Source organism: Anoplopoma fimbria, chromosome 12, assembly GCF_027596085.1.
Source record: "Anoplopoma fimbria isolate UVic2021 breed Golden Eagle Sablefish chromosome 12, Afim_UVic_2022, whole genome shotgun sequence".
Lineage (NCBI taxonomy): Eukaryota > Metazoa > Chordata > Actinopteri > Perciformes > Anoplopomatidae > Anoplopoma > Anoplopoma fimbria.
Genome location: NC_072460.1, coordinates 12,373,986 through 12,434,933, shown reverse-complemented (window position 1 = coordinate 12,434,933; position 60,948 = coordinate 12,373,986). Strand labels below are relative to the sequence as shown.

Here is a 60,948-nt window from a genome sequence, read left to right as displayed (position 1 = left end):
TCTTATCTCTGCTGTAGTATACTACAGTATTTAGTGATCTGTATAGAAAAAGGATACATTTCATACACACAGGGGGCTGACCAGATGTGGGTGCTGTTGTGCAGCAAATCAGAAGAATCAGCCAGCCAAACATCTCCGTGCTCAACACAGGCTGACTTGGGAGCCTAAAAAAAGGCAGTGTGTGGGTGTAAAGGCATCTGTTTTGTTTCTTTTTGCAGTGCAGACTGTATAAAGAATGCACTTTGTTCACACAAATGTACATTGTTGCACAATAAGGTTATGCAATCAGGCAAGCAGAAAAAACACAGTAAGTAATGGAGTTAATGTTTAGAATGAAGAAGGGGCTGGTGGATTTTAGGTGGAGGGAAACTGTGGGCTATTGCTAGTGTGGTGGTGGTGGTGGTGTAGGTTTAATGTACATGGGTGTGTTGGGAATAGAATAATCAGGGGGTAAATTATGTGTCTCATTGAGAAATGTGAGTTGTATGAGGGTGCAAATGTGTGTGTGTGTGTGTGTGTGGGGGGGGGGGGGGGGGGTCTCTTGGCTTCTGCCCATAGCCATGATTGAGAGCTCCCTCTTTGTGCTCCATCCTCAGTCTGACTCCTGGGAGACCTGGGGAGGAGGGGAGGCAGAAGAGGAGAAAGGGAGGGAACCCCAGCAGAGCACAGAACCCAACCCTGTGATCTCAGTGAAGGGTTGAAATGGGATCAGATAGCAGGAAACCCCCCTTTTAAGTGCTATTTGCACTTAAACTGCCTGTCTGACATTTACCAACAGGGCTGCAGCAGCAAAACGGGACAGAGCATCATAGCACTGTATAGCAATGGATGAAGAGTCCTTCATGTAAAGCTCTCATTAGTGATTAAAGGACTATAATAATGTTCTGTGTCGCCATCATGTGTATAAAAAGCCAAAAGCCTCTCCCTAAAAAGATCATTCTGCCAAAGGAAACTGCGTGACACGTGTAATCGTTATATTTAGCCACGTTCAGATCTACCCACTGAGAAACCACATGCTTCAGAAGGAAGGGAGGAGGAGGGGGAGTGTAGGTGTGGCTGTCTAAGAATTAGGTCGAGCTGCTCCGTACACTAAACACAAATGTTAAGGCTGGCTTTACTTCATGACAACCTGCGCTGTCATCTTTCCATCCGACCCCACCCAAGGACCCTCAGAGCCGGGCAGATGATGTCCGTCGGTCCCGGGACCTCCTCCAGCACCGAGGACAGCTCCTCTGCATAGCGCGGCTACATCGGCTGCCGTCGGGGGTTTACCCACGCTAACATGTCGTTAAGGAGCCTACATTTTGGTGCGATTTTTTTTTTTTTTCATTTCTTTTTTACGTGGGCGCTGCTGGTCTCCTAGGCAGCCGTGCTTGGGCACAAACGGATGGCGGCACTGGGGCAAACTGGGAGTGTGCTGCTGACTCAGCCTCGACTGCTGCTGCATTAATTTATCTGCACTGCAGTGCTCCACCACCTCCCTTCCCCTTACCTCCCCCCTCCCTTCCCGAGTCTCTCTCTCTCACACAAACCATCCTGGAGCATGGCAGCGAAACCAGTTGGAGAGGGTTGTCGGTTGTCAATAAGGAGCAGGTTCCTATTGCCTTCATGTGTAGATGATAGATAGCAGAGAGCCACATAGATTTAAAACATATCATTAAAAAAGTGAAGTCGAAATGAGTCCATGTGACTTGAAAACGGGCGAGGAGCTATAGAGACACATTTTGTTGTGTGACAAAAAAGGGAAAGGGAGGTAGTCCATAGAGAATTTGCCATTTATTTAGTGTCTGAGGATAACCCTCTACATGCAATTCCACCTCCTCTCCAAAAATGGTTTCTTATCCTCCTCCCACCTGAGAAGTACAAACAGATCAATATATTGCCCAACATGGCTTTTCCAGCCCTGTTCTCATGAGGTTATGAGGGCGATGACTGTAAAATCATACCTCTAGGCTACTTACTTTATGGTGGACCACAAACATGAGCATCACAGTACAGATGGACTGCATAATAATGGGGCTATAGTCCATCTTCTGCCTGTGAGGGGGATGTTAACATAGGGCTCTTAACAAATTCAATAAGTCCATTACATTTGAAAGGCTGCCTTTCATGACCCTGTTACCACAGAGCCACTCAGCTCTATTTCACAGGATGAACATACACCACCACAGAAGTGAAATACTCTCCACAAAATGGTGACCACCACTTAAAGTGGACACAATGAATCTGAAATATGCCTGAAGGCAAGTAGAGATGGTAAATGGAAAACCAACAAACAAAAAGTTGTAACTGGAAGGCTGCTTTATTGGTAATAAAAAGGTTCGTGCTCAAATGAAGACAATCTTTCATATATTCTTACCAAGAGTCCAAGTGGTTGTGCAACACACCATCATATTGTACTGTATATCCTCTTTTTGTCATGTGGTCAAATGATAACAACAGTTTGAAAAGCACTTTAAAAATTTTCAGCAAAAAGAAAAAAAAAGCCCATAATAAACCATGCTAAAAAAGAATGAGTCCTATAATCAAATGTTGATACAAAAATAAATTTCAGATGGAAACAGAAACTTTGAAGAACTAAAACAGAAATATAGAAGGCAAGCTGCTTTTTCACAAGCCAAGTGGGTGACACACACATAGCACTAAGAACAGGACATTTTTGAGTTAGCTGTTTTTCTGTTAACATCACACACTGTTGAATATTAAGATGAAGTGGGGTGTCTGGACGATCCTCCGGCAGTATTTCTGGCTCGACATCCCTGATAAATGTTGTGCTCACCCCCAAACCTCCACCATCCACAGTTTGGACAGTTTTGTTTCTTTTCTTCTTTTTTTCAGTGTGAAATTGACATCCAAATTTGCAGAAAAAGCAGAAAAAAGGCACATGCCATTGAGTGGAACACCGGAAACAAACCGTTTAACAAAAGAAACGTGAGGATGAGAAGCAAGTACATGGTTGTATGCATGTTGAGCTGTAATGGCACTAATGTGTGGATGTGGGGAAAAAAGGCCCTTTGGGCTAGGGACCGTCTCAGGGAAGAGTTCACTGGTAGAGTAGGTTTGGCAGTGAGGAGTCACCTGGGTGTGTGTATGTGTCCGTGACTGTGGGTTGGTCCTGTATACTCAGTGAAGGTGAGAGATATGACAGTAAGTGAGAAATGTGCTGGTAACATTATCCTTTCATCATGATCAGGCTACAATCCATGGCAAGCAGCTCCAGTAACATCGCACATGAGCTATTCCCCAACATAGAAGGGTGCTGGAAACAACCAGTTTTAGACATCCACTGAACGTGTTGCACATAAATCAAATGTGACAAACAGTGTTCTTCTGTTTTATGTATATACATATAGACATATATGTATACATGTATGTATCTTTTGTATTATATAATATCTATATTTCATTCAATATCCGTCAACAAAGTGAAAAGTGTCTCAAAAAATCCAAAAGGTAACAAATGTGACAAAGGGCATAGCTGGAAGCCATTCTGTATTATTGTTATTATTCATTTTTTGATTATTAGTAGTAACATTTTTTAAAATTCCGTATTTACAAAAAACACAACAAAGCATGCCGATAAAATAAAATAATATTATACAATATTTATAGTTTCTCTCAAAAAGTTCATTCTTTTTCAGCGATTGTGCCATTTACATCATAGCCTGCCCTGTACATATATATGTTTTTGTGTTTTGTTTTTTGACTTTTTTTTTGCTGTTTTTTATTTTATTTTTCAAGTTTGAATGTATCATTCTAAAACATTACATCCAAGATGAACATGGATACATTGGATGACAATACCCACTCTTCTCGTGGTTCTCATTGGGAATGTATTTGGTTTCAGTGTGCAGCAGCCAAACTGATTCGGAGACCTCATATTGTAAACAGACCTCAGTTATTGTTACAGACAGGGGCTTCTGGTACAGGCAGTGTTAAACACACCAAATGGCATTAGTGGTGTGACGAAGGATGCCAGATTTGTGTCCGGTCATCCACTTATAAAGAGGAACATCACTCCTGTGTAGAAAAGAATGGCAGGAACACCTAAGGAGGCAGTTGTGTCTCGCCTACCACTTGACCTCAAGCCTCAGGTTTATTTTTTTTTATGAAAAACACCCACAAAGCTTATTATACAACATAGCTGCGTCGATGTGAGGCCTGCTGATGTTTTAATCTTGGCAAGTGTTTGCATTTCTACCTCCATCTCCGGCTAATTATTTCTGAAGCGGGTGATAGTACTTGAAAGACTGCAAGTATGTGAAAAGATGGTGCGAGCCTGGGTCCAACACCACACAGTGTTTAAGAGGTCCCACAAAAGCACAATGATACACTGACAAACATGGGACTTTCAACACTCTTACTCAGACCAAAGCACTGTTCTCTTCTTCTTCTCCTCCTTTTGTTTCCTGTTGTCATGGCAGTCAGTCTAAAACCCTGAAGGGAGGGGCTCTACCTATCTATTGGTCCACGTTTGAGTTATTTATCATCCATCCACCTCCCTGAAATATCGGACAAAATCCCTTTGATTCTACAGTCCAAATCACAAGCCCTTCATAGTCGTCCACCTTCCACACTTGCTAGGCACGACAAGGCATGTCTGTGTGACAATTCTCTGCTAACTCTGCTGTTTCAGATGGTCAGTGTCACTCTCACTGATCAAATCCTTTTCTGAGGATGATTGCATCACAAGGGCATCAGAGAAAGACTTCAAGGCTGGCAACTCAAATTGTCCGAAAAAGCACTACCGAAAACCTAATTCACTGGGAAGTTCTGATGTGGGTCTGACAGAGTACAAAAGAGGAAGTGAATCATCTATATAAATGCAGTTTTCAGTTCTTCAGCTAGCCCAAAGCTAATCAACAAAAAGACTGTCTGTCCCTTCTCCTAGAACTACAGCAGTAGAGGGCACAGTATTGACACTTGAGCAGACCAGACCCTCACTGGTGCCAGTTATGGATTCCTTGGCGTGTAACATCACCTGCTCTCATTGACGAAACAGTGACAGATAAGTAAGTACAGTGACTGTATGACGGATGTAAGTAAACAAAGAGATATAAGCCCCCAGATTTGGATCAGGGCAACTCCCATGGCCCTCCAAATACCTAATACTCCTACACTCTTTCTATACTACTAACATTCAGAGCAGCAAAAAAAAACGTTTCTAGTTTGTGTTGTTGGCTGATCCGACTGGGACTCTGCCTCTGAGTGCTTACATCCTTCATTCACCTGATATTTTAATGAAGGGCTGATTTGTCAATTGAAAAGCAAAACTAGTGAGGGATAGGATCTGACGACTATCTTTCCCCCAATACTCTATAAATCAATATCCAGAATCCTCATCTTCAATCATACTTAACTCCACAGTGGACAGCCTCAAAGTAGTCAAGCCACTGCAGTGGTCTGAGAATTAGTGTCTTGTGGGACTATGATTACTCATGCATGATTCCTGATCAAAACATGCCTTCATGCAAGTCATTTCTATGCATTGAACGAGCACAATAATTATTAATTACCTGGAACTCGGCCTGAGCAAGTCTCCCTCAGCCCAAGTCAAAACAATGACTAATGACCACTTCCCAGTCAGTGTGAAAGCCCATGTAGAACGTGTCTTTTACAATGTCAGTACAGTATAACAAAGAGGATATGAAAAGGCTAGTGACACGGGCTAAATGTTATCTTTTTTTGCTGCTCAAATTATGTAAAGATGCAAGTATACTCAGCACAAACGCAAAAAAAATATTTTTCTACAGTTCTGGGTTTCCCCTTCCTTCATAGCTAGTGTTTTCCGTCCTAGCTAAAACTTGCTTGGTTGATTATTGTTTTCTTCTTAATAAAGATGGTGAGCTGTGCTACAGACCCTCCTTTAGACTGCTAATACAGTTCTACTGGGATCTGTAGGATCCAGTCCCGTAGCATTGGAGCTTTGCTGCGGGGGTCCACACTCGGTGGTGGCAGGGATTTGCAATTCTTCGATCATCTAGCAGAGATTTCTGTGCCTTGGCAGTTGGTCCCCAAAGAAATGTGTGTCACTGGCCAGCACACTGCGAGTCATTTTTTATTTGTTCCTCATTTCTATGAGCTTGGTCAATATGCAGCAAAGTTCTGTCGTAAACTGATTGTGTTTGGTTCAGCTGTCTTTTACGACATAAGAAACCACATTGCCTCAGTAGTATTGAGTCTGTAAACATTTTTTTTTTTTTTTTTTTTTTCCTTACTTACAAATGATCACTTTTTCTACATTTGTTGAGTTTGGGCTCAGAGTCTCATCTTGCTCTGTTTTATTGGATTTTAAGAGTCACTGAACCTTAACACTTGGATTCCCACTCATCTTTTTGGTTTTTGTCCTTCTCTTTCCTGGCCCATTCGTCCTTTTTTTCGTCCTGCTTTTCCTTGTCAGGTTTGGTCACGCTGTCGTAGGAGGGCAGAGAGGCTGTGGATGGTGTGCTCTCCTTCTTCTCTTGGTTGGTCCCGCCATTCTCAAACTTATTGTTAGTAAAAATGTGACGCCTGAAGATGATTCCGCGCCGGATGAGGTGGGTGCGGTAGGCATTCTGGATAGTTCTGGCAGAGACATCCTCCTGTTTGCGGCGAAGAGTAGTGGTGATGGGTTCATACGACACCTTGGAGGGGTTGGCCTGCACAAAACGCTCCTCCATCTGTTGTCTCAGCATGTCCAACTCGCCACTGTCACCCAGCACTCGCTTTGTGAAGGCAAACAGGATGTCCAGGCAGTGAATACGATCGCCACTCACCATTGGCATGTCCATGGCAATAAGTTCGATAGTGTTGGGTTTCGGCACACGAAGTGGGTGCTCCAGCGTGTCTGCAAAGTCAGACAACTTTGCAAAAGTAATGAACTGAGAGGCAGTTGGGTCAAACTTCTCCCAGATCTCGTAGAAGGTCTCAAAGTCGTCCTCACTGAGTGGATCAGCACTTTCCTCTGTGGCCACGCTGAAGTTTTCCAGGATGATCGCAATGTACATGTTGACCACAATTAGGAAAGAAATGATGATATACATGACAAAAAAGAAGATTCCAACTGAGGGGTTACCACAGTCGCCCTTCACGTTTGTACCAGGGTTCTCCAACGTAGGATCGCAGTCCGGTGGGTAGTTGAGGATCGGCAGCAACAAGCCGTCCCATCCGGCTGACGTGGTGATCATGAACAGAATGATCATGCTGTTGCCAAAGGTCTCAAAGTTGTACAGGTCGTCAATTCCCGCTCCGTGTTTTACGTAGCCAAAGTTAGACATGCCGAAGATGGAGAAGATGAACATGACCAGGAAGAGCAATAGGCCAATGTTGAAAAGGGCTGGCAGTGACATCATCAGGGCAAAGAGTAAAGTCCGAATGCCCTTAGCTCCTTTGATTAGACGGAGGATACGTCCTATACGAGCCAACCTGATCACCCTAAAGAGGGTTGGTGACACAAAGTACTTTTCAATGATGTCAGCCAGGAACATGCCTGAGAGAAAAGAAAGGAAAATAGATAGAAGAAAGGAAGAGAATGTCATCGGAAAAACATACATAAAACATACAAAACTACAGACTTGTCATTCTTTAGTTACTTCCTTATTGTTTTGTGTCTTCCACCTCCCTCACTTACCGACAATAGACAGAATGACCACCACCACGTCAAAGATATTCCAGCCATTGGTGAAGTAATAGTGGCGAAGGGCAAAAAGCTTTAGCAAGAACTCTGTGGTGAAGACTACAATAAAGATGAAGTTGACCCAGTAGAGGACGTTCTCCGTTTCGTCTGACTGATCGTCTGTTTCCACCATCATGGTAACCATGTTGAGGCAGATGAGAATCATGATGGAGATGTCAAAGACCTGCTGTGTCACAAAGTCAAACACCATGCCCTGGATCTTGTTCTACGAAGAGAGAGGACACAAAGAGGGATGAAGTTGAGATTTACTGAGGTTTCAACCAAAAGCATCATACTTTGAAGAGAAATAAAAATAAACCTGTGGTCGAGGAATAGGTTTTTGTGGCTTTTTGGACCCCAGTTTTTTCATGGCATTGTAGTACTTTTTCTGTTCCTCTGTCATGAATATATCCTGACCTCCGAAGTACAGGGATAAAGGAAGACTTGGTTATAATCACATTCTGACACTTATTCTGACACAAAATAGAGCGTAATAGAGGTTAAGGAGACAGAAGGTGTCTTATCTTTTTCTTCTGCTGGTTGAAGTTGTCAATGATCACACCAATGAAGAGGTTGAGGGTGAAGAAGGACCCAAATATGATGAAAACCACAAAGTAGATGTACATGTAGATGTTGACTTCATAGTTGGGCTGGTCTTCTACCTAAAAGGGGGGCACAATGTTGAAGCGAGTGTGATTTATTAACTAAATTTTAAGAAACAATTTGACATTTTGGTAAACATGATTATTTACTTTCTTGAATTGGATGAAAAGATCGATATCAAGCAATCAACAGCAACATCTCCTAAATTCATATATTAACAGCTATTTGCTTAGTGTAAAAAAAAAAATCAAAGCTCATGGTCAAGAAATAAACTCTTGCTTGTAGTCAGTCGAGACTATACTAAGTTAAGTTAGCTAGCTGCTGGTGGTAGCTTCATACTCTTTTCATATAACTCTCAGCAAAAAAGTTAATAAGTGTATTTCCCAGAAGATCTTCCTTTAAGACATGTGTGTTAACAGTCTGGCACACAGTGAGAGAAATAAGCATTACAGTATTTATTGAAGAAGCAATGAATATACCTCTCTGGAATCCACAGCCGCGTACATAATGTCCATCCAACCTTTGAATGTGGCCTTTCAAAAGAGAGACATTACTAAATAAAATTGTAAAAACACAAAATTGTAAATTGTAAATCAAACAAACTCAAACCGAAACTGATGCATGTCCTGTAGTACAGCTTGTGCATGGAAAGAAACAAGGAAAGGACATGAAGAGACACCAAAAAACAGTGCTGTGAAAGCAAATGGAGTTTGAAGCAACAACAGACCCTCAGGTGATCACAGAATGAAAATAAATCACAGAAAGGTGCATAGGACAATGACAAAAAGAACCCACGTTAGCATGAAATAAGAAGTGGAGTCAGAAAGAGAGGAGAGGAGGAGTGACACTCTCACCACTTGAAGCAGGGCCAGGTAGCCGGCGCCCACATTGTCAAAGTTGATCTTGACGTTCTTCCACCTGACCTCGGTAAAGTTTTGATTCATGAGGGCCACACACTGGGTCTTGTTGTTGACAACGTCGACGGAAAAGTATTCCTCCGATGTTTGATTGAAACAGTAGTAGTACTTGCCCGCAAACAAGTTGACCCCCATGATACTGAAAATCAGCCAAAAGATGAGGCAAACCAGCAACACATTCATAATGGAAGGGATGGCACCCACCAAGGCGTTGACTACCACCTAGACCAGACCAGGGAAGACAGGATATGACATGAAAACCAGGAACCAAACGCAGCTCTTTCAACCCGTCCCATAAGAAACTACATACTGTTATGGCGTTACACTGCGATCCTTTGAGTAAGCTTTTGTTACAGGTGGCGTTAAGAGCAGCAGTTTATTCCTATTGCGATTTAATGTAGTCAAAAATAAGCAATGTACGCTACTGTGATATACATACTGAAGTGTGGGATATTAATGAGAGGGAGAGCTGCATCAGTCCCTTTCTAATTAGAGCCGCACTGATTTAACTCTGAGATGCTCTTTGATCTGTATGAGCATGCAGCTAGAAGTGCTAAAGCGATACTCAAGTGCACACACAAACACTTGTACCAAGGCAAATGCCAATAAAAAAAAGAATCGTGAAGAATCAAATGTATGCAATGTAAAAAGTACAAAATACATAATCATTTGAGGGCATTTTGTGATACTAATTTATGTTATATATGTGGTAGAATAGTACATTGTATTATATATACTGTAAATTATTGGAGTTATTGTACACTTTACCACATCTTTAATCCAAATATTCTTTTTTATAAGAAATATTAATGGGAGCATTTGACAGTTTTGTGAGAAATACCGTTTATTAGGATTTAAAATTTGGAGGAAATAGATTGGTATGTTTCTACGTGTTTACTTAATAAAGCTTAACTGTCAGTACAAAATAAATCACAAGTGTTTGCCATACCACTATGAAGTGTCCACTCTTACCACCCCAACCTTAGACAGTCAATATTTTTACTCTTACTAACCCTTTCCCATGACTAAGTTAAACAATAAAACACTATGGCAGTAAAATATAAATCAATGTAAGTATAATAATTCCCACCACCAACCTAAACTCTAGACCTTTCTAGCAATCTAGTTTGACTTCCCGTAGGTTTACTATAGCCGGTAATAAGCTCAGCACATAGTGAACCGCTCACTACCAGTGTTAGGCAGGCCGACCAGCAGCTCTCAGGCAGACAGCTGAGCATGCATGTCTATGGCAGACTCGTTTTATGGAGCCATATTCCCTCCTCATTACAGACAGACAGGGAGGAGCTCTAGAGCAGGATTCTCTCAGCACGTACACAAGCTTTACAGGCTGAATCTTAAATTTGTTCTGTACAGAGGGCACACTGGTAAAACATTGTGTCTGATGTAAAATGCTAAAAGAAATATACCTTTAGTTAATTTAATTATAAGCCTAATAAACACTCTTTCCTTCAGTGTTGCCATTGCACTTGCTGAGAGAATGACTCTCCGCTCGATCTGAGATACAATTGAAACCGCTTTCAAAAATTCTGTGTTTGAAAAAATAATTAGGCCATGCTGTGTGGAAAGCATTCTCAGAAAGAGGGAAAATGGCTTTCAAAAATGCTTAATGTGCATCGGCAGATATAGTACATGCGTGTTACATGGCATTGTGCAATCTCAAGAACCGCTCAACTCAATATATAAATAAATAGAGAAATGTGTGGATAGAGAGATGGCGGCTAAAGAGATAACGGTTAAAGCTTTGCTTGCTTGTTTGTCTGACGAGCCATTCTGATATTTGCATGGTTTGTACGGGTGTCTGACAAATACCTACAGCACAATATTGCTGAAGTCTTATATGTGTTGGCCTGCTCATTGTGAGGAAGGGCCATTAAAATGATTGGGGTTCAGAGGTTTCAACCAAAGGCCCCACGATGACTAATTACTTTAATAGCTGGCAAAGATAAAACTATCAAAATCATTATCATTTCAAAATCTTTGGTGCAACTTAAATGTCAGCAGGTTCGTCAGGGAAGAGGAGATCTACTGAAAGTGGGGTAAAGATGGCTGGAGATGTTGACATTCCTGTACAATGCATTGCTCAAAAAAGTAAGGCCGAGATTACAAAGCAGCATTATGAGAAAGAGAGCAAAGTATGTAGTCAGAGCAGCCAATTATCATTGCATGTTAAGCAGTGCAATGTGTGCATCTGAAGCTGCACCGTTCTGTCGGCGCTGTAGAGATGCGTAGGCCTCTGCAATGCGTCACGTCGTAATAATCAACCATAAAAAAAGATATAAAAGTTCTCATCATTCTAACTCTCCAGAATCTCTTTCATACGGTGTCATCTCTCCATTCATGTACTTCCCTATTCATTTATTTATTGCGTTGACCTAAAATTTTCCATTTTCAGTTCAAACTAAATGGTCACTCAATTGATGAACATTGACACTATAGTAGAAAATTGATACAGAAGGATCAAATTCTTCAATTTGTTTCCCTTTGCGTGACTGGGCCACCCTCACCTCTCTTACCACATACACCCGGTGAATGGGGGCATTCATAGGGGCACTGGTATGGGCATAATTACACTCTATTAAATCAAATGTGCCGTGATTTCCAACCCCAAAAATGACATAACAATTAATAGTTCTATTTCCTATCCCTTAAATCGCAATTAAACCTATAAAATGTCAGTGAGACATTCATGATAGCATCCATAAAGCTTATCCAGGGCCTAAAAGCATTGATGTCTGCTCATGTGCAACGGCATCACATTTTAGTCGCTGGATATCTAGTATGAATGAGACTTCACAATAAATTTACAATCAGTCCACCCTTTACATAACTGCACAGGCCTTTTTCTCCTGCTGGTCTGTCATTTTTGGGACCTACTAAAGAGGGGCAACATAATGTCGGGTTGAGAGTTTTGTCCGAACGCTGTAGTCCTAGTCAACCTATGGGCCACCACCCAGCCGGACCCAGAACTCAAAGTCAGAGTTTAACTGGGCCCGTTATTGCCTCCCAGTTTCACTTCCTGTGGGAGTGGAAGGCAACAGGAAGCCTGGGCCTGCTGTATGCGCTACAGTATTTGGTGCCATGACATGACAGCATTAATGCCTTGAGTGAAATGGCAGCCTAGCATATTTGCTAAGCTTCTGCCTGCATTCGCAAATGGACGCAATAAAAATATTATATATTAAGTATTTAAAATGGATGAATGCTTATAAAAATGTCCAGCAATAACTTGCCACCAGAATGGACTGTTAGCAGATCCATCGGTCAGATAGTAAGACCAAAGTGCGGACACTGGCAGAAGCTCAACAAATATTTTCCTCCCAAAGCCACAACACTGTGAGTGTGTGGTTTCTGTCTCAGTCCCTGATGCAGAAAGATCCTGGACAAGCAGGAGAGTGTGGTGACCCTCCAGCGGTCCGGCCCAGCCGAAACCGTTTCAAGGTGGAGTGAGGAGTGGCGGGATAACAGGGTGCGGGAGGAGAGGAGAGGGAAGGGTGGGGTGGTGTGGTTGCTGCAAAGTGCTGCACATGTGGGGCTAAGGAGGAGGTGGGGAGGGGCTGAGGTGAAGAGAAGAAGCTCAAACTAGAAGACTAGGGAACCAGTGCATGAGTCGTGAGTGGTGAAAGAGAAAGAGATCAAGAGAGTTAGAGAGTTAGAGAGAGAGAGAGAAAAAGAGACAAGAGGGGGACTACGGGTGACAACAACCAGGTGCAACCTTTTGCTACAACCAGTCACAAAGATAACCAATCAGATATTTTAGGAAGAGACGACCGAAGCAACCAGAGGTCAAAGGTTATTTCGGCACTGTTAACCACTTCTATTACGAGTGGGACAGATTCCTCTGAGTGGTTGCTTGGCAGCCGTCCTGCATGCGTTAATGTGACGGTGTGACTGGTTGGGCAGAGGTTTAGGCGTCCTGCAGCTCCCTGGTTCCTGCTGGTTGTTCTCCATGCCAGATGCATTGGGAGATGGTGTGAGCTGGGTTAGGAGAGGGTTGGGGGTTATGGGAGCAAGGGGGTGGGGGGCATGTGGAGGGGGAGGGAGGGGCCAGGGGGTTCTCATTTAAAAGCAGTGGTTGAGAATCAGGCCAAATGAAGGGCTAACTGTTGATTTCAATGCTCTATGAAATGGCATGTAAGTTTGGTTAGCTTTGACATTTTTTTGCATTCACTTAGGCCAATCAAGGAGAAACAAAGTAAGATGAAGTAACCCGAATTTCTAGTTTGTCACTTATGTGATGAGGCAGCTTTGTGAAAAGAATATTTCTATTGCACTTTGGGTCATTTTTATAATGAAACAAATCAATTTCTGTTTAGAATTCTTTTTTGTTTGTTTTAGAAATTCAATTGAAATGTATGTTGTTGTTCTGCTGGCATAAACATTTACTGTTACTTTACTCAGTCTCCCAGCTGCATCATGACTTGTTCTTTCGCTCTAAGAAAGGCATGGTACAGGATTGCGCATGGAAAGGTGACTTATTGGCTTTCATTTCCTGGTGTTAAAAACAATCCCCCCAAATTTTGGAGTTATTTGTCCTCTTAGTTTGTTTTTTTAGATCAGTTCTAGCATGCTTTAAACTGTTGAATGGGCATGCGGAAGGATCAGCTGCTTAGCTTTGGATCTTACCCTCATCCCTTCAAAACGTGACAAGGCTCTGAGGGGTCTCAAGGCCCTTAGTGTCCTGAGTGATTTAATGGGCCCTAGATCGGAGTAGCCCAGCGCATTAGCTACAAGGCTGACTATAGACACCTACACAAAAACAGAGAAGCAAAAGAGGTTCCAAACTGTTAGAAGTGAGAATATTCACTAGGGAAGAGAGACGGCCCTGGCATAGGCGGAGAGTTGCTTGACATACACACATAAATCTATGCATGTATATGCATGTATAATATTGCATTTATACATGTATATACACTGAGAGAGAAGGTAAATGTTTAGTATAGGTATTATGTGTGTAGTATTTTTAGTAGCAGTGCGCCATAGGGATTGTTTGTTATTTTGGGGCAGTTGACGAGAAGTGAAAAGTCCTTTGTACCTGCAAGAAAATTAGTGGTTGAGAGAGAAAGAGAGGAGATAGAGACATAAGACTCAAATAGAGGGTAAATTAGGCAGAAAAAGAGTGCTACATGATTTCGTAAAGATACAAGTGGAGGGACTGGGGAAGCAGAGGAAGAGGATTTGGGGAGGGAGGGAAGGAGAGAGGTTAACCTGTAGAAGCTGATAAAAACCCAACAGACTTGAGAGCCTTACCCTTGCCCCTCTAACATTGTCTCTCCATGTCGCTCTTGGGCTGAGGCATAAAATCCCATATAATTTAAGACAGACAAACTAATGGAACCTAAGAGAAAGAATACAAGTAAACATGTACAAGTGTGTCATTTTGCCATTTTCTTTCTCAGACAAAAATCACAAAATCAAATTGTCACACAGCATTTAGAGTCAAAGAGGAGAGCCACAGTCACATGAACCACGCACAAGAAACAGGGATGGAGGTTAAGGGCAGACCGGATATAGTTATTAGCACTGGATGGCACTGAAAGGACAAAAGTACACAGTCTAGTTACAAACGGTTAACATTAACAGCACACAACCTCAAAGAAACTGGTGCAGCCCCTCTCACATCCGGCAGCAGCCACAGAGGCATTGCTGCAGCCAAAGAACACTTCATAGTGTGTTATCATTAGTTGAAAACACTCACTAAATCCTTACATTATGTTATTCATTCACAAAAATGTATATACTACCATTCACAGCAACATAGTAAATGTGCAGAACTCTTATCGCCATAATAAATCAATGTAAATTTAGGGTTGGTTATTGTGAATACGCTATAGTCTGGGCCATATAGCTGATCTATACTAAACACATATACAGAATTGCATTGTTCACAATAGAGGAGATGGACGATGGGGATTGCGCTCAATAAGCTGCGCTAATGTTCTTTAAGGGGTGGTGAGAAATGCAGGAAGGAATTGATGAAGTCACCTCAAGTATGTTAAGACAGCCATTACAGACTGTTTGCTACACAGGGAAGCTTTGTAATGAAGGATTCTTTGGCTGAATGCAGATTAATGTAGATGCAAAATGCAAGAGTGGGCAGTTATATTAGAATTAGGTCAAATAAAGAGAAATTTGCATGTGCAAGAATCAGTGCATGATCCCAGATTCTGTATCCTCAGGAAGTCTTTACATTTTTTTCCTCACTGCAATCCCAGTCTGGATGCTGGAGGGCTTAAACAGGGGGAGTACCAGTTCCTTACAAGTAGGGAAAAATATCAACAGTGAACACATGTGAGCACCTCCAACCAGCCATTGACAGCAACCGGTCAAACTCACCGCAAGAAGTACACAACATCCAAAGCTTACCAAAGTCACGGAGGGAGGTTTATAACAGGCAAAATCTTCATTTTGACTGATGCAATTATGAATTAAAAGAGACCAACTTTTTAACCATTTAAGGGTGGGATGCATCAAAACTATGGAAATAAGAGATGAAAAGGAGGCAGCATGGATTCAGACTTCTGACTGTACATGTGAATGTTCATCGGTTCCAGAATGTTCTAGACAGGGCTTTATTTAGATGCTGTTAAGAATTCTCCAAGTACTTACTCTTTGGCACAAAGCGCCTATTTAATCAATAACCTCGAATAAGTTTGCAGCTGTGCTGGTGGGAGACAGTAAAATAAAGATTTTGCCTTGATCTACACTAGAGTGTTTGGGGTAATTGTCACCTTCAGCCTGACCCCTTGGATAGCCCCCCTTAGGGGGGCCTGGCCTCTGGCCCCCCGCTGGGCCAGCTGTGTGGTAGTGACCTCAGCGCCTCAACGTCCTTCTCACAGAGCTCTGCAAGGCAAGGCCAATGACATCTGGGGCTGTGATCCCATGATGACGACAGCACAAACCAAACAGAAATAAATCAAACTAAACTGAAAGGAAAAAACACAACAAAACAATGATAGTAGTCTGAGTGAAAAAGAAAGATGAATGGAGTATGACACCTATCACCCTCACATTCACACCTCAGTATTACTATTAAACTTGAATTACCTATCCTAGCTATTTTGCTGATTTAAACAGCCAATATAAGATATATATATATATATATATATATATATATATATATATATATATATATATATATATATATATTATTCCCTCCACAATATGAATTATTATTCTTACAATGTAAGCATAATATCAAAAATATTCTACTTTGCAATTATCTGGTTGTGTTATCTAGTAACTATGCTGCAAACTGAACAAAACACTTTTTGATATTACAATTCTCTCCGGTGACATAATCAAATGGGTAACAGAAAGATACAAAAACACAAGGGCAATGAGGAGGAACACACTCACACAAAGAGTCAAGCACATCCACAATCAGAGAAAAAAATACAGGCCGGTCTAATGATGGTGCCCCCCCCCCCCCCCCCCCACCTTCTGAGTCCATGGCAATGGTTTCACCTCACAACAATGGGGCGGGAGAGGCACAGTTAGGCCACAACACAACCCAGACTCATCAAGCACAAGTCTCTCTCTCTTTTTTTTTTTTTTTTGTCGGAGGGGGAGCGCTAGTGAAGACCAAACTTACCGCCGGCCGCCTGTCACCCACCATCATTACATCTCAGCACAATGTCACCACATACCTGAGGTTACACTTTCAAGAGGGAGTGAAAGGAGAACAGGAAAAGAGGGGAGGAGGCGAGGAGGGTTGTCACTCTCTGTAACATGTTCACAGCTTGGGAAACGTGGCGCCCTGCACTGTCCCAAGTGTTAGGCTTGACAACACATCTACAGGCAAGGAGTCTACAATGGCAACAACCAGAATCAGTACAGGGTGGTATGTTTTATTTGCTGCAGGCTCTACGTGTGCTCTATGTGTCAGCTGTGACAATATGGTTTAAAATTAGCTGTGTACTGAATCTTTAGGAAGTCTTAATAAACTAATGTGTAATTGTACACCTTAAAAAGCACTAAAATATCTTAATGCATTAATGTTGAAATCTATGTGTACATTGTCTATGGTATGTAATAAATAAATGCATGTTTGCTGCATGGAATCTGGGATACAGGAGCTTATAAAACATCAACATGGCAACCTCTGGCCAATGATAGGAGTCCATTCATGGGTATTGGCTGAGGTGTTGGACACTGCGGAGAGGCGGTTAGTTCAAGGAGAAAGACAGAAATCAGGGAAATTCCTATTCTATCCCAATTCTGGCAGCATTTAAGAAATTCAAATGCTTTAAGCTTTAAGCTAGGATAATGGTCCTCTAATGTTTTCCCCACATTGGAGTGTCATTGGAATAACCTCACATTCAAGGTTATATTGTCTTAAAAATAGTCCAAATAAGGTTAAAACATGGTGATATATGTAATTAACGTAGAATAGATTAAATAATTTCTCCCGTTCCAGTCTTTCAATCTTGAATGACACAAGGAGCAGAGAAGTACACAGAGAGAAAGGAGATAGGCACATATCAAACATCTTACAGGCCAGAGACACAGACATCTTTATAGAGACACATCTTTAACACGCTCCATTGCTCTGAGCATGACTTGAATATGGTTGTAATCAATGAGCTTGGTTATTGATTGGCTAATTCTAATTTGGCTAGCATCCATGCTTAAATACCAACTTCACTCAAAACAGTAAAGTTGGTATCTGCACCAAGTAGGGAAACAGACTAAACAAGTTTGTTGCTTGTGGCACACCGGAGAAATTGCAGATAATTGTTGTACATATTCTAGCATCTCAGAGGGATAAACCAAGTATAAAAAAAGGATTGTTTCTTAATGGCGTTGTAAAAGGTGACTGGCATGAGTACAATTAAAATAGACAGACTGCAGTAAAGTCTTGTAAAACACCGTCTTCATAGCAGGAGTGAACACAAAAAATAGGCTTCTTATTGTAAACAACATGCCCTCTCACCTAATGCAGGCCATGAAGCAGATTTTCAATTATTAACCTGACTGCTCAGACCTAACCACACCCAACAGACAGCATGTATATGTAGTGCATCTAAAGCGGTTGATACCAACCTAATAAAGCAAAAGACAAATTATTACAGCAGAATTTAGCTTTAGCTCTCCTGCTTAATAGACTACATTTATCTTTGTACCAGTGTGCTGCTATTGGACTAGTGTGTGAGACCAAATAACTGCTCTTCTTCTCTAATCTACTTGACACAATAGAGGAAAAAAGAGCTGGACTTACATCCACAATGAAGAAATCCAGCCAACACCAGGCGTTGGTGAAATACTTGACAAAACCGTAGGCGACCCATTTCAGCAACATCTCCAGGATGAAGATGTAGGTGAAAACCCTGTCGGCGTATTCCAAAATGATCCGAACGGTCTTCCTCTGCTCGATGTACACATCCTCAAAGGCCTGTAGAGGAATGGGGAACATTGACAAAGACGGAAATATTAGACCTAATGTCATAATTCCACTACGGAAATTGTACACCGCACTACAGTCTGCTTAATGCTGATCACTTACAATGATTTACTGAATAAAAAAAAAAAATTCTGTTCATCATAGTATTGCGATATTTTGCTTGGCAATTTGTATCGATTCACAAACGCCAGTTATTGATCTTTTATTATATAAACTATTATGATTTGGCCATAACTGCATTAATATAAGCCACAATTGCTGTAAACACTACAGACGGAACCAACACTCCAGCATTATATACGCACAAAGTGCATTAAATCAGCAGTGAAGGAGCATTTTGGATATTGCAAATGGCCAGGGTGTCATGTGAACCGTGGATTAATTACACAATTAAGCCTCATAGTGTGACAAAAAGTTTTACTGGTGATTTTTATCTGCCTATATAAAGTAAAAATATGCAATCTGGAGATTGGCATTCACGCCTTCTAGTCGCTAGTCTAATAATGATACATGTGAACAACAAATCCCTGTTGAAATCAGCTGGGGAGGAGAGCTAGTCACGTTAGTAACGTTGACAGCAACAGCTGGTAAGTATGGAGCAGAGCCGTTTGGAGGTTCCATTGTGGCGTGTTCAAGATCTATTCAGTAAAATTTGTATTGGACAAAAGTCAATTATAACGTTATCATGATGTATTCAAATGTAATCTTGTAAAAATTTAGTTTTTGTTGTGAACTCGAATAAATCCAATTGTTTGAAATAGATTTTTTCACAGAAACATGAATAGATTGGAGTGAATTATTACCTGTTTAACTTCCTAAAACTAGCTCCAAGCAGCTAATAATACAACATAAAAAATTAGTAATGAGAAGATTATATATATATATTATATATTATATAGAATATAAATACAATATTTTATTTTATAATCATTTGAATTGTGTGTTTTTATGCAAATCACCACTATAGATGACTTAAACAAAGTAAAAAGGAAATAACTGTTAATAAATATTTTATTTTGTTGGCTGTAGGCCTTTTAGAAATAGACTGAAGAGAGATGAACCAAGTGAAAACTTTATCTTATTTTAGTTAAAACAGATCTCGACAAACTGCAATTTGCATTTGAAAATAGGTAATAAATTGCAATATTTAACATTTGCTAATGCAATACTCAGCATATTGCAAAATGTTTAAATTCACAATAATATCATATTGACTTAAGTATCGTGATAATATCGTAACGTGGGGCCTCTGGTGATTCCCGACCCTAAAAGCTAATGTACATTTGTGGCACTCATTGCTCTTAGTAGCATTTGACATGCCTGAAAACAAGGCCCCACTCCAACACCAGGAATAGATCCCCCATTTAATAAATGCTAGTCAATTAATCACAGGCGCTCCTGAGCCCTCCCCCAACCGAGCTGCTCTGAGACTGAGAAACCAACCATCACTGCCATACTGTGGAACACTAGTGCCTGTGAAGGACCTCCATTTTTAATGACTCATCTGTATTCATTCTTTATCCGGTTTGGATTTTCTGCGGTCATTGTCATGAAGTGTGCTCTCAAGCTTTACAAACCGTTTATGTTGCTTTATGTTTACATTTTTGTAAAAAAAGAAGACCTGTAGTAGGCCTCCTTACCAGGGCACCGCTACTGAGGAGGATCATGAAGATGATGAGGGTCTCAAACCAGTTATGTTCCACAATCAGGTAGCAGGTTTTTCTGAGGTACCACCATCTCTTCCACCAGCCCGTAGAAATGTCAACGTCACAGCACTTATACTTGGCCACACAACCTGAGGACACACAGGAGGAGAAACGGCATTTGATATGTTTAGATTTGTTACATTCCTGTAATTAGACTTCACATTCATGTCTTTAAATGGATACTTGGGTTTTGAGGATTACTTTTTAATACCTCTGCATGCAGTTTGAAGTCTGGCTGGTGTTTGTTGTTTTGAATTTGAAATAATAGCTGGTATGAAACAAACTAAGCCCAAGTCCTGGATGTTTTTGGGATCATGTAGCAACATTTCTATTGTGAAAAACCAAAGTGCAACCTCTCCAATGTTGAAGGTTCAATACTATGTATTGTTTGTATTGTTTAAAAAAATATGCCTTTTTGTATTCAGCTTGAGCTGTCATCACGCTTTGGAGTAGTTTAATGATCAATTTTCCTATATTTTAGACGAGATGCTTCTAAATCCAAACGACAAAATTTCACTGAGCTAGATTCATTTCACTGCTCATACAGTACAGTACCTCCAGACTGCATACAGATGAATAAAAATCCACTTTTCTATTACTGAATTTGGAACAAAACCAGGTTTTATCTACATAAGTATCTGTAAAGTTCCAGTAGTTATGCACACATCATAGATAGTCAGACAGACTGATAAATAAATAAGAGTCTTCCAATGGGTGACTGATTCTTCATAATGAAACTGTCCTTCATCCCAATCATCGCCCTATCATTTCCATGAGCTCAAGGGAATCTCTGTGCTATGGAGTGAAGCTAATGGGTGCCATGGGAGCAGTGGTCTCACCATCTGTCCAACACGCCTCTGGTTCCAAGTATTCCTCCACCGGCTCGACCACCTCCACCTCCACCACGTCTGGCTTGATGTCAATAGTGCTGCCCTCTGACGAACTGGTGTCATCCAGCTGCAGAGATGCAGACATATGCGCACGCACACGGATGCAGATCCAGAAACACGAAGACAAAAAGGAACAACATTTCAGTGATTCAGAAACATATCGGTTTTTAAGGCATGGCTAAAGAACAGCTAATTATGAAGAAAGCTGAACTCAAGAGGATGAGTCTGGACCTGTGAGGAAATGTTAATTTCATGTTACCCTCCTTCGAATATGTGTTGGACTACTAGATCAGTTTTTTTTATGTTGAAGTTGACATTGTAACAATCTTGAGCATCACATATCATTCACATGAACACTGAAATGGAATATCAAATGGCATATCATCTGCTCTGAAAGTCCATCAGCAGATATCGATTTTATCCGCACTGCCTGCCTGCTCCAACCACTCTAGATGACTCTATCGAGTAATGGAGTTATGTAAGTGTCTGAACAGTGTAGAGTACGGCCACACCCATGACTTTAGGGTCATAAAGTCATGAAATCGAACCGTTTTGCCTGTCTGAATACTTGTGTGATGAACTATTAGAAGTGGATAACATAATGTAATCCTCTCACTGACCTCTTTGCTGTTCTCGTTTTCCGACTCGCTGCTGAAGTCCTCTGTGTTGAGGTTTTCAAAATCAGACTCTCCCACAGCGATGGGCACGCAGACGGTCAGGTTTGGGTTGTGGATGAATGACATGTGGTCCTCATCGATCATATACTTGCCAACACTGCTGCCAATACCGCTGGTGGTGCCGTTACCATTCTTGGCATAGTCCAGGTCACGGTTGATGTCCACCCCGGTGTGGTTAGCGATGCAGTTCAGCTTCTTGTCGTACATGTCATCCAAAGGCTTCTGCTCGTCCTCCATCTGAGGTTTCTTCAGCAGACTGGCCATCACTATCCGCATCTTGGCTTTTATCCATGCAATGCCTATCTTGATACGCCTGACGGATATCTGCAGGTTGTTGGGCTCACCATCGTCATCTGTCGCAGCCAAGTTGTCAGCACTGAAAGAGCTCAGCAGCAAGGCAAGGAACAGGTTCAACACCTTTGGACACACAATGAGAAATCAGTAACTGGATGTCAAGTGCTAATTTTTCCATCTCTGACCACATCATCATTCTTTAAAGATGGGTTGGAGAGCCAACAGTCTGCTGTTCCACCCTTAAAGTCTGGACACTCACCACCAGGTTACCGATAACCATGACCATCATGAAGACAATGAGGCACATGCCCTGGCCCGCCACCTCCATGCAGTCCCACATGGTCTCAATCCATTCACCACACAGCACCCGGAAGACGATCAGGAAGGAGTGGAAGAAGTCATTCATGTGCCAGCGGGGCAACTCACAGTCAAGAGAGATTTTACACACACAGTCTTTGTAGCTCTTGCCAAACAGCTGCATGCCCACCACAGCAAAGATGAAGACGATGATGGCCAGCACCAGTGTCAGGTTCCCCAGGGCTCCCACAGAGTTACCAATGATCTTGATCAGCATGTTGAGGGTAGGCCACGACTTGGCCAGCTTAAACACTCTCAGCTGAATGGGGTGAGTGGAAAGAGTAAGAGGGTTTATGATTTAGTCACACAAAACTTTTGATTTGCTAACTTGGTGCTCTACTTCAGTGAAGTAAAAACACTATAAACTTACAGGTATGTTGATTGCAAGCACACACACAGTGGATAAAGTCAACTCTGAGCTACAAAATGTGTGTATTCCAAAGGCTAAAATGCTTACTCTACATGCTTTCTTTTTCATAGAGGAACTTTTATGAGCATTTACCAATCGGAATGACCGCAGCACAGACAGGCCCTCGACGTCGGCCAGAGCCAGCTCCACTAAACTCAGCGTAACAATGAAGCCGTCAAAACAGTTCCAGGCCTCCTGGAAGTAGTAATATGGATCCATAGCCACGAGCTTGAAAAGCATCTCCCCTGCAAAGATCCCTGTGAATACCTGGCAGGTTGGAAAGGAAAGAGATTTGACAAATGGCTTTGGCTTAACACCATATTTCACAAGAGATGTGAGAATGTGAAACATGATGGGTGGTGATATATGTGATAGACATTGTGATCAATAATCTGAGTTGTGTATTATACATGATGAAGAAAAATATGAATTATCCCTGAGGTAACTGTATGCTAATGAATTACCAGTAGGATAAATCAAATTATTCAAAGAGGGGCAGCACATCTAGTGTTGGTGTTGTGTGGTGTGTGTGTGTGTGTGTGTGTGTGTGTGTGTGTGTGTGTGTGTGTGTGTGTGTGTGTGTGTGTGTGTGTGTGTGTGTGTGTTTGTGTGTATGCTTGTGTGTCAGATGTATTCAGTAAAGGTGAAATGGCACTTCTGTGGTCTCTTAACAGCTCTAATAAACTCTGAGGGGTTATCCTTAATCATGGAGCCTATATAATGAATAAACGCACATGTAAGTACATAAGCGTGTGTGTATGTGTGTGTGTGTGTGTGTGTGTGTGTGTGTGTGTGTGTGTGTGTGTGTGTGTGTGTGTGTGTGTGTGTGTGTGTGTGTATAAGACTTATATTGCATCAAGGTGAACAATAGATTTCCACCTGTGCCACATATTGGTTTTTCTAGTAAACTGCTCTGGAGCACAATGGTAAAAAAACACAGTGTGTTTACAAACTCACACTACCACACATTGAGACTTGTGTCATTTGTGACACATCCCATTGTGGGACACTGGCCCAACATATGTTAACAAATGTGATACTGAAAAGTATAACAATCATGGTGCCAGAGCTGAGATTTACTCTGGCCAGGTTGCATTATCCAAGCCATGATTCAGGCACCATTTTAGAGCAGCTCATCGATCAGGCTCCATGAAATATTAATGCAGGCCTCCCACCACACAGCAAACCAGCAGAGAGGCAGACTGGTCCCACTGAAGCAAACAGCAGCTCCACACAACCAGAGGAGAGAAAGAGAGGTAGCAGGAGAAGACAGGGAACACGTGTGTGAAGAAATGAGAAATGCATGGATACAAGAAAACAGCAGGAGGTTTGAGAATGTTTTTTTCTTCCTTTCAACTCTGAATCAGCAATGAAAGAGCTGCCAATTACGGTCCTAAAAATAACAACTCTCTATGAGCTGTAAAGAAGAAGCGGAGGAGATCTTAGCCGGTGAATAAGAAGAAAAAAAAGAAGAACATGTTTTTCTTGCCACTCACCAGATTGCCTACAGACAGCATATCTTCAAAGTCGGTGGTCATGGGGTAGTGCTCCATTGCCATGAAGAGGGTGTTGAGCACGATACAGATGGTAATGGCTAAGTCCACGAAGGGGTCCATGACAATCAGGTTCATAATTTCCTTGATCTTAATCCACTCGGGGGAGCACTCCCAGATCAGGAATGTGTTAGAAAACTTATACCAGCATGGCGGACACTTTCGCTGGGACTCCTCCAGTTCTGAAGACATAGCGCGGATCAAACATCAATACCAAACATACTTTCGTGCTTGAGCATACCGCATGCAATGGTATCAAATGATAGACAAAATTGTATGTATTGTATGTATCTGGTACTGTTGGATATGCAAAGCAGATAAGCAGGAAATTCATGTCAAACTAGTCAACCAATGAGAGCAGCCCTAGTTAAAGAATAATGAGAGAGCAGGTTAAATAGCTGGGTTAAAGTGGCAGTACCCTCCACTAGTGTGTTGGTAATGACGCTCATGACACTGTTGGCCCGCTCTTTCCGCCCAAAGGAGGTATTGAGCTGGTCCACAGACACCATCAGGGAGCCCGACAGCTTCTTCTTCACCTCAACCTCAGTAGTCGGCTGTCAGGGGGAGAGGAAGAATCAAGCACCCATGGAGAGGACATGAACACCATCCCACAGCACCACCGGTGGCCGGCGGAGGGAAATGCACAGCAGCATTGGCAGGAAAAAGTAGTCGATGATCAGATTTTCGAGGTTGGTGGCATATTTCAATCTTTTCTATATCAATGCTGGTTTCAAGGAAGATGTGTGTATGCTGTAAATGCATGCAGGTCTCAGCCAAAGTGGGAGCAGTGGTCTCGGGCTACTTGACCTAATTGTGTTTGAATGTAATTAGCTCATCCCGATTAAATAATAAATGGATTGTGTGATATTGTGCAAGGAGAACTGCCTCTGCATGAATGCAATTTCAGTCCTGACATGCAATAATGGAGGCTTTGCTACCATTGCAATATAATCATTAGGTTATTTATAAAAGGTCTCCCAAATCTGGCCATTATTATGATAATTGCAAATTGATGCTACTGTTTCTTCCTACTTTGAAACCATACAACTTATATTGCAACCATCAAGTCAAGAGCACTGTAAAAGAGGCAGATATTTCAGATCCATCCAGTTGTCATGCATGAGCATGCTCCAAGTCAAAGAGAAGGAGAGGAAATTACAGACACCATAGCCATTGTTATCCTGTCTATGTCATGCTTGTTCTAATTTTGGATTTAAATCTACCTTGCTAACTAGAATGAGGCACGACTAATTCACTACTGTTGACCAGGGAGATTTTGGAAAACAGAGAAAGGCAGACAAGGACAGCAGCCCTCCTTTTTTCTTGAATTATATATGATAAAGGTCTGATAGGATGGTGTTTGTCACATGTGTATCTGCTTTGAGATATTATCAGTGTATAAGTGAAGCAGATAAAAATGTCTGTGGCTCTATAGTGCTGGTCCCCACTGTTTCCTCGGCCTCCTACTGTAGATCTACCCACACAGGCTAGCATAGGACCTGGATGCCTGGAGGAGGAACACATCAACACACTGGAGCATGTTAAGTCATCATTAAATGTTGTTTGTTCACAAAAACTGTGTTTCATTACAAGAGTGTGTTAAACATGAACTTGATGACATACCACACAGAAAGTTCTGTTTTATATTACCCAGGTATTTGATGTTTGTGCCAAAATCGAATGTGTCTATGCATGAAGGATAAAAGTATCATGTCTGTTTAATTAGTGCCTGTGTTAAAGTGTGAGTAGGGTGCATGTATGAATAAGTAATTTGATATGAACATTCAAAACATTGACATTCATCGGTCAAATCAAACAACAAAATTGCCTGGAAGTCACTGATAGACCCAGTTTCACTAACTATCGGCTTGGCTATAGTATATTCACTATAAAACACATCTATTTCTCCATCCTTTGTCTACTGTCGGAGGGCAGCATACATTGCTGGGGGAGGGGAGGCGCGAGTGCTTAGCCAAGAGATACATACGGACTTGCAAAGATGACAGAGTAGAGGAGAGAGAGTGAGAAAGAAAAGAAACGGACGAGAGGGGGGCCATGCCTAGATAGGTCTACTCATTGACTTCCTTACACTGTCGTCAGTAGCTGCCTTATCTATTTTCACCTCAGGCAGAAGGCGTCCACCGGGCCCAGGGCCGATGAGCGACACCACGCCGTTGCAATCCACCGTGCTGTTCCTCTTCCCGTGAAAGCCGCTGTAGCTGTTCCGTCGGTAAGGGCTGAACAGGGACCCCCGGCGCTCCTCGCACTCCTCAACCGTGCTGTGCTCGTCGTCGGCAAACTCGTTCTCCGAGCCCACGTCCTTATTGCGGCCCTTGAAACTGAAGATGCTGCTCTTGCTGTTGTGGCGGGACAGGAAGGGCGAGCCGGGTATGCTGAGGAGGGACTGGGGGTAGAAGAAGGATGAGGAGAGGAGACATTCTTGTGACTGATGTAGCAAAGGGTGTTTTCTCAACGACAAATGATTGCACCATCATTTTTATGCTGTTTGTCATCTGGAGGTCATGCTGAAAGGCAACAACTGTGTTGTGTGGGAAGCTTCTCCCTAAGGAGGCATGTCCTCCCGGAGCAATCATGTGACTTAATAAACAAGAGGGAATTACATAATTAGGTCAGGGATGTGCTACGCTGTCAAGGTCACACACACAAACACACAGAGGACAGCAAAACAGGCAGCTGAAACAACATGGAGAGGAACCTGAGTCATGACAACATCAATCCGGCCTGCTGCTAGAATTGATCCAAATATTATTAGAGCTGCACACAGAGTATGCCGGCTAAACTGGAATCACCTTTTTTGACAACAATCCTCTATTACTAGGGCCAGTGTGCCTTTTTCTTATTTGGTAAATCCTGCACTGTAGAACACTTTATAAGAGCCAGTGGAGCCATAGTGTGGCCTACGCAAAGCTGCAGGATTGCTCCCTTTGAAACATTCATGTAATCATTGTGAATAATTCAGGACCTGGACATGTGTTTCTATATCTCTGGCCACTATATGCTCCTCTATATGTGAGTTCGTACAACACCAGACTGTACAATAGCAGCACTCTCAATCTAAAATATTCCTCAACTGACAGTCAAAAAGTACACAGCCACATTTAAAGACACACTTTTTCACTGACATCTATGTTTTATTCATAGTTATAAAAAAGAAACTCTATTCCAATACTGTGGCTCTAATGTTATTGTATCTTGTTTTGTTTCCTTTTGTTTGACACTAGTTATTATCACTGAGCCTCAAAAAGCTTAAAGAGTCAGTTTACCTATAAGTGGAATCTAGACATGCCATTGGTGGTATGAAGTAGAATGTTGTGGGTGGAACTCAAAGCATTCAAAAAACCCACTGCAAAAGTCATAAGGATGTATTTCCAGAGAAAACGTCCTAGTAAAATTTAAAATGATCTGCAGATTAGACAGTTGAATAGATGTTTGTGTAAGTTTTTTCCAACTGACCCTTCGAATTGATGCTGATGGCTGAACACAACCAGACACATTATCCTTGTTTTCCTCACCTGGTTCATGATGGAAGACTTTCGACCCAGGCGATTATCAGGGAAACGGAAGCGGCTCCTCTTGCTGCCGTCATCCGACTCTGACTTGACAAACTTCTCACTGTCGCCTTTCTCCTTCTCCTGCTCTTTCTGCCGCCACTTCTTCTTACGATTACGTCGCTCTTTTGCACTCTTGGAGCTGAGCTTTGACATCTCAGAGGAACTGCATGACAGACGCCCTCCTCCATCATCCTCCACTGCGTCCTCCGACACTGTACCCGCAGAGGTTGCCATGGCAGCCGTCTGCATAGAAAGAAACACATGAAGGAACTCAGAAAAATAATATAACACGACTAAGGAATAGTTTTGTGCTCCATTCTGCAGAGAGCTGACCTGGGCGTCTTCCTGTTGTCTCTTGAGCTGCTCCAGCATGGCCTTGAATTCCTCCTCCTTCTGCAGGGCCTCCTCCATGGTGGCCTGGTTCTGCTCCTCGTAGGCCATGGCCACCACAGCCAAGATCAGATTCACCAAGTAGAACGAGCCCACAAAGATCACCAATACAAAGAAGATCATGTAGGTCTTTCCTGCAGCCCTCAGGGTCTGTTGGGAGGAAGTGCAGCAGAGGTGAGGGTGGAAGGGATGGAACAGCAGAGACATTCATGACATCTAATACTTAAACTAAACTCCTGAGTCAAGAACATCTTTCACAGTGACTCATCAGAAATAAACAGAGTCAGCTGTTGGTGGGGAAAAGAGAAAGGACACAAAGGCCTGATGGGGCATTTATGGGTCAACTCAGCTTAAACGTCTGTGACTTTTTCTACTATATGAGTGCTGATATACAAAAATTGTTCTACTAACATCTAGTACAAAGATGAATCGATAAAACCTAAAAAACATTTGTTCTTGGTCCACACAGGAATAATCTTATACCCTGTGCTCATTAAGGTTCTCATAATGAACCCGAGGTATCGCTGTTCATCAGGGAGAGCCATTAGATATGCATTTTGACCTACTTTTCCATGCACACTATCCAGCCAGTGCACAGCCAAACAGTTGCTATGGACTGGGATGCTATTCCCAGTGGAGCCTGAGCTGCAGAGGCGCGGCATAACAAATGAGAACATTCTGGAAGAATCTTGACGATGTTTTTTTATCATTAGCAGACGAAGGTAACATTCATTTTAAAGAAAGTTTAGTGAAAGGTTTTCATGAATCTACATGTAACTAGAAATGTTCCTCATTTTGTGTATTCACAGAAGTATTTAATAGCTCCTAAGTGAAACAGAAGGATCTATTCTAGGAGTGCCTCCTAGAGTAGAAAAGTAAAATTACCTAACACATAAATTATGATTGTAGCTGACATGTAGTGCTGGAAAGTGTATATAATAAAACATTTCAAAGAGAATTCAAAATGATTGTCTTTTAGTCCCACACCAAATCCCATGTGGGCAGGTTAAAAAAATCTTCAGTTGATGAGATCTCGTCTCTGCCACATCATTTTCATTTAATTTTTCACAAAGAAACATTCATCCTTCCTAAACACAGCTGCATAATCATTATTCTGAAGATACACTGCACAATAGCAGTGAAAGCTGGCAGTTGGGAGATGAATGTCAAAGATAGGAGCAAAAATAGAAGTATGAGCTGCAATGCTCCCATCAGGTCTCATATCCCTCATTGGACATACTGTAATCCTGAGCTGTTAATATTTCATACTTCCTTCCTTTCACTTGGCCTCGGTATGTGCAGGCAGGAGTGTGTCCACAGACTTTGTGTGGATCAGGCTGACAGACAGGATAGAAGCTGCCTGACTACTGTATGCAGGTGAGGTGAGTCAAAGTGGGAACAAGGGAAAAACTAGAGGCAGAATGATCCACCATTTTCTCTCTGAATGGTGAAGTTACAGCAGTCACATAAACTGTACGCATTAGAATGAAGAATCAGTGGAGGGGCTGTGCTTGGGTCAGTCTTTACTGCAGGGAAGCCTAATACTCAGGGGATATTCACTACCTTAATCTATTCAACAGGGCTGCAATGATGACCAAGCAATCAATTTTCATTATTGATAAATCTAAAGAGTGTGTTTTTAATTTATCAAAGAAATTAATGAAAAAGGCATCACAAGTTCCGAGACCCTTATTTGAAATCCTCAAAAAGGCTTGAATGGAAGTTCTCAGAAAAGCTGGTGTTGTATGTTGTACAGATTGTACAGATTGTGTATTTTTGAACATTGTAAATTTAAAAAAAAAAATTGTTTTGTCTGACCAACAGTCTCAAGCTAAAAGATACTCAATTTGCATTGGTATAAAGCAAAGATGAAAAAAAAGCATAATTTGAAGAAAATTTCAAACATTTGAAGAGCTAGCAAATATTTGACATTTTTGCTTTCATTTCTTTTTTACGGATCGATCATTTAATCGACTTGTAATTTCAGCATCACTATGCAAAATTACTATTTAAAGGCAGTGGTATTTGAGAACTTGTATGTGTTGTATATGCCTCCTATGAAAAAGCTGAACATCTTGACACATCAGCCTTACCAGCATGTAAAGGTTTTCCCAGAAGTCCTGTGTCATGAGTCGGAAGAGAGCCAGGAAGGCCCAGCCGAAGCTGTCAAAGCTGGTGTAGCCATAGTTTGGATTCCTCCCAGCTTTCATGCATGTGTAGCCCTCTGGGCAGCGGCTGAGGGGTGGAGAAGGAGGGAAAAAAAGAGAGAGAGAGAACGGGGCACCCGGCCCGAAAATGACTCAGTGCTATTTGCTTATATTGAATCTGACTTCAGGCAGATACAGGAGCTACAGCAGGTCTTTGTGAGGATCAGCAGCATTCGGAGGAGGGAAGAGAAGGCAACTCACCCAGAGTCGGAGCTGTTCCCACAGAGAAGAGCATCCAACTGGCCAGGCAGGAAGTAGAAATTGGCTGGAGAAAAAACAAACAGCCATAATGAGTCATTTCGCTCACATTCTGTCACAGCCACAGTTGTTTATTCTGCAACGGTCTCTAAATCCATTCAGACCAATTTCTGACTTCAGTTTGCACATACATTTTCAATTCAGAGCAATTCATTTAAAACCAATTCTTTGTATCCTCCCAGTGCCAAAATGACATATTGTTTTGTCGTTCCAGCATATGGGCTGACTCATACTCCTTTAACGCTGCCAGCTCACAGTCGGCGAGGCCTGGTCTCTACTTACTGTCGTTCATGATGTACTCCTTCCAGTCGATGGTCTTGGTGGTGTTGATCGGCCAGATTACACACTTGTGACGCAGGTTGCCCATGAAGAGCTGGAGACCGATGAGGGCAAAGACGCTCAGGCAGAAGACGGTCAGGATCATCACATCCGAAAGCTTCTTCACAGACTGGATCAAAGCGCCCACAATGGTCTTCAGGCCTGGAGGACAGTCACGCACACAAAACAAACAGGTGATGAAGGCGATGCTGATGCTGAAGGTATGAAATTCTGGAGTATCTACTTCTACTACAAAAATGTTTATGTAATTATTACTGCTAATATAATTACAATCACTGGGAAATATCCAGTTTTGACTGGATTTAGGTTGAAAGCTGGGAGTGGCATAACTGCACTGCTTTCATATTCAGTTTTATTTTAACTATTTAAGGAAAATTATATATAATACATTTGTTAATTTTGAAAGTGATTTTACACATAAAATGTTAATTTGTTATTCTATTGACTTCCTGTTCTGACCATCTAAACAAAGGTTGGGATTTATATGAATTTAACTAAAAAACATTTTTTTACATATAGGTAGTAATACATTTTGGACAAACTGACAGATTACAAACATAACATCTCTAGAAACAAACAGGAAATATTTAGGAGCCTTCCCACTCTTTTCAGATTTATCCAGACAGAAAATAGTGTAGCCGAAATCAAAAATACTGTTTAACGGAAGATATTTGCATTTCATTGCCAATGATGGATAAAGTGAACTAGAGGGGGAAGACTGTAGAAAAGTGAGAGGAAATCCATAAGGAAGAGAGCACAGCAGCACAAAGAGGGGCAATGAGAAGGACAGAGGCACAGGCAGGGGGGCTGGAAACCACATGCAGGTCATTTAAACTCCAAGGCTGAACAGGAACAATTCAATGCCAGTGCAGGCACTTTCTTGAACTGTCTTGTTTAAGGTGTCATTAGGAAAGCACTGACTCCCCATGCCGGGACCCTGCAGTCTGTCTCATTCACACCTTCGCTAAGACAAAATAGTTTTACCTTCTGGAGCAGGCATCCTCGCTCTGGTAGTGTTACCATGGGTCCACAAGGAACTCAGACATGGTCTCTACAGGTACAGTGGACTTTACCAGCTGTACAGACTGTATCTTCTAGTAAAATGTGGTCTACATTTTTATAAAGGATTACACATTTGGACAATCTCAGTAAAAACTAACATCGCTTGGCAGAGTCAATTAAGAAAAGCATTTAATCAAAACTACTTTTATTATCTAGAAGTATACAACAAGATATCATCAAGCAAAATAAATTAACAAAGTATGTTAAAATATCGATTGTGGTATTATATTAAAATGCCCACATAACTTGTTTTGATCTACTGAAATCATGCCCTCCACTGCACATGAACTATTCTCAGATTAACTAAAGCTACATGTTCTCCACTCCAGTGCTACAGTCCTTCATGAATCATTGGAATAGTTAAAGGAATAGTTCAACATTTTGAGAAATGCACTTATTCACCCTCTGGCAGAGAATTATATGAGAAGATTGTAACCACTCTTCTGTCTGTCTGTTAAATATTTCTCCACAGTCAGCAGTTGGTTAGCTTAGTTTAGCATTACGACTGGAAACAGCTAGCCTGGGATTGCCCAAAGGCAACAAAATAAGCCTAACAGCACCTCTAGAGCTCTACATGTTGTTTGTATGTAATTCATACAAAAACAGAAGTGTAAACACAGCAGTTCAAAGTTTTACAGGTTGCTATGTGTTTCTGAAGCCAAGATATAGTCCGGCACATAGTATTTGTACAAATTAAACAAACCACATGTTTATTAGTGAATCTTAGAAGAGCTGGTAGATGGATTCTATCTTTGGACGGAGCCTGGCTAGCTGTTTCCAATTTCCACTCTTTGTGCTAAGCTAAGCTTACCGGCAGCTGGCTATAGCTTCATATTAACCATCCAACTATCTGCCAGAAAGCAAGTAAGCATATAACAAAAGACGTCAAACTATTACTTTAAATACAGTTCAAATCCAAATGTCATCCCCTTTTTGTTTGCACTTAAAGGATTTCCTTCTTCATATTTCCAAATGAATATGCGGTTAAAAAAAAGCCATTCACGGTGGTTCTTTTGAGTAAGCACGACATCTGTTCCACATCCTCTATCAATAGATAGAAAGATGTGTCGTCAGTGTCACTCAAAAAAGGTCAAGAGGTCATTCAACCATCCCATCTGCCTCCCCAACCTCTGCAATGTGAGCACATTGTTTCTTTTTCTGTGTAATATATCATTCAAGTAGGTCGTAAAAAAAGAGAGAGGAAAAGAAAATCAATAATCAAACTAAAAAACAAAGAGAAGGCAAATCAAACTTTCAATGCCATTTGTCAGCCAAGCTCTTGATACGCTAATATTGTAAAAGCAAGTGACTGAAAAGCATCATGCAGCATAAGAGATATGTTCACAAGCTAGGCTTGGCAGTCTTCATGCATAAATAATCAGTGTATTATGTGGGATCTCACTAAGAGCTATGCCATTTCTCATATGAACATCAACCTACAGACTACAAGGTTCGTTTTTTATTCCAAATAACATGGAATCCTTTCCAATTCAATCACTAGTTATAAATGTGCAACAAAATGATTGATCTTTAAATTTAACTTGCACTTTCAATTTTGTAATAGTAGAACTCGAAGGATTTCTGGCAAATTTGAGAAGCTATGATCTTATCTTAATTTATAAATAAAATGAAAATATTCTATCAACAATTGTCTTTGCTACAGAACAGGGCATTGTCTTATCCCTAAAGCTGGTGATAAAGGAGTGGGTTAAAGCTATTTCTGAAGAGAAACACAGCTGCCTTGGAAACGGGCCTCATAATGAGAGTGCTACTGGGGCAGAAGAGAGTGCAGACACTTTGGAGGGCCCTAGAGGAGACTGCAAAGCCTATCAAAAATGTATTAGTACCATTTTTGATAATTTTGGAGGAAAAATAAATCAAAAAATGGTTGTCTCCAATTATTTTGTTGTTGCTTAAATCATAATTGTAATCATAATAATAGTGAGTAGAAAAGAAAGGGTGAGAGGATCAGCCTTAGTGTTTAAACTGAGTCTCACCTGGAATGACAGAGATAGTTTTCAATGCTCGGAGAACTCTGAATGTTCTCAGCGCAGATACATTGCCCAGGTCCACAAACTCTGTTATATATCTGAAATAGGGGAAGGATCACACACAGAACAAACACGATGACAATAACCACACACGCCAAGAGCACAACACCACCGAACCAGGAGGATAACGACGCCACTCACAGAGCCTGTCCACTGAGGAGAAGGGTGGAAGGTAAAAGGAAAGAGAGACACACACAACTAACACCGACCCCGCCCAACCGTCCCCCGCCCCATCCTGTCTTACCTGGAATTACAGAAATAGTTTTCAATGCCCTCAACACCCTGAACGTGCGCAGAGCTGAGACATTGCCTAGGTTTACAAACTCTGTTATATACCTGCAGGATCAAACCACAGTTACGACAGCTTGTTATTTACATGAAGATATGAGGTGGAAAGGTAAATTCACACACAGATGGGCTTTGTGACAGCTCTACAAACAATGGAGATGTATTTTACATGGTGATGATCATTGATGGGTATGTATTTAGTCATGTAGAGGCAGGTAAATATGTAGTACAAATACTGGGTGATGTATAGTCGACGGGAGACTCTGAGCCTTAAATTGAATGTTGCAGACTGAAAGAGAAAAGGTGAATGAGAGGGAAAGTCTGATGACAAGAGGAAGATAAATCGGATGAATGGGACTGAGGTGTGGGTGTTGTCGGGGAGGCCGCAGAGTGTCGGATGGAAACCTTCAATTCCCAAAGAGAAAATCTCAGATCAATGGAGGAAACACAGAAGATGGGTTATCAGACAGAAAGAAAGGGAAAAGTAAGAAAGACAGAAGGATGAACAATCATCTGTAGCACTGGAAGCTCAATTTCTTAACCCACCCTCTTTAACAAAACATTGGCAGTATTTGTGCAACATGTTTTCATTCATATAATCCACTGACTGTCTGAATCACAGGAAAAATACTTACGCCATCGAAATGACCATGAAATCCAGCCAGTTCCATGGATCTCTTAGGAATGTAAACCCATCTATACAGAAGCCTCGTGCGCAGATTTTTACAAGAGACTCAAATGTATAAATTCCTGTGAATGTGTACCTGCAAGGAAAGAAGTGTTGACAGAATCAGTTCACCGGGCTGAATCAAAGCTCACTCACATCTGTAAGGCTGCACCCTTGTTAGCTGCTTTTAAAAAAGTAGGGATAAATACAGGATACATTTGGGATAATAAAGTCAGGTAGATTGTTACATATATTATTTTTAACAAAATAAATTACAGAAACTCTGAATTGGCACGATAGTTTCTCTAGAATTAACATCCGGCAAGCTCTGGTTTTTGCCTCTTATATATTATCATTACATTCTGGCCTTTCAAAGATTGCTGTTTTTTTTCTTTAGTAAAACAGATGCTCTGTACTTCAGTAGTACTTAAAAAAAGGCAGAAATGTTGGCTAGCAGTTAGCATGCATTTACTGAATAGGGTGAATATAAAATAAATGTGTACTTACTCTACTTGTTTTGACCACTCGGGAGGATCACTAAAGGTCATGAATATACAGTTGGTCAAAATAGTACACATAATGATCATGCTGAAAAGAGTGAGGAGCATGTTAAGGAAAATATGGATCATAGAAGCAATCACAAACATCATAAACCTGATCAAACCTCATTGAGAATGTAAAACAGCAATAGAAAATATCTACAGTACCTACAGTATGCATCTAATGTACATGTATGTGTCCAGTGAACCTCAACATCTGTTAATGCAAAGTGGTAATGTCATAAAACCTTCTCATAGCATTTAACAGGAGGTGGTTTTGTGCGCTCCAGCCACATGGGCCATTATTTTACCCATGAAATATTTAAATGGTATATATTTAGTGTACAAACAATGGCATGATGATTGTAAAGCTGCAAGGGTTTCAGAGCAGAGAGGAAACAAGGAAAACCCACATGGAGCCAGAGGTTCGTAAAAGCTGTGGCTTGTGGCTGAGAATAGAAGTTTAGGTAAATAGAGGGACAGAGCAATAATAAGTATTGCTCAGAGTAAAAAAGGGTCTATTTTTTGTTATCAGTATTGCTGTTTTCCCCAACAGTCACAAAGGGAAAATATCTACATTGCAAACAAATAAAGATTCATTGTGGTGGAAGATAAATAACGCAAATACGCTGATTAAATTGACTTAGACAAATGTGTCACAACTTTTTTTGTGTCACAATATCTTCCAAATTTGGGAAGTTATTGTTCTGAGGATGTGTGGACAAAAATTGCTCTTTAATTTTTTATAACATTGTAGTGTGATATCCGTATTTAACAAGATATACACAGAGACAATTTCATCTGAAATAAAGTAATCTTTTAAATTAAGAGCTAATGCTGCTGTGTACAAACATAAAGCACATGCAACGATTAAATATGTGATTTTACTTTTTATGTTATTGTAACAAAATAATTTTGTTATCGCCTGGTTTACGTTAAATGTATGTTCAAAACAGAATGTTTTTGTATCAAAATCCTGCTCCTCTTCTCTCTTTTGCTCTTTTACTGTAGCCTTAACTTGTGATATTTTTGATGACCTATCTTTAGCATTAGCTCGGGAAGTGGTAACGTTAGTTGCTAGCAAAGGTATATCATGGTAGGAGGAGTGTGTTTTGATATCAGTTGGAAAAACCTTCCTCTTCCAAGAATATGACTGAGGTCTATTGTCAATTTATCTGTTTCTCCTTCGTCCTGGATATGTGTCACATAAAGGACGCTAACTGCCGTTTCACTGTGACTCAAGTTGTGACTGTATGTGGTAAAAGTACATGTGTTGTCATTTATTTAATCTTAGACATGGGAGCTGTAGAGCCTGACGATATCAACTGACATTTAATAAGATGGAAAAATAATACTGATATTTTCAATATTGGTCTGAGTCGACATGGAGGCACAGTGCTAAACCATAATCGGCTTATTGAGGAGATCTAGCCTGGTTTACTGATGCTTGACTTCCCTTACAACAATAAAATGGCTACTGTGTAGCTTCCTATGGGCTCTAAAGAAACTATCATTTTCTGTACATCTGGCATGCTATTAGTTGCTACTTAACCTCAAACCAATTGTCTTAAACCTCTCCTGTGGTTACACAGGAAACATCAATTGCACTCGCAGAAAGACAGAACATATCATCATGAATAATACACATGAACAGGAAACTCTTTTGTCTTTGCCGTTAAGACACCATTTCAAAGGATATGAATGTATCAAAATTTTAATAGCTACTCGCCTAAACGGATTTAAAGGACTTATGAAGTACAAGGCAGGTGTGGCACTAAAACGGAAGATTGTCTTCCCTCTATTTAGCACTATAAATGTCTGTGGGGAGAGAGAGAGAGAGAGAGAGAAGAGAGAGAGAGAAAGAGTATTAATCACTTAACAGTCAGATTAAAATACACATTTCAGCAAATTTACAATAGTATAGATCACTAAAACATTTACCAAAAGCAACTGAATTTGATTCAAAAACAAATATGTCATTCTTTTCATGTAGAGCAAGCTTCTTCTCTGCATACATAAATCTCAGTCTACATAACTCATATACATATGTAGATAATATGTAAAAGATAATATGTGCATTTGCTCATGATGTAAGTTGTGCATATTCTGTCACATAAAATGAACTGAACACATTTGAACAGAGTGAAAATGGCTGCCAGGATGTTTCTGACGTTGGTATGTTGTCCCAGTCGCTCAGCGCCGTCCTGAACATTAAAGCTTTGGTGGTTTCAAGCGAGGAAACAAGCAAAACCGAGAGGGGCGGGCAAGCCTCTTTCTGTGGATAACCTCATAATTGTTTAAATAAAACATGCCGATTTGCATGAAACTTTAATGAGACTCTGTGCATTTGCACAAGTGATATGGGCCCTTGTGCTTTTAACAAGGCAACCCTCACTGCATTAAGCCCTGTAGAGCTGCCAACTCACTGCTGAAGGCTGGAGACAGTGAAGTCAAAAGAGAGGAAAAGAGGAGGAATAAGTGGACGGGAGACGTACAGTAAGAGGCCTCATGCTGGTCACATGACTGCATGTTATTTGCACACTTCTAACAGAAACTAGGTGCATGTGTAAAATGTTGTTAACAAGAAACGTAAACATGTTAAGAGAGGAGCATGGAACCGACACGAGGAAGCTTTCCTCCCGGAGGACGAGACACAGTTATGTCACATGACCTCCCAGATATTAATGTGACTGAGACCTACAGACAACTCAGAACAAGCCAGTACAGTTAAACACGATTAGATATAACTCCCTAGTTACTATTATAGGTCAGAGCAGCAGCCTCCCCCAAGTGCTAATACTCTCATATATACTGTAAACATTCCCAGTCAGCACAATGGTCACCAATGACACACGTGGATGAGTCCCAGTAGCTGGTGGCATGACATTTATGTTAAATACAAAAATGTCACACATATGTTGTGTACATATGAATGACAAATACACATAAACTCATGCAAAAGAACACACATAACCTGACATGTGCACACAGAGCTAAAAAATGAGCAAGCAAGGTTGACATCCACACACACACACACACACACATGACTGCTATATATGTAGGGAGTCATTGTAACGCATGACTAAACTGCTGCAAAGCTACTGAAAATTTCATAATCCAGAGCTGAGCAAAGAGGAGAGCAGTGGAGAGGCAGAAAACAGGGGGAGATGGAGAGCGAATGAAGCAGGCAGGCAGGCAGGCAACAACTGTGGCAGCAGCAGGCTGAGGAGAAGCAGGGCGTAGGGAGCCAGAGCGAGGGAGCTGGGCAGAAGACGGAGAAGAGGGTGGGTGGGGGGATGGGCGGGAGGAGACAGAGAGAGAGAGAGAGAGAGAGCGAGCGGCTTCCACACAGAAGCCTCAGCCATCAGGCATGGCTGCAGCATCTGCATCCATGAGGGCCACAGCAGCCATTCAAAGAGCCCCCTTCTTTCAACCCGTGTGGTAATGGGCTGCATTTTATGGGTCCTTCTGCACTAGAGCCTCACCTTCACACACACACACACACACACACATGTTAACACAGCTCTGGCGTTGGGCTCAGCTGCAGTGCTAGGTGCTAGCCTGCTCATGCATTCCTCGCCATGCCTTTTCCCTGTTACTGCCATTTTACATCCAAAACGCCTGGTGTCTTTGTGGGAGCAGATATGACTTTCTATGTATGTGCAACGATCTGGATGCATGCTGATATGTTCCTGACACTGTACTCTACATATTATGTTCTTTAAGATTAAATGTACTATATCATTACTTTACCATGGTCCTTCACAGTCATCTGTCTCTTTTGAGTTAATATCACTGTAATTATTCATCTTTAATCCACACAATGGAGGACAGATGAGCAGATATCACTTATCCTCCGATTCACGTACACAGGTTTGGGGAAAGCATTCATTTTTCTTGATTTTACTCTTTGGAGAAGCTCTTTTCTATGAGAAAGGGCTCATTTTTTGCACCTTCAGGTCTTCCTCTAACTAAAAAACATTTCAGTGAGCCTGGCTGCAGCAAGAAGGAGAGCAAGTGTGCTCATGCATCCCTGCACATGTCGTCCATTTCAATCCTGTCCTCAGTTCATCCCTCCCTCCCTCCCTCCCTCCCTCCCTCTCTCTCGTTACCTTCTCCTTGAAAATGATCTGTTTCACCGGCCTTGTACATTGACATGGGGCTCGCTGTGGCCTGGCTCAGCACAGCCTGGCATGGCCCCGCTCCCGCCACCAGCCGAGTGGGGAGGGCTGGACGCTGCGTCATCACCCAGCCAGCCTGCCGGCCCTCTGTACCGGCTATGAGACAATCTAAAGGAGCCACAACTGATTTGAAGGGAAGATGGACTGCTTTCCTTTACAGTTGTTCTCCTGCCCTCCCCTGCGAGAAATGCATCTAGAACCGGCCCGCCGCCTCTCAGTGACAAAGACATACAGACCAACGTTCTTCCATCAAGGTCACCACCTGGTCTGAGGTCACGGACGCTCAAGCTGCCAGAACCAAAGAAGCATCGGCTCCCTTTGGCATTAAAACGAGACTAGATCGAGGGGCCATAATTAGATTTGCCTGTAGCTGAGAGCTGACAGGACTGCTGGTAGAGGCAAGTGCAGCAGAGACAAGGAGACAAACACAAGTTGCACAAAAAAAGGCTTGCATGACTCGCATTATCTGTGATAGTAATGCATGAATTTGTGAATAGTTTTCTTTTTTTTTTTTAAATGTTCTGTTTGTTTGTTTTGTTTGCTCCTTTGTGTTCTTTTTTGTTTTGTTTGTCTTCGCCCTATGTAAAGCGTCTTTGGGTATCTAGAAAAGCGCTATATAAAATTAAAGTATTATTATTATTATTATTATTATTATTATTATTATGAACAAGTGTGGAGAAAAAGACGAGCGAGTTATGTGTCAGTCAGTGAATTTTTCAGCAGTCCCACGAATCGATGGAAATGTTTACCACATGTCATCTGAATCGTGTCTCCTCCTTGTGCGCTGGACTGGAGCGTTACATAACAGTCAGCGTGCACAGTGTAAAGACAGGGAGGTATGAGACAGAAGCAGATGGAGAGACAGATACCGTGCACTTGAATGCAAACACACACACACACATACACACACACACACACACACACACACACACACACACACACACACAATACCTAAACAAATCTGTTGAACAAATGATGATGACTAAATAGATTATCAAAAGCTTGTTTTTTTCAGGTAGGACTTGCTATATTTTAATATACATTGTGTGGACAGGCACTGAGTTATACAACACCACAAAAGTGCAGCAGTGTTTAAAAGAATATGTGATTGGACGAGATCATTTTGAAGAGAAATGCCAATTTTGTTACGTAATTCTTTGTTAAAAATAGAGCCCAGATGACGTTACCATGGTAGAAAGATTTTGGCCTTACTGCTCAGTCCTGTTTATAAACACAACAGAATTAAACTGACCTCAGTACACTTAGCAATTAATTAATGCTTAAGTGAAGATGGTCATTTTAGTGTAAAGATTTCTTGCTTCTTTCTAACGAAACAAAAGGGTTCATACTGTGAAACACAGAATAGAGAAGCAGTACCGTGCATAGATGGCTCAGATTTTCCAAAATGGCAGAAAATTTCAAGAAAGTTTTCCTGAGCCTTCATTTCACCCTAAGTCAATATCTGGGAGTAATGGCCTTATACCTTTTATAATATTGATTCAGAGGCCGACTGGTCCAACAAGGGCAAGCAATTTAGTCTCCTTTAACAGTTTGGGTTTACAGGTACACATGATCGGGATATTCAAGGACTCTCAAGGTCACCCAGCCGTCCTCACACTGAGCGCCAGGGACGACAGAAACCCCAGAGAGACACGTGTCTCATCTAAGACAACCAGAGTCCTCTCAGCCCGCTGCTGCTGCTGCTTTTCTCTACTGCCAGGAATTCATTTTTGAGCAATTAGGAAGGTCTGTCATGTGGAACAACGGTCTTTCAACAGTTACTGCTTCTGACCTTTTCCCCAAAGCCCTGCGAGCACATCGGAGATACAGCAACGGCCCACTCAACAGCTCGAGAGCTCGACGACTCTCACACTCCCCAAAGGTCTCCAAGTCGGAAAACATAATTACATTCTGCAACCTAATCATTAAATTAAAATAACTGGAAACACATCACACCCGCACAAACCAAACAACGTCTCGTCTTTGTCTGAATAAATTCCAGCAATTAAGTATGACTCACCTCTACGTCATGAGGCTACTCATCTACTGACCATTGTGTGAACACTAGTCTATCTGCGTCAGCATATAAAAATTGGTGTGTATGCTGATCAGTTAGGGAAAAGGATCACCAGGACCACATGTGCACTATGTTCTTGTCGCAGTCCCGTTTAAATGACAACCATCTTGATCTTAACATGTTGATTAAGATTCAACACAAGCAAAAAAGTAACTATGACTATGATGAAACAGAAATGACTAAATCTAAAATAAACACACCTCAACTGACTTTACTATCAAAATTAAGAGAGGCACAAGAGACGAGTTGTGATGGGGTGCAAGGTAATCCTATTCTGGCAATATAGAGCTATTATTATAGATGCTAGGCACATATACAGTTGTCATTTGAGAGTTTGGACGCCTGAGGTAGAGGGACAAATACCATTTGTAAATAGGACTGGGTATCTACAGAATTTTTGTGATGCCAGTGCTTGAGAAATATTGATTTGAATTTTTATTTTTTTTCAGTGACCAAAAGAGGCCAAAGTTCTTAAAAGTTAAACGTTAACTAACCACACGCTTCTGTAAAAGAACAGGTAAAAAAAATGTCATTTAAATCAGTTACTACTATCTGATCAAACAATAAGTAAACAAGACATTGAATCTGACCAGACATTAGATGCCAGCTTTTGATACTTGATACAAGAAAATATTGAAGTTTGACACCCAGTCCTAGTCAGAAACATCCTTTGATTTAAACGACTCCAGTCAATGTTGGTTGATAACATCACTATTAATGATGTGTGTGTTTGCAAACTCACTTTCTGAGAATTCAGGTAGTATGGGTCTAGATCCTCCAGTGGTACCGCCACCAGTCCCTTAGGGGTGTCCCCATAGATGAAGGGCAGGCTCTTCCCAGCCTCCAGGTCGCTGTTGGGCTTGGGCTTGTTGTCATCATCATCGTCGCGGTAGCTGCTGTCCTGCTTGGGTGGCTTCCGGTTCTTCTCCTCATTGATGCGCAGCTCAATAGTCGCCAAAGATTCCACAGTAAACTTCCTAAAGCTAGCAGGTCCTGGCGGTGCAATAATGGGTGCAGCCATGTTTTCATCCTGCAGCTACCTGGTCTTTAGGTTTGTACCATCCACAGTTGCAGCTCTGCAGGAGATGTAGATAAGAGGTACAATTTAACCAAACCTTTTTAATAGTTTTTTTTGTGCATAGGAAAATGTTTGGAACAAGTGACTAAATGCATAAGGGCAGGTCACAAACATCCAGAGGAATGCATGATTACGCAAAAAGTTGTGATGTTACAAGTAGAGAAAATACAATACAAACACTGTAAATGCAAAGTATTTCATCCCACTGGTTTCAGAATATTAAAAAATGTACTATAGATTACCTATAGCACTACAAAAAGTGGCTGCATGGATGTTGTATCCTTGGCAGTTTACCTATTTTTTACATTTCCAATTAATCAAAATGCTTGGTTTTGCTTTATCCAAATAAATGACGATAAGAAAACATAGGCGATAAATAGTAGCCCGGAGTAAAAGACTACAACAAGGAGACATCCTGATTGGGTAGTTGACAGCACCATGAAAGTGGTCTCTACAATATTTGTACATTTGTATTTCCACAAGCAGTGCTCAACAGCCAATGAATGGAACAACACTTCAATCCGTCTCCAACACAAGTATTCATAATGTCTCGCTCACCCTATAAATAACTTGCTACCAAAACCTAAAAGCTCAAGTAATTATAGTATATCTTTTTCATGATGTTATTCATCATTCTACAGTCTCTTCCTTCCTTTGCCTTTCCCTCAGTGAAGAAGATAAGATGAACGGAAACATGAACTGACTTGTGTTCAATGATCCGTTTACGTCAACAGAGAAAAAACAGAACAATGATACATCTGATAAATGATATATCTAACTGATATCTTAAAATACGCTCAGTGACTCGAATACATAAATAGACTACTTAGGTTTAAGATTATACTGAGGTCATTTCCAGTGGACCTTAAGGTATGTTGATATAGTCTATATATCTTATAATATATGGTTTGGGAAGAATGATGTTCCTTGTTGCTATATTTTCTTCTTTATTAGATCATTTGTTTTGATTTGTATCTCAAGATCTAACAGGGACTTAAAAAAAGGCTAAAATGTATTTGTACATAGCTGAGACATTCATCAGTTATGCCATGTCTTATGCAACTACTGCATACAGTAAAGGTGTAACTAATCATTAGCCAATAGTTAAGCCCAAATGTTTGAAACAATGTATAGGTTCTGCTTTTAAGCTCTGACAACAAAAACCCATTTAAGGATTTCACTCCTTATGATTTTTTGAATAGCTGTTGAAACGCTAACAGAAGTCCCAGTGTACTTAATGGATGTATAACTCAGCGGAGCACACTTAGATGTAAAAGGTTATGATGGCTACATGACAACTGTTCAAGCTGCAGGACAATATTCTCATGTGTGCTCATGGAAAGAGGAAGCTCAGGGGAGAGGAGTTCAGTGGGAATACAGCCACACCTGAAGTCATTAGTCATTGACTGTTTTAAAGATGGCTGCTATTTCATTTTGTGATACATTTCCAACCTTATATTTCACCATTAATCCCCTTTTCATTACACACAAACCTTTGTTTTTCAGCCTAAGGTGGTGGAGGGACAAATGGGATGCAGAATAAATATGGAGGAGCACTACATCATCAGTATCGGAATCACAAGGCCTGCCACTTCCCTGCTCCCCTCTTGCATAACACAAAATAATTAAACATGCGCGACGTGCAGAGCAGATATCACACAGTAAAGACTTCACTCTAACGGTACAAACACACACACACACACACACACACACACACACACACACACACACACACACACATGAAAAACATGCAGCCAGGGAGCCAAGACGTCTGTTTTAAAATGGACCCCGGTCCTCTCAGTCTCTGAGCCTTCTGTTGCTCTGCTGGCGCTGTCCGCTTCAGCACCACACACACACACACACACACACACACACACACACACACACACACACACACACACACACACACACATGCATATGCACGAATGCATACATGCAGCGTTGATGGAGAAAAAAAATATCATAATTGGAAAACCGTTTTGCTGTGAACCAAGCCCTCTAGCTGAGCTGTCTACCCTCCAGCTCCTCCAGCGTTAGTCACGGTGACTCTACTCTTGGTGTGTCTCAGTCTCGTGGGTTGCTCTTTGCTTACTTTCAGGTTTGGACGTGCAATCATTTCACATGGCAAACAGGCACATTTAAAACATCCCTTTTAAATCTAATTTCCAAAGATGCAGTGAGAAAGACTTGTTTACTACACCGGTTAATTAAGAAGGAGGGCCTGGACACCATTACGCGCCTTTGTTTCCTCATTTATTTCAATGAATGGAAAAGTGCTGCTAAGCCCCCGATGGGAACGGGGTAAACGGGGTTCGGGTTAAACAGCGATAAGTGGCCCGCTACAACCGGATCTATCAAAGCCGTGCTGCTGCAGTGGGTGGCTTGTATGTTGGGAAATGTCACGCTGTGGTAAACGCCACGGTGGATTTGTCAGACACATGTTTGATGTCGATGTATCAAAATAAATCAAATCAATATGTCGCTTTTGGTATTCAGCAAACCAAAAAAAGCGAAATGGGATTGCTTGTTTTTCGGGGATATTCGGTGCGTTTGTCTTTGCGCGTTGCCTTGGAGGATCTGCACCACACCCGCGAAGCCATGTCGACTGTCAAATCAATACGGGCTCTATCTGTGCCCGAGATATACCCCATAATGAAGCTAAACACCGGCATAAAAAAAAAACCCACACGGCATTAAAAACGAGATTAAACATGAAATAAATCAATAGGAGTGCATTTAAGATGCTGCCACGCCAGAATCAACTGGAGGAATGTCTATTTCTTGGCTATTGATGGTGGAAGGAGGATCGGGCTACTCACATAACATCGCCTTATGGTGTTTCAAGAGCACCATCCTGTAATCCAGAGAGGAGACTATAAAATAGTGACCAACATTTAGAAAAAAAATCTTTTGTTTTGAGGCTTTTTTTTTTTTTTTTTTTTTTTGGGATGCTGGAGCGGTGAGACGGCGCCCTACCTGGAGCCTAACCTACCGGGCGGTTTCTCTCTCAAAAGGTCGAAACAATGCCTCAGATGCTCGACGAGATAGTTAATCCGATAAATTCCAAATCAAATGATTGATAGATGCTGTTATTCGTGCTCTGGTCCAGCCGATAGACAGCCTCTTCCATCCAGCTCCCCAAAAGAAAAAAAAGGATTGCGGGGCAGTGTGCAGCTCTGCGCCATTTACGCAAGGATACCGACAGCGAGGAATTGTACCGTCACCTAAAAACATATCGCAAACGATTATGAATAAAGGATACTCACTTTGTAAGCCTTACAAATGACCAGGAAAGCCGTTGAAGAGGTGCAGATGCGGAAAGGATTGGGGAGAAACTGCGGTTGTCGCCATATTGTTGCTGCTGTCTTCCCCCTCAGCGCGGGCAGCTCCCTGCATAATTGATGACTGACTCCCAGCAGAACGTAAGGGAGTGTCTGCAAGTGCTTTTTTGGGTGAAATCGTAAAGGTCACTTAGGCCTGCAGCCTCCAGACCCCAGTGTGCGGTCCACAAAGCACGGCCCTCTGGGCTCGCAGGGGAGCGTGGGTGAGATTTGCGCGCAGAATACGCGGAAGTTTTTTGGGGGGTTTTATTTGGAGAAAAAAAACCGCATTGTCTCACCGTGTGTTCATTGTGGTGAGTTTGTAATGCATTTTGCTTTAAGGCTGTGGTCTATCAGCCAGGGACTGTTTCCACGAGATACCTGTGATACATAAGGTCTAAATACATCATCAATAAAAATCATATTACATTCAGGCTGCTGCAAATAAGAATGAACGTTCACCTTGTCAAATACATGGAACAGCAATGTTAACTGAAAGTGGGTTTTAGGATTTATTCAGTCTTATTCCATATTTTGTACCATGGGCCAACTATTTTCTTTTATAGCTTCCTCCCGCATAAATTAAAATATTAAAATAAATGAATATGCAAATAGGCAGCTCTTAATCTAGTAACCTGTCTCCTGTTTTTTGTTATCTTGTTTTTTGTAATTCATAATTCATAATTCATTCATAATAGATTTGATAATAAACAGAAAATCATAAAAAAAAAAAAAAAAATGTATTTAATCCTGTTGATTTTTTTCTGTTGGTATATTATCTCAGCTACAATGAAATACTTATATCACTATTTATTTGTAATCTCCAGAGTTTATTTCACCTACTCATGACGTCATTGACCGGAAGGAACAGAAGTTGTTTTTGTTTAATAATAAAGCCCATTAAACTAAATGGAGTTTAAAGCGGGTGTGCTGGTTGTGATGGCTCTGTGTGTGAGTGCACTGACTTCATCAGAGGACAGTGAGTACAGCAGGACCCTGCAGCGTTTATAAAGAAGTGACGTTATGTTATGAATTATGTTTCTCATTTTAAAGACACATTCAGATACTTTTTGAAATGCGAGAAGCCATGATATGGAATGAGACGCTGCCATGGTTACGGTTGTGGTTGTCAGGCAAATGGATAGAGCCAGTCAAGACGTCACATCGGCCAAATGGTGTTACGTCACAAGTAACTCACCGTGACTTTTACACGTTAGCACGTAGCGTTACACGCTGAGAGGTTGGAGGTCAAAAGTAGAACTGGAGCTACACGTACCAGTACCAGACAGGACACGTGTTGGCTGTCTCCTGCCTGTGGTCCACAGGTACTGGTGTTACTTCCGGGGTGGCCTTCTCCTCCAGCTTCTGCGATACAATGCAATACTTTACTTAAGTTAAACAACAATTTATTTAATTGTATCATTAAACAAACTATAGCTCCCAGGAGAGTTTGGAGTGGAAATGCCCATACTCGCATCATCATCTTTTGGTTTCTGGTATGTACAGACACTTTTGTGGAAAAAGTCCCCACAACTTAAATTTACCTATCAAAATTCCTTGATGTGTCTGACAAACAGTATAAAAAACAAATATATATTATTTATAATGATAAAAACAAAGAAAAGCAGCAAATCATCACATTTCAGAAACTAAAACCTGAGAATTTGGGGCATTTTTGTTGACTTATTTTCTGTTGAATGAGCATTGATTCATTGGCTAATTGTATCAGAACTATTATAGAGTACTTGAATGTCAGAAGGATCACACACCTAGACCCCAATTGAGTAAACAGTACATCATTAAAAAAATTAAATGGATATTGTATTTGATTGTGTTTGTGAGGCTGTGGGCAGCGGCCCCTGGTTGCCTCCCCTGGTATGTCTCGTATAGTGGGGGGGCGGGAGGCTCCTGAGGGGGCTTGGCCTTGGCAGGTCAGCATCCAGATCCAGTCAAGGCACCACTGCGGCGGGACGATTGTCAGCAACCTCGGGGTGCTCACTGCAACACACTGCTTTTACAAATACCTGTGAGTACAACCTACTCTGACTGACCTGCACTCAGTCACATTCGGTATATAACTCATTCTGTATTTGATATGGAAAACCTTTCTTTGAGGTGAATTAATAACATGTAAAAACTTAGATATTTTGGTTAAATCACAGTTAACAGCATATTCCAGCTATAAGAGTAGTCTGGCACCCAACACTTTTATCTGTGACTTAACAAAACAACATGAAACAACTGATTTACTCCAATGAGGCCAAACGATCTGTTACCAAAGTGCATTTGCACTGGTTTGAAGAAAACTATCTATGTAATATGTGAGGAGAAAATAGACTTGAAGGTCATGATATTAAACACAGACAAATCTACAAGGAACAATGGTCACAAGTGAAAACTTAGGTAATTACGATGTGACATATACATCACACATGTTACCAGAGGTCGATATGAGCAGGTGTCTAATTGTGTTATTTTAAACAGATTCAAGCTCAGTATAAACAGTGACGGTTTTATACGTTGTGAAGTAGCAATAAAACGTGTGTTAAATGTAATTATAGAAAGATATAAGCTGGGTTGCAAATCACAAAATACCTGTTACAATCTCCACAGTTAGATTTTTAGGGCCCTTAGTTTTAGGCCGTATGTTCTTCAAGATGCTAAACATAAATTGTCAAATACCAGTTGTTTTTCATCTCCTTTCACACCACACATGAACAAGAACAGAGGTACAGTAGAGTGCGGACATTTTACATTTTTTACATTAAAAGGATTAAATGGTCAGCTGGCTTGGTTTGTAAAGGAAAGGCAGTCAGAGTCATAAACAGTGGAATGTATTCTGTTCTGTGTCCAGAAAGATCAGCAGAAGCCTTTTCCGTGTGGTGGCGGGACTTCATGTGTTATCCGCTCCAGGAGATCAAACCCAGATCCGCTCCATCAGTGAAGTCAAAATGCACGAGGACTACAATGGCGTCTCGCCTGACAACGATGTGACCCTGGTGCTCCTCAGCTCCCCCTTCGACTTCACTGGTCACATCCAGCCTGTCTGCACCCCTCATAATGTGACTCATGAGTTCATCCTCAACTTCACCCACTGTTTCATTACTGGATGGGGGAGCAGATATTACAGAGGTAGGTTTAGAAACTCACTGATTCTGATCCTCGCTGGCTTCTGTGACAACACAGATTCACTAGGAAGGAGAAAGGTTCCACTTTTCAACAAAACGCATTAACCTTTACTGAACCAATACGTCCTTTAAAATCTTATAAAAAGAGATTTCGGGCTGTGCATTTGTGCAGCTCCCTTTGGAGCCACAGAAGGCTTTATACAACTTATTTCTCCCAAGAACATGTAACCAGACTTCATCAGTTCCTGTTTAAGGTAGAGCTGACCAACTTTTGCACGATTACAAAGGTTTGATAGTTATCATAATTATATCATTATAAAATCAAGTAAAAGTAATCAGTGAGGACAGCAGACATGTTAAAAAAACATTTTGAGAAAAGCAATTTCAATATTTAGACAAATGCCTTTTATCAAGGCTTTATTACCGATTATGTAAGCAGATCAGTAATAAGTTACGATAAAAATCGAACCTTCTTATATAAGACAGTGGCGGAACATTCAGCCCAAAAATAACTTTTGACATTTGAAAAATGAAAGGTCGACATCTTATTTAGAATGAAAAACCTGTGACTCTTTATTAATGACTTACCGACATTTGCAACTTCAGATTTTGTACAACTGCAGTAGTGTACAAACATTAAATGAATAGATTTTAACACACTGTAATGTACTTTTGATTAGATATAAAGTCAGTGTTTATTAAAGTACAGTTCTATAACTTTTAAGATTATTTCAACAGTGTTTTACAGTTTTGTTATTCATCTGTTTATACACACATGTGGGTGCTCACAAGAGGAGTCATAGTAGTTGCTTATGTATATTATCATTTATAAAATATTCATAGACTGCTTATGATGGTAAAGAGGTTTATTGTTGCCTTTCTCTCCTGTTTGTATATGTTGTTCTTATATATAATAGCCCTTTATAAATAAAGTACCATCTTGGTAATCTGCAGGTAGGCTGAATAACAGATTGCAGGAAGCTGAGGTGGAGCTTATTGACAGGAGAACATGTAACCTGATCACCTGGTACGATGGCTTCATCACTGAAAATATGATCTGTGCTGGACTGGAGAGCGGGGCATCTGATTCCTGCCAGGTGATGATCCTTTAAACGTTTTTAAAATTGCTACAGGTTTCATTCAACAGGACATGACTTCTGTTTGTGTGTGTACCTCAGGGTGACAGCGGCGGCCCCCTGCAGTGCTACAGCGAGGACGAGGACAGGTTTTATGTGGTCGGAGTGACGAGCTTCGGGCACATGTGTGGACATCCTCGCAGGCCAGGTGTGTACGCCAGAACCAGCAGGTTTGCTGACTGGCTGAAGACGAGTCAGACAGCATCAGCGTCTGCTGCACACAAACTGAACACAAGACTGATCCCAGCTCTGCTCTGTGCTGCTCTGATGCTGCTCTTAAACATCCACACAGTCTGTCAGCAATAAATATACATTCAATCAAGCTTATTAGATGTGTTTAGCAATGCAGGATTCAAATCTGAACAAATGGAATTGTTATTTCACATTGAAGTTGAATGTTTGACATTTATTTATGCGTAGTATTATTGGTTACTTTATATAAAAGCCTCCTTAACAGAGGGTTTAAGCAGTAGGCATGTGTAGCCATTAATAAGAATATCTTTAGATTGCAAGGTTGTGACGTTAAATCTTAAATGAATTAAGAATACCCCTTCAATGGGCTGTTAGACAGAGAGTTCTTAGAGGACCTGGAACAAAATCTTTTAACAACAGCAGACTGCATGGCATATTAGAAAGTGAGTAACCAATTAATGTTTGTTAATGGATCGCAACCATTATACCTGAAATAATTGGTACCAGACAAATGTATTTTTCACAACCGGCAACTCAAGATTTGCTGATTACAAGGTGCTTTCATTCAGTCAGACAGGTATAATGAGACACTGGAAGAGTCCACTTCAGATGTGATGTATTGTAGACATGGACAGGTGTTAGGACATGGGAGGCTGGCACCAATCGATGCTGTTTTTATCTCTTCATAAAATATGTACCATGTTATATCACCATACAATAAATTGAATACATAGGGATAAAATATCTGGCTACCCTATAACCAACAAGAATAAACACAATGTACAACTATTTTAACTAAACATAAATAACTCGTAAATGTAGTGGGAGCAAATAAAGTCACATTATAAGTCAGTCAAACAGTTAAAGATAAAAATCGACCCTTCTTCTATAAGCCAGTAAAGTGTCCAGGGTGGTGCTTCAGGTAGTGCATAGGGCTCACACCTGGAGTCAATGACATATAGGCTTTCTTCCTGCCCCTCATCAGACACCACTTCCTCCATATCTCACATTAGTGATGTTAAGAGTTACAGATTTTTAGTAAATAGGATCAATAGAACATGCAAAACCACTTATGTTGTGAAGAACCTGTCAGCCAATTAATGAAAATACCTTTAAGTATAATTAAAGCACACTTTTCATTGTTTATTAAAATATGAAGTCACATTTTAATATGTGAATAAACTGTGCCCTGGTTACATCAGAGGGAGTAAATCCAATGCTATCAGATGAACTAGAGAGGCTGCCACCTGGTGGAAGGAAGATGCCATTTTATTTTAATGCAGCAGCTGCTTCCCGAAGCTTCCAGAGATGTTCGGAGGGAAAATAAGATAGAAAGCACTAGAAATTCTGACAAAGGATTTTTTTTATTTGACATGAAACACATCCAATGACAATGTGACAGTGTTTTTTGTCAAGTAAGACATGTTGTTAGAAGTTATCGCACCATTGACTAGTTCAGAATGTCTTTGCTGCAGCTCAAGGATGCATAGTGAACAGACAGTTGCTGAGGTATACATTGTGGGCCCTTGAGTTTTTTTTTGTGTGAAAGATCCTAATTTCATTACCTCACATGTACATTTACATTTTGTGCTTAGAAGAACTTTGGAGGTTTGAAATGCACGCCAGTCCTCACAACTGGACAACTGAAATAAATAATCAAATGGAAATGGTAGATATGTCGAGTTGCTTTGTCCATGTTGAGTTGCGTGTTGAGAGGGTTTTCATCAGATCTCAAAACTGATGAAAACTGGTGATGATAAACAATTTCAGAACCGTGCAGTGAGTGAAATGTTGGCATGGAAAAAGAACGACTTATTTTCACACAAAAAGGGCATCCAGGAAGAAAACTTCTTTGTCATGACATTGGAGAAAAAAAAGTCTGTCAACTTTCCCTTATTGAATAGCACCAACGTCTATTGAAAAGGCTTGAAGGCCAACATGACATTATAAAACTTTATTAAAACTTGTCGAAGTGAAACAGTAGCAACAAAGCAATTATCACACAGCAGCTCAGAAGCTCGAATGTGCCCCAAATACTGGCTCGCCGACATGTCATCAGTGTCCGTCACTGAACGAAAAGTGGTTTACTGACATGTTGTGCTGTATGTCAAGCTGCTTCAAAATCAAACAATCTGTTTGCAGAAGTTGTGCCGTTTTAAAGAAATTAATATCAGGAAAATATTGATGTAACCCCCTATAAAACATATCTGATTCCAAACTTGGATTGAAATAATAAAAATTCAGTGGTAGCGACATAAAAAAGAAGAAAGAAAAAAAAAATTGTTCAATATTTTGGGATCATTTTCTTACAAAAGACAAACCTTGTTGCACCAGAAAAGCCAAGCATCACTGTTGAACTGGACACACACACACACACTCCAGACACGCCCTCAGACACACACACACACACACACACACACAAAATGATATTGGGAAAGTGCACATTGTTCCTGCCAAAATAATCTGAAAACTTTTTTTTTCTCTTTTGCAATGTGATACCATTAAATTAACAATGCAGAAAATGCTGTCAAGTATGAAAGATCAGTCAAGTTTTTATCAACAAAGTTCATATCCATGTACACATTAACACCAGTAATATTTGACCTCTAAAATACAGTATACAGACAACATCATCACCCTCTTTTATTACCTCCGTATTTTATATATAAAGGAGGATTCTGCCATTTTTTTAATCACGGGTTCCTTACTGATTGTTAATTCCTAATTATTTTTTTTCAGTGTTACAGACATTCAAAGAGAATTGGTTTCAATGGTAATGATGAAATGAGAAAAGTCAGGACCGCAAAGGTTTTCGTAAAAAGAACAAGACACCCCCCTTTCCTCTAAAACATGACACGTGTTATGAGTTATAAACTGGAGTACGATTCCACGAGTGAAAAATGGTGGAAAAGTCCTTTAAATAAAACTAATAGTACAGCTAGAAATGAGGGATTAAAAAGTACTGAATTCCACAAGTTTAGTAAGGCAAAGTTCTGTCCTCATTCTTTATATCTTATTTATTTGAAATTCAACAGTCCATGATATAAAGGCACTGACTTGCCTTCTGATGATCTACGTCTATCTAATCGACTGTGACGCTTACATTAAATGAAAGATGCTCTTTGCTTGAATGTGGGAAACTACACACAGACTGAAAGATAGCGGCTCAATTCAGATCAAGCCAGGAAACTGGTTAATTATCCCGTCCAAATGCTCAAACTCCACCTTTGAGTTCAGACTGATAACCAATCCACTGCTGTGGGACTCCATGGCTTGTTACAGGATTTTTTTATTTTTTTTTGGCCTGCATATTGTCATTGACTGCATTCAAAATTAGCATGCGCACCTAAACACCAGGTTAAGCTTCTTCTTCGGAAAATCTGTGCATTTAAAAAAATGTATTAGTATTTCACAATCATAAGAACTATCTAACAGACTGACTCGAAGATAATATCCAGGTTTGGATGTTTAAGAAGCAAGTCTTTCTTTTCCCACACCAACAAATGCTTCAAGTGTATTTTTTTTTTAGGACTTTTTGTAACGTGTGAATGCCAACAGCACGTCTCCAGTATGTGATGGGAGCTGAGAGCCACGGTGCACCTGGTAGAGGAAGGCGATCTGTCAGGACCCCCCCCCCCCCCCCATAGGGCTGCCCTCACTGGTGGCACTGTTTAATACTGATGTGGATTTGCTCTCATGAAAGCAGCAAACATGGGGGGGGGTGGGCGTGTGTGTGTGTGTCCCTTTGAGGGCCGGTGAGACAGGAAGCGGACTCAGAGGTGCAAGGACTTAAAGTGCAAGAGGATCAAAGTTCCAGCTCCTCTCAACAGTTTCAGTGCGCCATCCTGCCTTCAAGAATCAATGGGGTTAAAAAATAATAAAACACACGAGGATGAATAGTTCAGGATAAAAAAAAAAAAAAACAAGGAATGGAAGGAGGGTGAAACTAAAAACGTCTTTAAAAACATAAATTGGAGCCATGAGGGAGAAGTGGGATGCGTGGAGAGAATGACGATAACATTTCTTCCATTTGACAAGTGGATTTACTATGAAGAGGACAGAAAATATCCGCCCCCCCCTCAGTAGATCTCAGTGAACCTGGGATGCAGCGACTGAGCAGGTGGAAGCCAAGCATAAAGAGTTTCTGAAAGGGAAGCGCGTTCTCGTTACAGTACTCGAACTGTACTTGCACTCCCACATCGTTTGGTGATTTGAATGTGTATCTGAGCGTGAATATCAGGGTTTTCTACTGAATGCACCCCCAAAGTCCTTCTCCCTCACGTCTGTTCTCGGAGCCTGGCTCAGTTTTCTGCATTTTTTCATCGGTTGGTGAATCACATGTTGTAGGCCACGTAGATGGGGTCCAGTTGGTCTGCAAGGAAGGAGTCCCGCAGGTGCATCCTCTGCTTCTCTCCTCTGGAGTTGATGGGGATCACCCCGGGGTCCACGATGACCACCACCCCGACGATGAGGTGGTGTTCCTCCAGGACCACGTTGGTGACGAGGGGCACCAGGTCCAAGGCCTCCTGCTCCGAGCCGCTCAGCTCCGCCACCACCACCAGCAGGTTGGTCCATGTAAACACAGCACTGAGGAGCGAGAGGTGTTCAGTCACATGTTTTCGTGTTTTACTGAGTGAACTACAGACTATGATCTTTCTACTTGTGTGTAGAAGAAGAAAAATATAATCATGAAAATGACCAATTGAAGAACCTCACCTTTCTGCAATGCAGCGGTGGGCTCGGGACACGGATGTCTCGATGTCGATGGGGTGATAGCGTAGACCCCTCAACTCCAACGTTTCATCAAGAGAGCCCACCACGAACAAGGCATCATGACGATCTGTGGAGTAGATGAACAAAGGAATTAGACTGTTAATAGTAGTGGACATAAGAAGGGTTAGAAAATATGAAAACGTATACACATAAAGCCCTATGCATAATGGGCTAGTATTACCTGTGGACTGTTATTTGTAATAATTGCTTAAAATGTCTGTAATCTGAACCCTGTGCAAATCTGCCATGTCCATAATTGGTCAAGTAAAAAATTCACTGCAAAGTACCTATCAAAGGTCACTTGATAATATTACTGTTTTCTCTGGGCTTTTGCCGCCTCTTTCCCAGTTGGAATTATGGAGGCTGTGTTGGCATTTGTAAATGAGTTGTGACAGCATTTCGGGTGCAAATTCATGTGGCTCATCTCGCTACATAGTACCCATTCGCACAGGCACCATAGCAAGACGTCTTTGTGAATATTATAAAAACAAAAATAGGCCTACATACTATAACATTTATATAATTAAATACAAATAGTATGTAGTATAATATTTTTATATTAGGGAATGTTATGCAGAGCGTTTACAACTTACCCGGGGATAATAACAATACAGACTTATCCAGTGCGAATGCGCCTCACCAAACACAGACTCTTACATTTTAAGTCAAATGCGTTTCCCCGGTAATACTAGTCCTGTGCAAATATGGCTTTAGGCACTACAAATTTGTCCACCTGTTGTTTATAGCCTTGTTTATGCTGTGGTATCTATCGAACTCTGGTTGCATTTTGGCAGGGCAATGTTGATAGTCAACTAAGCAAACTGGTTTATGCCAATGTTATATCATAATATATGTTGATGTCACAATATCAATTCATAATGATAGCTTGTGTTATTGACATCACCCCCCTCTGAAGACTCGCCAAAAAAAAAGGCAAAATGGAAGTGAATGAGGTCAACTGTTTTCAAATGTCCTCTGACCTCCGCTTGCATCCAGTAGCTCAGTCCTCTTGATGAAGCCCAGGTAGCCCGTCCTGGCCCACAGAGTGTGGGGCTCCCCAAAGCTCAGTCTGGTGTTGAAGTGATCCGCCTGCAGGCTCTCCTCCCCATAGATGGTGTAGTAGCCACTGGCACTGTGAGGGCTGGACACCCAGATCTGAACCGAGACAAAACAAAAAGTTATGAAGCCTGGAGTACTTTTTTATATTTGAGTGACCTCTGAAATCTAAGTTTCACAGTCAATCCAGGATTTCACACATTCAAATTCAGAGATTTTTGTGTCGGATAGCTGTGCTCGCTTTGCTCTATGAAAGAGAAAACTCTTAGTATGTTGCAGAATTTTAAGAAGAAAATGTCAAAATGTGAAATGTTAAAATGTCAGCATCCGATGATCCTTTTTGCCTCTCTCCACTCACCTCCCCAAGATGTGAATCTCCGAGTGGGCCTCTGGTCTCTGGGTTAACTATGATGACCCTCACTCCTGGTAGGATCTTAGAGGAGAACATAAAGTGAGAGTTTAGCTTTAGAGATAATGCAACCACTTCCAGTACCTCTCTGCGTCTGTGGTGAGTGAGAGCATCACGCACGCACACGCACACGCACACACACACACACACACACACACACGCCCTTTTAGCCAATAATCAATACTTACAGTGCCAGACTCCATGAGTGGAATACTCTGTGGCGCTCCTCGTTCCACCAGCCTCACCCTAAAGGACACGGCCAAATGTCAGTCATTCTGTTTCGATCTGACCAGTCGGATCATGTGACAATAGCAGTTGTTTCCAGTCTTACCTGTCGTGACGCAGCGACTTCATGTCAACATAGACGGTGGACGGGTCTGGTCCAGCAGTGCCCTGAGGATGCAGAGAGGAAAATTAATACCCTGAAATGTAAGAAATCTGACTGAACCTGAAGCTTTTTGCCCCATTTATCATTCAGTAATACATAAGGTTGGTATAAAAACATATATCTGTAGCGTAGAATAAAGAAACATGAACATGGTAACTAAAAATGTAACAAAAATAACTGGAGGGTAAGTTTTCAAGATTAAACACTGTAGACTGGAAAATGTATAAGACACCCTTTGATTAGTTGAATTAGGGAGTAAGAGTGAAGATATCTCAGTGTGTGTCCGTATGAAACCAACCTGCAGGCAGATGGCCAGGTTGACCCTGGAGCCAAAGGCGGTGCTGACAGCACGCGCCGACAGGCCGAGATCTTTAAAGAGCTTGGAGAAGGACTGCGTGAGAGCGAGGCGAGGACGCTCCTCTGCTATCACCACACAGCTCCGCACGCACGACAGATTCAGACCCCGGGCCTGGAGACACACACAGATAAAGGTTATTCACACTTTTAACAGTTAGGTGTAGACTGAGCCTGACACAAACATGAACTCTGCATCAGTGGACAATTTTAGCAAAAGTTAGTTGAGATATGGAGCTATGCTGAACCACAAGAACCAGATTTATGACTTAAGACATACAATTCCACAGACTGTTAACACTTACACTCTATTTAATAAGTATTCAATTTATCTATCAGATTAGTTGCAGCTTGGTTTGGTCTGAAAGTATTGACAATGTACAACGTTTACTGTATCTATTCATGTCCCCTATCTCTCTCTCTCCCCTCAATATCTGTCTTCTCTCACCTCACTAATAAAGACATAGTGTCTAAAAAATAAATGAAAAACTCTGACTTTTAAATCAGACAGGTATTTATTAGTAACCTTAACAGCAGATGAGATTCTTATGCAACCAATTCCACTGTGTTGTCATTAGAGTAATGACAGAAATGAAATGTCAAAGGGGAAGGAGTGTGATTCTGACCTTCAGCATCTCCGTCTGGGTTCCCAAGCCTTTGGTGCAGAGCTCCATGACGGAGTAGGAGCAGAAGGTGTCTCTGATCTTGTACTGACTGAGCGTGCTCAGCCACACAGGCAGCGAGCTCTCCAGCTCCAGGGGAGGGATAAGGATGGACTGGTGACCTGAGTAAACACTGGGACAGAAACACACTGATTACACACAATACCACATTTACAGGCATCCGCATCTTATGTGGAATATGATATTCAGTCTGTGTTTTCTGTGTGTGTGTGTGTGTGTGTGTGTGTGTGTTACCTGGAGAGGCACCACAGGACGAAGCCTAGGCCACAGTATGGGTCCAGGCAGATGGCTATTTGGCGTGAGGAGTAGAGCTCACACTGCAGCTTAATGGAGCGGCACAGAGTGCTGATTGCAGCATGAGACATCTACCAAAAAAAGAAACTCTTAAAAAATACTGTATGCTGTCATCAAACTACACAAAAAGAGCAAATCAGCTTTATCTAAAGCAATTATTTCATGTTATACACACATGCATGATTAGTGAGTGTCATTTACCTTGACTCCAGTCAACATGCCGGTGGTGGACACGCTGAAGTCCAGGTAGGCCAGCATCTCAGCTGTAGGAGGTTTATAAATTTGAGGAGGCCGCTTTCTGGGGAGATCATCTGTGAGAAGAGGAGAGTGATTTGTTTGTTATTTTCTTACTGTACAAAATAAATCTTTTAGTGTTATTGTTTGCCTTTGGGAATGTGTAACCTGGTAATTGTTCCATGTTTTTGTATTTGTCATTTGCAGTATCACTCTGTTGCAACTTGCTGAAAATATATTAAGGACTACAGGGAGTAGCTTTTAGTCTACATTAGGTTTCCCCCACATGTTCAGAGTTGGACAGTGTGCAAACAGGACTCCTTGTTGCCAGAAGGGGAACATGGGGAACATTTTGTGCTAAATCCGAGCTCTCCCAGAGGTGTATAAGAACAACTGTGGTCGGCTGCTTCACGTCAATTCTAATGCCTCTAAGCTAATCCTATTTGAACAGATCTCCAGCACCTGTATCGATGATCGTGGGCCACGTCTTGATGTTGACGCTGGCTGCAGCCTCCCTGGACCTGAGGATCCTCATAAGAGGCTGAGTGGTGAGGATGCAGGCTGCTTTGCTCACCTGTTAAACCAAACAAAAAAAAGAAGTTCATTCAAGGATATAAAATACAATGCTTTAACAGTGACCTCTGATACAAACCCTCTGTTAGAGATATCACTCAAATAAACAGGCATTTAATCATTGTTATACTTTATTGATCCCTGAGGTGAAATTCCATTTTATTTGCTTCCCTCCAGGGAAATCACTTATGGGGGTCAATAAAAGAGGTTCTTCACTGAATCTGGTTGGGTCTCAGTTACTCACTTTATGGCACTTTGACAATTATAATACATTACTCTAGTAATTCTTGAGAGCGATATAATATTGACAAATTAAAGCAGTTGATAAGGTATAACATGTTACTAATAGATATTGCCATGAATCTTCCACAGTTGATTACTTACATGAAGAGAATTATTTATTATATTTCAAGTTTTCTTAAAATGTTTAAATATGCTAATGAGGTAAAAACAGATATCTGAACATAGGATAAAGTTAGGTTAAAAATTCTTGTCTCAATTTGTTTACAGATTAGAGTCACGGCTGTTTACAGAGGGACCTTTGAAAATCTCTTTGTATCACTCCATAAATCAGAAAATACTGTCAACAGCCATTAAAAAAAAAAAAGAAAGAGGCTTGATTTTGATATATGAACAAACCCCTCAGTAAAAAACATCAGAATATATATGGGAATGGAACTGGAAAGTTAAGTGAATGTAAATCAAATGAAGCAGAGTTTACTGGCTCAGATAATGAGAAAGAAACTAATTTTAAGAAAACGGCCTTTAAATATATATAATGTAAAATTCCATACATTTGCAAGACATTGATTAAAGTAGTGCATGAAAAAACCCCATTATTTCTGCCTGAGGAGTCTCCCCTCAAAGAGCTGTATAAGATTTTTATTTGTACTACTACACAGGTACTACTACTTTGATAATTACACTTGAATTCATCATGCTTTGGTAATGGTTGAGTGAAAAATGATATCTGATAGAAGCTCTATTAATTAGAAAGAGATTTGCACTCACATCGATGATCATGCGGACAGTCGGGAGAGTAGCAGCCAGGTTCTGTGGGTGGGGCGGCCTCACCGTCACAGGGATGACCCCCGCATACAGACAGCCATAGAAGGCAGCTATCAGGTCAATACCTGCAGAAAGAAGAGTGAGACGGCAACCTCGTGAACTGAAACACAGGAGACTTAAACAGCTACTTTCTCTGTATATCAAATAGAA

At 41.2% G+C, this 60,948-nt stretch overlaps 3 protein-coding genes across 7 annotated transcripts in view; 1 reads left to right on the top strand and 2 right to left on the bottom strand.

The window, feature by feature from the left end:
• Positions 1 to 6,308: 6,308 nt before the first annotated feature.
• On the bottom strand, positions 6,309 to 43,133 carry scn8aa (sodium channel, voltage gated, type VIII, alpha subunit a). 5 transcript variants are annotated; one of them, XM_054608849.1, is made up of 26 exons: positions 42,855 to 43,133; positions 37,554 to 37,672; positions 35,823 to 35,912; positions 35,284 to 35,412; positions 34,605 to 34,696; positions 31,191 to 31,388; positions 30,852 to 30,915; positions 30,537 to 30,678; positions 28,387 to 28,593; positions 28,015 to 28,296; positions 26,571 to 26,885; positions 24,900 to 25,035; positions 24,425 to 24,663; positions 23,022 to 23,195; positions 22,422 to 22,778; positions 21,812 to 22,285; positions 21,141 to 21,258; positions 20,236 to 20,390; positions 18,413 to 18,586; positions 13,819 to 13,941; positions 9,112 to 9,396; positions 8,737 to 8,790; positions 8,179 to 8,316; positions 7,974 to 8,078; positions 7,610 to 7,880; positions 6,309 to 7,468 (listed from the first exon to the last, which is right to left on the bottom strand). In XM_054608849.1, exons 1-26 carry the CDS (start codon positions 43,131 to 43,133, stop codon positions 6,309 to 6,311), a joined length of 5,880 nt encoding a protein of 1,959 aa, XP_054464824.1. The 5 variants fall into 5 exon arrangements, with proteins under 5 accessions (XP_054464824.1, XP_054464825.1, XP_054464823.1 ...); XM_054608850.1 differs by having other exon boundaries at positions 26,604 to 26,885; XM_054608848.1 differs by lacking the exon at positions 34,605 to 34,696 and adding an exon at positions 34,307 to 34,398.
• Positions 43,134 to 47,419: 4,286 nt separating this feature from the next.
• On the top strand, positions 47,420 to 51,080 carry LOC129099446 (transmembrane protease serine 11D). The gene is made up of 5 exons (XM_054608686.1): positions 47,420 to 47,489; positions 48,353 to 48,536; positions 49,365 to 49,642; positions 50,593 to 50,735; positions 50,817 to 51,080. Exons 1-5 carry the CDS (start codon positions 47,420 to 47,422, stop codon positions 51,078 to 51,080), a joined length of 939 nt encoding a protein of 312 aa, XP_054464661.1.
• Positions 51,081 to 52,318: 1,238 nt separating this feature from the next.
• The window catches only part of dip2ba (disco-interacting protein 2 homolog Ba), a 39,569-nt gene continuing 30,939 nt past the window's right edge, over positions 52,319 to 60,948 (bottom strand). Inside the window, exons 27-38 of the mRNA XM_054608446.1 lie at positions 60,742 to 60,863; positions 59,620 to 59,731; positions 59,125 to 59,234; positions 58,864 to 58,994; positions 58,573 to 58,741; positions 57,891 to 58,061; positions 57,536 to 57,597; positions 57,393 to 57,450; positions 57,154 to 57,228; positions 56,720 to 56,894; positions 55,683 to 55,806; positions 52,319 to 55,553 (exon numbers count right to left, since the gene is read on the bottom strand). Coding sequence (XP_054464421.1) covers positions 55,301 to 55,553; positions 55,683 to 55,806; positions 56,720 to 56,894; positions 57,154 to 57,228; positions 57,393 to 57,450; positions 57,536 to 57,597; positions 57,891 to 58,061; positions 58,573 to 58,741; positions 58,864 to 58,994; positions 59,125 to 59,234; positions 59,620 to 59,731; positions 60,742 to 60,863 — 1,562 coding nt within the window. The 3' untranslated portion in view covers positions 52,319 to 55,300. The remainder of the gene's footprint in view (positions 55,554 to 55,682; positions 55,807 to 56,719; positions 56,895 to 57,153; positions 57,229 to 57,392; positions 57,451 to 57,535; positions 57,598 to 57,890; positions 58,062 to 58,572; positions 58,742 to 58,863; positions 58,995 to 59,124; positions 59,235 to 59,619; positions 59,732 to 60,741; positions 60,864 to 60,948) is intronic.

What these genes read in the sequence shown, in the direction of transcription:
- LOC129099446 (XM_054608686.1), top strand. Translation starts at nt 47,420, where the DNA reads ATGGAGTTTAAAGCGGGTGTGCTGGTTGTGATGGCTCTGTGTGTGAGT. An exon ending in ACTGACTTCATCAGAGGACA is followed by an intron (nt 47,490 to 48,352) that starts GTGAGTACAGCA and finishes TGTGTTTGTGAG; the next exon opens with GCTGTGGGCAGCGGCCCCTG. An exon ending in GGGGAGCAGATATTACAGAG is followed by an intron (nt 49,643 to 50,592) that starts GTAGGTTTAGAA and finishes GGTAATCTGCAG; the next exon opens with GTAGGCTGAATAACAGATTG.
- scn8aa (XM_054608849.1), bottom strand. Translation starts at nt 43,133, where the DNA reads ATGGCTGCACCCATTATTGCACCGCCAGGACCTGCTAGCTTTAGGAAG. An exon ending in GGGAAAACCTTTACATGCTG is followed by an intron (nt 28,594 to 30,536) that starts GTAAGGCTGATG and finishes TCCTCCCAACAG; the next exon opens with ACCCTGAGGGCTGCAGGAAA. An exon ending in GACAACAGGAAGACGCCCAG is followed by an intron (nt 28,297 to 28,386) that starts GTCAGCTCTCTG and finishes CTTTCTATGCAG; the next exon opens with ACGGCTGCCATGGCAACCTC.